The following is a 66572-nucleotide window of genomic DNA, read 5'->3' on the forward strand; positions in this document are numbered from 1 at the left end:
AAAACAGTTTCTTGAAAGTTTAAAGAAGAGAGCGTATCCAATGGGAGGAAGTGGTGAACATTATCAAATGCTACAAAAAAAAATCAAGGAGAATGAAGTTTGAGAAATAAAAACTCATTTGGCATGAAAGAGATCATGCGTATGAAGTTGAAAATGAGCTTCAAGGATTGAGAATGGAATAAGAGGGTAAATGAAAGCAAGGACAGTTACTTTTTTGGAAGAGTTTGGCTATGACAGGAAGGAGAGAGACAGAAAGATTGAGGGGATGGTAGAGTCTGTCTATGTTGCCTGCCTGGTTTCAATCCAACATATAGAACTTTAGGAATCTTGGTTCTTCTGGTGTTAAGTGGTTAAAGGGGTTGGCCTGATACAATGATACTTCATCATTGGCTATGGAATTGGCAGAACCATGGCAACAAAGGTGTGGAACTGGATTGAATTTGCATGTAAAGCTGGTATAAAATTTTAACATTTTGGCTTTTATTTATGAAAATTTCTTACAAAGAGAATTTTTTAAATGAGTTCTTTTGGTAAATAAATATTGAAAACATTTGCATTGATGATGATATACATATAAAGAGGACTCCAGGCCAGTATTTCTCATTTCCTTCTAGCAGCCAACAAAACTAGAATTTCTTGGTTAATGAACAACATCAAACTGCATCTCCCTACTATGTTGCCATGTGGTTCTGAGCAGATGGTACCTCTGTTTTCTTTTAAGAAAGTTGAATTTGTGTGATGCTTTCTTCACTTGAAAAAAAATAAAATGCTGGTTCACAATTTTGTCATTTTAGATTCTAATTATGAAAATTCTTTTAAAATGAATAAGAAGGGGAAAGCTAGGCAGTTCGTTGGATAGAGAGCCAGGCCTAGAGATGCGAGGTCCTGGGTTCAAATTTGACTTCAGATACTTCCTAGCTGTGTGACCCTGGCAAGGCATTTAAGCACTCTTCTGCCTTGGAATCAGAACACAGTATTGATTCTAAGCCAGATGGTAAGAGTTATTTAAAAAACAATTAGAAAGGATCAATTTAACTGGGAGAAATCTTTACAGCAAGATTCTCTAATAAAAGTCTGATATCCAAGACATACCAGGAACAAATCAAATATATATAAACAAAAATGATTTCCCATTAAATACTGAAAGAATACAAGAATTCTAACTCCTTTATCTGTTATTACATTAAAACAAAGTATTCTAAACAGAATCAGCTATGTTTTAAATATTCATCTGTGCTGTTTTGTTATCTACATCAAACTAGAATTATATATTTAGAGGTGAAAGAGATCTCAGAAGCTATTTATTCCAACACCTCATTTTACAGATGAGGAAACTGAGACCCACAGAAACTAAGCAAATTGCCCATGGTATGAATTTTAGATTTGCTCCATCCTGTTTAGTCTAACAAAAGAGGAATGTCTACACCCACACTTAAGGATTAAGTATTGAGGAGGATGGCCTATGACAGACATGTGCTAGCAAATGACAAATCAGAAACAGCTGACAGAACCCCTGGGCTGTCCTAAGTCAAGCTTAAGCTACCATTGGTACATGTGAGATGCAGGAAAGTGATGTAAAACGGTCTATATATTTCACATCACTTCCTCTCTCGGCGTCTTTGCATGGAGAGGTGGCTCTGGCGGCAGGGTGCTGAGCATCTTGGCATCTTGGTATGGCAGAAGCTATTGTCCAGGTTTGGCGGTGAGTTTTCTTGATACAATACTGGGAGAAGCTTAGTAGCCTAGTTCAGGTGAGGCATCTTCACTGAGCTCTCTCGGAGTTTAGGCTGATTCTTTTCTCCTTTACCTTCCACACTATCCTCTTAGGAAAGCCTCTAATCTTCTTCAAGGACCTCGTGGCAGAGGTCTTTGAACTCCCCCTGGCAAAGGCCAGATGGGAGAAATCCTATACCCTTTCCCTCTCTCTTCTCTTTAATTCCTTTCCTCTATATTAATTAAACCACCATAAAATTTCCAAACTGACTTGGGTATTTTATTTGGGATATTCCCTGGCAACCAAATTAATTTAGATTAAGTCACAATCCTAAAATTACCCTTACAATGGTCACACAGGTGGTATGTAGCAGAGTCAGAATTTGAACTCAAGTGCTCTGACTCTTTTTTTTTTTTGCTCTGCCTCCTAATCAGTGCCATTGTACCTTTGTCTTGACAAAAATGATATTTTATGTGAGAATGATACCCTTTTCCTTGAATTATATGTCTTAATTCTCCATTGTACTCTGTATGTGTAGACACATTGTTGGGGGCATTACGTGGTGATATTAAATGACATGTTTTGTAGAAACTCTTGAATGCAATGCTTGAGTTTCCATTTTCCCCAAACTATTCATGTGATTCTAAGTCTCTACATCTCCCATTGCAATTTCCTTGGTGTTGCGGATATGAGGTTCCTAATTCTATGGGGGAATAAACTGGTCCTTGATATAGCTGATATGCTAAGCCTAGGGAATTCTTAAGTATATTACCAAATTAGGGCTCTCACCTAGCAATGAAGAACCACAGAATAAATTTCAGAAAACACCTAAGTGCAACCTCATTGCTTCACAGTTAAGAAAACCAGGATGCAGAAAGTGGCACAAGTAGGCAAAGATTGTATTACATGTTAGTCACAAGAGCTAGGACAAGCATTCAGAGCTCTTAATTCTAATAGTATTACTCTTTCTGCTCTACTATTCTGCTCCTGGGTCTCTACTCAATGCAAAAAAAAAAAGATCAGAAAAGAATTAAAATTGTCCAGTCTATGATTAACAATCCTTTTTTATTATACATGGACTTTACTGTTAAGGAGAGCTCATCTGATATAAAACTATTATCAAGTTGTTGGACTGCCTCAGTTAAGGTCCTGAAAATTGTGAGGTGAAAAGGAAAACCATGTTTTAATTACATATGGTTCTGCAAATAGTCACGGCTTGAGACTGAGTAACAGAAGGAAAGAAGAAAGAAGAATAGTACTACTTTGCCTTGCCTTTCTTCTTATGCCAATGTAGGGCCAACCTCTCCCTCTCTCCAAATCAAAATATACTCCCTTTCTCCTATCCCTAACCAAAGGAGATGAAGAGAGGGTGCTCCAGATTGGTGCCAACAGTTCTTTCCAAGGAAAAATCTAGAGTCCTCTCTCTCCTTCCATGCCATCTCAAGTCCCAGATAGGAATATATAAAAACAAGAGCAATAACTCCTCAGAATGAATTAGTAAGACATGAGATAAGACTTCATCTCAGAAAAAAAATTGACAGTTGAAACTAGAAATAAATATAGACATGAATAAAATTATTAAAATAAAAAAAACTTCAATTCCTATCTTAACCTCAATATAAGTACTGGTTGCAAGGCAGAAGACCATTAAGGGCTGGGCAGTTGAAGTTAAGTGACTTCCCCAGGGTCATACACCTAGGAAATGTCTGGGGACAAACTTGAACCCAGGATCTCCAGCTTCTAGGCCTGGCTCTCTATCCACTGAGCCATGTAGTTGCCCCATAAGATTCTCTTTTTAAAAAATTATGTTTGGAAATCAAACTGTTTATAACATTTTCCCCATCTGTGGCTGCCCATCAAGATTATCAGAATTACATTATTCAAAATATTATAAACTAAGGATGGATTCCAGCTTATGAATTGAACAAAATAAAATACAAAACCAAACAAAAATAACCCCAAAGCAAAACAAAGCTAACTCAGCCCTATAATAATGCTTTATCGATTGTGCAATCACTTAAATAAAAAATACTGAGCTCACCAGTTGTGTTTATTATATTTATCTTTAGCTTCATGCCATTCATCCTTTCCTTTTGTTTAAAAATAGCTGACACTCAGAAGAATGTATCCGAAATCTAAAACGCCTTAATTTCCATGATCTCAGTAGTAAACAAAATTTAGTAGAAGTATAGAGCTGAAGAGACTGAAAAGATAGCCTTGACTAACTCCCCTCTTTTATAGATGAGGGAACCTCAGTCTCATAGAGATAAAGTTTTAAAGTTTAGTCACATTATCCGTAAACATACCAAACTTTAGCTAACAGCAACATTGAAGAGAAGCATTCTACATGGGACTATAGAATAGATCTATTCCTAGAATATTCTCCAATCACAAATGCTCCATGAAAAATTGCCTATGTCATTAAGAGCCTAATGCTACAAATAAAAATGCCTATTTGCCTTGTAGGAATTTTCTTAATAATGCCCCAGGATCTTCTTTCACTCATGAAGTTTCCTTGCTTCCACACAGAGGGAGATTACAAGAAAAGCTACAATGATCATTGATCTCTTTGCAGATGTGGCAAATAAAAGAACTAGGGTAAACTTTGATTCCATTAGTTGGCAAATAGACTTAGTGGTGAATGTATTTTTGTCTTTCTGCTAGTTCTTTTAAAAATCTTTTATAAGTATCTTATAAAAATACTTTATAGTGAATCCAGAATATGAAGATATGAAGGATTGACCAACAATACTAATTCAATAATGCAGTATATTTTAAGAAATTTTTGTATATTTTTACATTTATTCCATGTTTTTAAATTTTATTTTAAAATGTTTTTTAATTTTTACATGTTTACATATTTCATTTTCTTTCCCTCCCCCTCCTAGATCCAATAAGCACTTCCACGAGGTTATACAAATGTTATCACATACCTATTTCCATATTATTCATTTTTGCAATAGAGCAATCTTATAAAACCAAAACCCCAAATCATATATCCCTACAAACAAATGACGAGTCATTTGTTTTTCTTCTGTGTTCTACTCCCACAGTTCTTTCTCTCTATGTGGATAGTGTTCTTTCTCACAAGTCCCTTGGGATTATCTTGTATTAGCAAAGTCATTACACTGTATTGTTCCACAATGTTTCACTTTCTGTGTATAATGTTCTCTTGGTTCTGCTTATTTCACTCTGCATCAGTTCCTGGTGGTTCTTCTTATTCAAATAGAAATCATCCAGTTCATCATTCCTTACAACATAATGGTACTCCATCCTCCTCCCATCATATACTACAATTTATTCAGTCATTTTCATTACCCCCTCATTTTCCCTAAACAATAAGGAAAGAATTTATTAACAAAAAGAAAACAATGCTTTCTTTCTTCCTGAGGTTTATCCTCACCAAAGATCAGTTATTCCTGACTTTCTAGTTGCTGTGCTGGTCAAGAGTTTTACCCTAAATTTGTTTTCAGATGCTCTTGTCAATTCAATAGGAGTCTTTAGTATGGCATGGTTTTCCTTGGTGTTCTACCTTCATCTGCCTGATGGTTGAATAGACTTCTAATAGCCCCAATTTTGAGGTTGGTCACAGGTTTCTCCACAACCACCCCTCTTACAGTAAGGTAATAAGTCATGCATATATTCATGGAAAACCTTATGTGATGTTTTGTTCTATCACCAGGACGGCTACGTGAGTTCTAGTAGCTTCTGTGACTTGGATAGCATTTGTTCTTTTTTGTGGGACTTCCTTTGTACAATGAGTCAGTTTGTTCCAATGGATCAATACCAGGTCTTGGATAACCTTAAGATAGATTCCCCAAAGAGATCCTTGCTATATTTCTTTCTGGAAAAGTATTATCTTCTCACCTAATGGAAGTGAAAGACAAAGTTCTCCCCCTGAAAAGTGTCACAGGTAAGATATTTCTCAAAACAACAACTAATCTTTGAGGTTACAGATGAGGCACTGGTGATCTAGTGGAAAGAACACTGAACTTGGAGTCACTGTGATGTTCAATCATTTTAGTTGTGTTTGACCCTTCAGGATCTTATTTGAGATTTTCTTGGCAAAGACATTGGAAGAGCATGGCCCCATTTTCTTGACAAAGATACTAAAGTGATTTGCCATTTCCTTCTCCAATTCATTTTACAGATGAAGAAACTGAGGCAAACAGGGTTAAGTGGCTTGCTCAGGGTCACACAGCTAATAAGCATCTGAAGTCAGATTTCAACTCAGGAAGATGAATCTTCCTGACTTCAGGCCTGGTATTCTATCTATTTACTGCACCACTCAGCTGCCTGGGAGTCACAAGAACTGGGTTTAATACTGGATCTACTATTTGCTATATATGTGACCTTGGCTAAGTCAGTTAACATCTTTGGGACTCAGCTTCCTCATCTGTAAGATGCGAGACTGATTGATTAAAAGTTCCTTCCATCACTAGGTCTATAATTCTAGGTCTGTTCTCTTTAGTTAATGCTCACTGAATAATTTGGCACTGTTTCAATTTTGAGGCAAGGATAAAGATTTATTGAAGAAAAGAATCTGCTGATTTTAAGGATGAGAACCATATCCAATATTAAACCTGTTTAATAATCTTATGAAACATCTTTGAAAAGTAGTGCAGCAACCACCATGGAAGGAATTGATGGAATCTGAATGCCGATGGAAGCACACCATTCTTCAGTTTATTTCCTCGATGAATTTTTCTCTAGTGTAAGCAATATGTGTCTTCATTGGCAGCACAACAAACATGGAAATGCATATTGAATGATAATAAATGTACAATCTCTATCATGTTACCTGCCATCTTTAGGAGGAGGTGGGAAGGGGAGGAAGGGAAAGAACATGGGTTGCAAAATGTCTGGAAACAATTATTAAAAATTGGATCAACATGTAGCTAGAAAAAAAAAAAACATTAAGACAAAAAATGTTTAAACCCTTACCTTCTGTCTTAAAATCAGTACTATGTATTAGTTCCAAGGCAGAAGAGTGGTAAGGGCTAGGCAATAGGGTTTAAGTGACTTGCCCAGGGTCACACAGCTAGGAAGTGTCTGGGTCCAGATTTGAACCCAAGACCTCCCATCCCTAGGCTTGGCTCTCAATCCACTGAGCCACCTACCTGCCCCCAAACCAAATTTTTAAAGAAAGAAAAGTAGTGCAGCAAAGTGGATAGAAATCAGAGAAAAACTTGATTTCAAATCCTTTCTGTGATCCCATAGCTTTGATCAAGTTGCTTAAACTCTCCATGCTCTAGGAAACTTTCTAAAGCTATAAATTTATAAATAAAGTTCGATAAAGACAATATAAAGTGCCAACCTGCAATGAGAGATGTTATTTTCTCAGCTAGAAGTTTCCTTTACCAATAAAATCACAAGTCTAGCCTCTGTCCTATTAATCCTCTCTGCTTCTGATGAAACAACTAGATGGCACAATGAACACAGCACCTGACCTGAAGTGAGGAAGATCTGAGTTCAAATCCAGTCTCAGACACATCTCTATGATCCTGGTGTGAATTTTAAAATTATTCCACCCTAATCAGACCATTCTTTAGAAGATTTGATTTAGCTATTTCCTGATCAGTAACAATAGAGATACTTGAAATAACAGAATAAGGTCTTGGGAAGTCCACATTTCTCCACCCTACTCAGTTTAACAAGGTCAGGATGCCTGCACCATACTCAAGATTAAGTATCTGAGAAAAAAGGCAATGGACATGTGCAGAAAACAGCTGACAGACTCGTGGGCTGTCCTAAGTCAAGCTAAACTATCATTGGTACAACTGAAATGCAGGAAAGTGACATAAAACCGTCTATATAGGGCACGTCACTTCCTCTTTCCTCCTCTTTCCCCAGAGAGACGACTCTGGCTGGCAGTGTACTAAGGGTCCCAACATCTTGGCGTGGTGACAGCTATTGTCAGGGTTGGTGGTGAGTTTTTCCCTGGAGCTGATTTCAGGTTCCAGCTTCTTGGCTTAGCCTTTTCCTTTTTTGGAGTTCAAGCCTGATTCATTCCTTCTTCCTAGTCCAAACCTTTATCTTCTAATCTCCCCCCTCACACTGGGGTGGGGGGGAACCTACTCCTTTCCTTCTTCCTCCTCCTTAATCTCCTCCACTATTAATTAAAATCAACATAAAATTTCGAGCTGACTTGGGTTTTTCATTAGGATTTTATAAATAAAATCCTTGGTGATCAAAATTAATTATACATTCAGTCTCAGCTATAATTTCACCTTTTACACTGGGCAAGTCAACCCTGCTTGCCTCAGTTTCCTCATACATAAAATGAGCTGGAGAAGGAAATAGAAAACTATCCCAGGATCTTTACCAAGAAGATCCCAAATGGGGTTACAAAGAACCGGACAAGACAAATCACTGAACAATAAAAAACAACATTTCTAAGAAGGTAATGCAATATGGCTATATTCAGAAGTCTTTTCGGGAATTTTGAGTTGATCTTGGAAAGAAGCTTGGCAAGAAGTTCTAAAAAGCCCTAAAAGTTCTGGGCATGATATGAACAAAGTTTTGGAAGAGGCATATAATATGTCTTTGCGAGAAGTGATGAAAAGACCATCTTCCTAAAGAAGAAATGAGAATTTTAGAAGTTTAAAATCTATATAAAATCTTGAATGATAGAAAGAAACCCATATTTATTTTGCTGTCTGATTATGAATAAGATGCAATTTGGAACAGCAGCTACATTATTAGACTCTGGCATTCAAGAAGACTTTGGTTCAGATCCTTCCTCTGACATTTAGCTGTATGACCATGGCAAAATTATTCAGGATCTCTGAGACACTACTTCCTCCTTTGTAAAGTAAGGATAATTCCTTAACATCTGCCTCATAGATTTGTTGTAAAGCCCAAATGAAATAATATTTGTACAGTACTTTATAATCCTTAAAATGTCAGTTATTATTATTGTCATTAGTGTTGAAGAATCTAATAACTTTCCATCTAAATTTATAGAAAGATGACTTTTTGTCAGTGGTTATTTAAGAGATCTATTAGTATGAGTAGTTTTTCCATAATTTTTCCATAATTTCCATAATTCCATAAATTACAATCCTTTACACCTTTTGTAGGGAAGCAACTAGGTGGCTCAGTGGATAGAGCCCTGGGCCTGAAGTCAGGAAGACCTGAATTCAAATCCAGCCTCAGACACATACTAGCTATGTGACTCTGGGCAAGTCACTTAACCTTTCTTTGCTTTAATCCCACTGGATAAAAAAAAATGGCAAGCCATTCCAGTATCTTTTCCACGAAAATCCCATGACCAACAACACTGGCACACCATGATACATGGGGTCATAAAAAGTTGGACACAACTGAAAAACACCACCATCTTTGTAGATAGAGTCTTTCTAAATGGTTGAGGCCATCTTCATGGATAAACCTCTCAGTACATGGCTAGCCTATTATAGGATTGTAAATCTAGAGCCAAAAGTGGTCTCAGACACCATCTAGCCCAGGATAGTTGAAACGGGTCTATTGTCCCTTAAGAGCTCTATAGTAAGATTTTTAAGAAATCTGTGAATTTGGATGGAAAGAAAATTACATTTTTATTTTTCACTAAGCTTTAAATGAAACAGCATTTCCTTCTATTATGATCTATTTTTTAAAGTCATTATTCTGAGAGGTTCCATGGGCTTTACCAGACTGCCAAAGGGACTCATGACATACAAATAAGTTAAAAACCCCAATCTACTCCAATTCCCTTGTTTTTCAAATGAGGAAATTCAGACTACAAGAAGTTTTTCTTGTTATGTGGCCCATTCCTCCACTCTTACATTTAAAAATTTTTTCACAGATTACCTCTCCATAGAAATAGGGGTTCCTTGAAAGCAGGAGTCAGTTTTTGCCTTTCTTTGAATTTCCCAGTAATTAGTAAGAGTAACAGTCCAAGGTATAAGCTTTGTAATAGATAATCTTGGAGGGGGTATATTAGATGAATAAATGATAATTAATAGATCAGGTAGTTATTTTCTTTTGCCTACCCTCCTCCCTTTTCTACCTCTCTTCCTCCCTCTTCCAATCTCCCTTCCTTCCCTCTTCTTCCCTTCAGTTTCCCCTTCCCCCCTCTTCTTCAGTCTCCTTCTAAGTCACTCAGGGTGAGCTATGATGTTTCAGAGGAAATTTCTCTTCTTTATCTCAAGTAAGCCTTTATTGGAGAAAACAGGACAAGATGGAGGATGGAGGTAAGAGGGTTGGGATTTCCCTGTTATCTACAGGGAGCCTTAGGTTAGAGGATATTGAGAGAAATGGCAATTCAGTCACTACCATGAAACAGAGCTAGTCAGAGAGAGAGAGAGAGAGATGGACTATTGTCCTTCTTCTTCTGCCTTCAAATCAGCCAGGCCACCTTCAGCTTGATTATTCCAAGTCCCAGAGATAAACCCAGCTTCTTCCTTCAAAGTCACCACCATCAGCCAAGAAGCCCTCAGCCAAGTCCCAGAAAATCAGTCACCGTTTGCTCGGCTCCAAACTGCTTTTCCCAGTAACATTCCAAATGGAATCTTCATTTGACTGACAGCTGACCCATCTCCAGCCTCTGTCCTTTGCATGCATGCCTCTTCCACAGCTTCCTAAATGACTGTTTAATTGACTTAAGTAACTTGCTCATGGTTATACAAATATTAAGTAGAGGAGAGAAGTCTGAGGTCCTCTGACTCCAAATCCAACATTACACAGAGCTCTTATCTTTCTAACAATTTATAGTTACCTAGTTTTTTCCATCTGTGGAAAACTAGCATCTGCCTTTCCTCTAGTGAACTAAAAATCAAAATTTATTGTCCTCTTTTTCAACAGGAGAAAAGTGATGGCAAGAACATAGTTTACAAAAGAAAAAAAATCAACAGAAACAAAATCAGAATTGAGATGTTATTCCTAGCCTGAAATATCTAGGAAATGTGACAAAACAAGACCAAACCAAAGAGGTGAAATCCAAAGGGATGACTAATTGTGATAATTTTAGGCATAGCGATAGATGCAAGAGATATTTGGGGGAGTGGAGAGGGTGGATGAAAGGGGAAGTGTCTTCAAAGCCCTTAAAATAATAGTTAGCTCTTCAGGCTGGCCCAGGTAGGACTAGCCTGCTTCATGTCACTCAAAAGGTATGCTATAGATCTTATATTCGTAAAATATGTCTACTATATTACTTTAAACACAAATTCTATAATAATTTCTTTAATAACTCATAAGTATCTGATTCAATTTTAATTGTTCTTGGGACCATCGCTGTTGTTTGGCAAATACTTTTTTTTCCACTCATCCTTCAGATATATAGATACTAACTCATTTATTTTTTTAAATGAACAGAACTTCTTGGAAGAAGCTCTAAGTAATAAACTCTTTAACCTCATAGTGATGCATAAGATCAAGATTATTTTTTTTAATTCCTTGGCAGGTGGTTGAAACATCCCAGGTATGGTACTCTTACTTACTCAGATTGAAAACAGTTTGAGCTGAAGATAGATGGAGCTATAAATGAGATCATTTTCTAATATATTTTCCTTAATGAAAGGGCTGTTCAGAATATTGAAGATTATTACATTTTCATTAATGAAACAATTAAGAAAAACTGTAGCCATCTTAATTTTTTAAAACATCATATTTTTCTATGCTAATTTCATTATAGATAACGATCATTTTTGTTGTCTTTTTTCCCTTTCTATTAGGATTATCTACCTATAAGAGAACAAAAAATAAGCCCAGTATCAAGGATGTGTGTGTATGTGTTCTTGAGCACATATAGAATAGTGATATTTTTCTTCTCCAAACTCTGACATCTAAACCTTTCTCCTCACCTATCAACCAACTTTTCTTTTAGATTCTTCAGAAATTACTCTATCAGAGAAGCTCACTCCTTTGTAGATTTACATAAAAGCATAATAAATCAAAGAGCTTGAATATGTTTTAAATGTGTGTTGCCAAGCTGTTTTAATTTAAGTTTAAATTTGCTCTTGTTCAGTTGGGTCCAACTTTTTCTGACTCCATTTGAGGCTTTCTTGGCAGATTCTGGGGTGATTTGACATCTCCTTCTCAAGCTGACTTTATAGATGAGGAACTGAGTCAAACAGGGTTAAATGGCTTGCCCAGGGTTACACAGTTAATAAATGTCTGTGGTTGCATTTGAACTCAGGAAGAGGAGCTCCTTTATCCAGTGTGCCACCTAGCTGTCATAAATTTAAATTTAACTTAAATTAACTTTTCTGGAATAGGAAAAGCACACTTGAGAAAGTTAGCATGAAATTAAAATGTTTGATTTTTTCCAGTTAAAGTATTCTTAACATTTTATGAAATATCTATGAATTGATACAGTTTATCAATAATTTACAATAACAACGCTGGAAAATGTGTTTAATAAGGTAGAGAATGAAAACACTTCACAAGAGTTTGTCAGCAACTGGGCAACTAAATGGCATAGTGGATAGAGAGCCAGGCCTGGGAAATGGAGATCCTGGGTTCAAATGTGGTTTCAGCCATATCCTAGCTGTGTGACCCTGGGCAAGTCACTTAACTCCAATTGCCTTGTCCTTACTATTCTTCTAACTTGGAACTAATATATAGTATGGGTTATAAGACAGAAGGTAAGGATTTTTTAAAAGTTTGTCAGTGAGGCAAAACAGTATTTATTGTCAAAGGATCAGATGTTGGTTATCTATCTGTTCTTTTGAATCACCTCTTACTTGGTGTCTAAAAAGACTGAAAATAATATTTTTTTTTACTTTTGAAATAAGTTATACTTGTTATTATCATCTCCAACAACTGTATGTGCAATCTTTAGTTTATCTGGCCATTGAATTTATTTTTTTAACTCTTACCTTCTTAGTCTTAGACTCAATATTATATATTGGTTCCAAAGCAGAAGAGTGGTAAGGGATAGACAACAGGAGTCAAGTGACTTACCCGGGGTCATAGAGTTTGGAAGTATCTGAAGTCATGAATCGAGGGTTCCCATCTCTAGATCTATCAATCCACTGAGCCACTTAGCTGCTCCATGCCCATTGAATTTATTGCCAATTGAGTTTGGTGGAAGAGGAAAGAAGCTTAAAACTTTTCTCAAATGATATGATAATGTTTTTATGATCAAAAATGAAAAGCCAAAAAAAAAAAGACTGTATTTATCACATTGCTTTGCCTTTTAAAGGAAGGGAGAAGAACAAGGAAGGGAGGGAAAGAATTTGGAACTCCAAATTTAGAAAAAAGGAATGTTAAATATTTTTGTGGATATGTAATTGAGAAGAAATTTTTAGAATTTTTGGAAAAAAAGACAGAATAAAAACAACTGCTTGATCACAGGGGTCAATGGGGATATGACTGGGGATGTAGACTCTAAGTGATCACCCTAATACAAATATTAATAATATGGAAATAGGCCCTGATCAACAGCACAAGTAAAACTAGTAGAATTGCTCATTGGCTATGGCGGAGGGGGTCAGGGGGGAGAGAACATGAATCATGTAACCATGGGAAAATATTCTAAATTAACTAATTAAATAAATTTTTTTCAAATTAAAAAAAAGAAAAATTAAAAGAATAATAACCCCCCCAAAAAAGATTGCATTATATTTCCCCAAACAAATAAGTTAAAAAATGTGTGGCAATAAGTGCATTTGTGTTCACTCAAAACACATATATAAAGGAATATCTAATTTTATCTTTTTTACTTATATTGTATAATAAATGTCTGATTCTACTGAATGTTTTGGGAAATTACTATGTCAAATAGGCTCTAAATAATGGTATTGTCTATTAATAAAAATCTGCTCTGCCAAACCAACAAAAAAAATGAACTTATTTTTCTTATGAAAGTAGATACATGGTGGGGCAGCTGGGTGGCATATGGATTGGGAGCCAGGCCTAGAGACAGAAGGTCTTAGGTTCAAATCTGGCCTCAGACACTTCCTAACTGTATGACCCTGGGCAAGTCACTTGACCCCCATTGCCTAGTCATTACCACTCTTCTGCCCTGGAACCAATATACAGTATTGATTCTAAGACAGAAGGTAAGGGTTGTAAGAATGGCAAGGGTGATCTTGGCAGAACCTGTGTTTTGACAGACAGGCACAGAGGTGGCAGTTGGGAGACAGCAAAGGATTGTGAGTAGAGAATTGTGAGCTGAGGAGAATTCTGGCCAGCCCCAGGACCTTGAGCCCTGTACTGGAAGAGGACGGGTCTTTTTCTGTGTGGTTGAGGGACATCCAAAGCCACAAAAGAGAGAAGACACAGACTTTCCTGCTTATTCTTTGAAGCTGTTGTCATCTAGAGAGCTTTCTACTACCTTCCTCCATCTGCCAGCAAGAGCCACAGACTCAGAAAAAGTTTAGCTTGGACTCACAAATAACTTAGGGAGTTTTCTGACTTCATTTCTGGACCTCTTCTTGCCTTTTCTTGAATTGCTTTAGAGTTAGAGATTAGATAAATAGTAACATAGAATAAAGAGCACTGACAGCTGGAAAAGGGGGATGCATCCTTTGAGGCTCATGCTCCTGCCCCTTTATCCAGCTATTTGGGGTTATTAGCTTGTCAGGGCATCCTGCTCCCTTTCCCCTTCCCTACTTTCTTTTCCCTTTCGAAATAAATTCTTTAGTTCAAGTAAGATTTGGGGTTGGTCTGTTCTATAACAAGAGGGAAGTTGGGTGATTGAGAGCAGGATTCAAGGGTGAATCTTGTCTCATCTGTGGCAAAACTAGACCTGGTCTGCCACAATCCTCCATAGAGTCTGACCCTAACCTTTGTTCTATAGCACTGACTGGGATACAGACAATCTCTCTTCAGCTGATCTCCACATTGGTGATAAAAAGGATACAGGTTTTTAAAAAAGTTTTGTGAGAAGGTTTTGTGGATCTCCTTTCTGTCTCTTGAGAAGTTCCTCAAGCTTTGATTACAGTTAACCCTAGGGAGGGAGAGATCTCACCATCTTCTCTCCACCAGCAGATCACACCTCAGTCTCTCCAGTTTCCCTCAACTGTTTCACTATAGCCTACATCTTTCCAGTGGGACAAAACCATTCAGCCCTCTCCATTTAAAAGGAAGGAAAATTAGGTGAACACAGAATAGTATACTTGGCAGATCTTTGGGAAAGAAAAGATTTTAAGATCAAGCAAGAGTTAGAAAAAATCAAAATGTAAAATAAATAATCTTGATTACATTAAATTAAAAAGGTTTTCTACAAACAAAACCAAAGCAACAAACATTAGAAGGGAAGCAACAAATTGAGAAAAAAATCTTCATAACAAAAAACTCTGACAAAGGTCTAATTATTCAAATTTATAAAAGCTAAATTAATTATACAAAAAAATCAAGCCATTCTCCAATTGATAAATGGTTAAGGGACATGAATAGGCAATTTTCAGATAAAGAAATCAAAACTATTAATAAGCACATGAAAAAGTGCTCTTAATCTCTTATAATCAGAGAGATGCAAATCAAAATAACTCTGAGGTATCACCTCACACCTAGAAGATTGGCTAACATGACAGGTATGGAAAGTAATGAATGCTGGAGGGGATGTGGCAAAGTGGGGACACTAATTCATTGCTAGTGGAGTTGTGAATTGATCCAGCCATTCTGGAGGGCAATTTGGAACTATGCCCAAAGGGTTATAAAAGACTGTCTGCCCTTTGACCTAGCTATAGCACTGCTGGGTTTGTACCCCAAAGAGATAATAAGGAAAAAGACTTGTACAAGAATATTCATAGTTGTGCTCTTTGTGGTGGCAAAAATAAAAAATTGGAAAATGAGGGGATGCCCTTCGATTGGAGAATGGCTGAACAAATTGTGGTATATGTTGGTGATGGAATACTTTTATGCTTAAAGGAATAATGAACTGGAGGAATTCCATGTGAACTGGAATGACTCCAGGAACTGATGCAGAGTGAAAGGAGCAGAACCAGGAGAATATACAGGAGAACAGAGACTTATACACTGTGGTACAATTGAATATAATGGACTTCTCCATTAGTGGCAATGTAGTGAACCGGAACAACTATGAGAAAGAACACTATCCACATTCATAGGAAAAACTGTGGGAGTAGAAACACAGTAGAAATGTGTTGATTTCTGCTTGATTACATGGGTCGAGGAGATATGGTTGGGGACGTAGACTCTAAATGAACATCCTAATGCAAACATCTACAACATGGAAATGGGTTCTGATCAAGGACATATGTAAAATTCAGTGGAATTGTGTGTTGGCTATGGGAAGGGGGAAAGGGGGAGGGAGGAAAAGAATATGATTCTTGTAACCAAGGAATAATGTTCTAAATTGACTAAATAAAATTTTCTTTTTTTTTTAAATAATATTTTATTTGATCATTTCCAAGCATTATTCATTAAAGACAAAGATAATTTTCTTTTCCTCCCCCAACCCCCCATAGCTGACGTGTGATTCCACTGGGTATCACGTGTGTTCTTGATTCTAACCCATTGTCATGTTGTTAGTATTTGCATTAGAGTGTTTGTTTAGAGTCTCTCCTCTGTCATGTCCCCTCAATTGCTATAATTGGGCAGTTGCTTTTCCTCGGTGTTTCTACTCCCACAGTTTGTCCTCTGCTTATGAATAGTGTTTTTTCTCCTAGATCCCTGCAGATTGTTCAGGGACATTACACCACCACTAATGGAGAAGTCCATTACGTTCCATTATACCACAGTGTATTAGTCTCTGTGTACAATGTTCTCCTGGTTCTGCTCCTCTCACTCTGCATCACTTCCTCTGGAGGTTGTTCCAGTCTCCATGGAATTCCTCCACTTTATTATTCCTTTTTGCACAATAGTATTCCATCACCAACATATACCACAATTTCTTCAGCCATTCCCCAATTGAAGGGCATCCCCTCATTTTCCAATTTTTGGCCACCACAAAGAGCGCAGCTATGAATATTTTTGTACAAGTCTTTTTGTCCATTATCTCTTTGGGGTACAAACCCAGCAGTGCTATGGCTGGATCAAAGGGTAGACATTCTTTTATCGCCCTTGGTGCATAGTTCCAAATTGCCCTCCAGAATGGTTGGATCAGTTCACAACTCCACCAGCAATGAATTAATGTCCCTACTTTGCCACATCCCCTCCAGCATTCATTACTTTCCTTTGCTATCATGTTAGCCAATCTGCTAGGTGTAAGGTGATACCTCAGAGTTGTTTTGATTTGCATCTCTCTGATTATAAGAGATTTAGAACACTTCTTCATGTGCTTATTAATAGTTTTGATTTCTTTATCTGAAAACTGCCTATCCATGTCCCTTGCCCATTTATCAATTGGAGAATGGCTTGGATTTTTGTGCAATAGATTTAGCTCTTTATAAATTTGAGTAATTAAACTTTTGTCAGAGGTTTTTATGAAGATTTTTTCCCAATTTGTTGTTTCCCTTCTGATTTTAGTTACATTGGTTTTGTTTGTACAAAAGCTTTTTAATTTGATGTAGTCAAAATTATTTATTTTACATTTTGTGACTCTTTCTATGTCTTGCTTGGTATTAAAGTCTTTCCCCTCCCAAAGTTCTGACATGTATACTATTCTGTGTTTACCCAATTTACTTATGGTTTCCTTCTTTATGTTTAAGTCATTCACCCATTTTGAATTTATCTTGGTGTAGGGTGTGAGGTGTTGATCAATTCCTAATCTCTTCCACACTGGCTTCCAATTTTCCCAGCAGTTTTTATCGAATAGTGGATTTTTGTCCCAAAAGCTGGGATCTTTGGGTTTATCATATACTGTCTTGCTGAGGTCTCTTGCTCCCAGTCTATTCCACTGATCCTCCTTTCTGTCTCTTATCCAGTACCAAATTATTTTGATGACTGCTGCTTTGTAATATAGTTTAAGGTCTGGGACTGCAAGGCCCCCATCATTTGTGTTTTTTTTTCCATTATTTCCCTGGATATCCTTGATCTTTTGTTATTCCAAATGAACTTTGTTATGGTTTTTTCTAAATCAGTAAAGAAATATTTTGGGAGTTCCATGGGTATGGCACTAAATAGATAAATAAGTTTGGGTAGGATGGTCATTTTTATTATATTGGCTCGTCCTATCCATGAGCAGTTAATATTTTTCCAATTGCTCAGGTCTAGTTTTAGTTGTGTGGAGAGTGTTTTGTAGTTGTGTTCATATAGTTCCTGTGTTTGTCCCGGGAGATAGATTCCTAGCTATTTTATTTTATCGAAGGTGATTTTGAATGGGATTTCTCTTTCTAGTTTTTGCTGCTGAGCTGTGTTGGAGATATATAGAAATGCTGATGACTTATGTGGGTTTATTTTATATCCTGCAACTTTGCTAAAGTTGTTGATTATTTCGATTAGTTTTTTGGTTGAATCTCTAGGATTCTTTAAGTAGACCATCATGTCATCTGCAAAGAGTATTAACTTGGTCTCCTCTTTGCCTATTTTGATGCCTTCAATTTATTTTTCTTCTCTAATTGCTACTGCTAGTGTTTCTAGTACAATGTCAAATAGTAGAGGTGATAATGGGCATTTTGTTTCACTCCTGATCTTATTGGGAATGCATCTAGTTTATCCCCATTGCAGATGATGTTGGCTGATGGTTTTAGATATATACTGTTTATTATTTTTAGTGTTTTTAATAGGAATGGGTGTTGTATTTTATCAAAGGCTTTTTCTGCTTCTATTGAGATAATCATGTGATTCTTGTTGGTTTGCTTGTTGATGTGGTCAATTATGTGGATGGTTTTCCTAATATTGAACCAGCCCTGCATCCCTGGTGTAAATCCTACTTGATCATGGTGGATGACCCTTCTGATCACTTGCTGGAGTCTTTTTGCTAGTATCCTATTTAAGATGTTTGCATCTATATTCATTAGGGAGATTGGTCTATAGTTTTCTTTCTCTGTTTTTGACCTGCCTGGTTTTGGAATCAGTACCATGTTTGTGTCATAAAAGGAGTTTGGTAGAACTCCCTCTTTGCTTATTATGTCAAATAATTTGTATAGTATTGGGATTAACTGTTCTCTGAATGTTTGATAGAATTCACTGGTGAATCCATCGGGCCCTGGGGATTTTTTTCTTAGGAAGTTCTTTGATGGCCTGTTGGATTTCATTTTCTGATATGGGATTATTTAAGAATTCTATTTCTTCTTCTGTTAGTCTAGGCAGTTTGTATTTTTGTATATATTCATCCATATCACCTAAATTGGTGTATTTATTGCCATATAATTGGGCAAAGTAATTTTTAATGATTGCCTTAATTTCCTCTTCATTGGAGGTGATATTCCCCTTTTCATCTTTGATGCTGTTAATTTGCTTTTCTTCCTTCCTTTTTTTGATTAGATTGACCAGTACTTTGTCTATTTTGTTTGTTTTTTCAAAGTACCAGCTTCTTGTCTTATTTATTAAATCAAAAGTTCTATCACTTTTGATTTTATTAATTTCTCCCTTAATTTTTAGGATTTCTAGTTTGGTTTTCTGCTGGGGGTTTTTAATTTGCTCGCTTTCGAGTTTTTTTATTTGCATTTCCAATTGATTGATCTCTGCTCTCCCTAGTTTAATATATGCACTCAGGGATATGAATTTACCTCTGATTACCACTTTGGCTGCATCCCAAAAGGTTTGAAAGGATGTCTCGCCATTGTCATTTTCCTCGGTGAAATTATTAATTGTTTCTATGATTTCTTCTCTAACTAAACTATTTTGGAGTATCATATTGTTTAATTTCCAATTAGTTTTTTATTTGGTTTTCCATGTACCATTACTGATCATTATTTTTATTGCCTTGTGATCTGAAAAGGCTGCATTTATTATTTATGCTTTTCTGCATTTGTGTGCCATGTTTCTGCGACCTAATGTATGGTCAATCTTTGTGAATGTGCCATGTGGTGCTGAGAAGAAGGTGTATTCCTTTTTATCCCTATTTATTTTTCTCCATATGTCTATTAATTCTAATTTTTCTAAGATTTCATTCACTTCTTTTACCTCTTTCTTATTTATTTTTTGATTTGATTTATCTAAATTTGATAATGGTTGGTTTAAGTCTCCCACTAATATGGTTTTACTGTCTATTTCTTCCTTCAATTCTCCTAATTTCTCCATTAAAAATTTGGGTGCTATATTATTTGGTGCATACATGTTGATTAGTGATATTTCCTCATTGTCTAAAGTCCCTTTTAACAAAATATAATTACCTTCCCTATCCCTTTTGATCAGGTCTATTTTTGCTTTGGCTTTATCAGATATCATGATTGCAACTCCTGCCTTCTTTCTGTCAGTTGAGGCACAGAAGGTCTTACTCCATCCTTTAATTCTGACCTTGTGGGTGTCTACCCGCCTCATGTGTGTTTCTTAAAGACAACATATGGTAAGGTTTTGGATTCTAATCCATTCTGCTATTCGTTTACGTTTTATGGGTGAGTTCATCCCATTCACATTCAAAGTTATGACTGTCACTGGTGGACTCCCTGGCATTTTGATATCCTTCCCTAATTCTAACCTTTCTTCTTCAGCTCTACCTTTTAGTCCAGTGATTTACTTTAAATCAGTCCCCCTTATCCCCTTCCTTGATATGTTTTCCTTTCTAGTCCCTCCCTTTTAATTCCCTCCCCCTCCCCCTTCTTCTTCCCTCCCTTTTTTGTGTTCCCTCCCCCTCCCCCCTTGGTTTTCCCTTCTCCCTTCCCTTGTTGGGTAAGATAAAATTCACGATCCCAATGGATCTGGATGTTCTTCCCTCTCAGAGTTGATTTCCCTGAGAGTAAGGTTTAAGTAAAAACTCTCTTCCTCTCCTTCTTATAGGAGTTTTCTTCCCCTCCCCTTCCCATGTGAATCTTTGTGTGAGAAAGATTATTCTATTTGGTCTTTCTTTTCCCCCTATTTACACATTACATTTTCCCCACATGTTGGTATACATAGATTGATATAAATGTAGTCCTTATAGAAGAGAATTTGAATAAAAGAAAAAGATAACATTTTTCTCCTTTTCCCTTTCCTTCATATTTACCTTTTCAGGTATTCCATGCTCTTTGTTTTTCGATATCGAACTTTCCACAGAGCTCTGGTCTTTTCTTTGCAAAAACTTGGAAATCTTCTATTTTGTTGAATGCCCATACTTTCCCTTGGAAGTATATAGTCAGTTTTGCTGGATAGCTGATTCTTGGTTGAAGACCAAGATCTCTTGCCTTTCTGAAAATCATGTTCCATGCCTTACGATCATTCAGAGTGAAACTTGCAAGGTCTTGTGTGACCCTGATTGGCATTCCTTTATATCTAAATTGTCTTTTTCTGGCTTCTTGTAGGATTTTTTCTTTTGTTTGAAAGCTTTGGAATTTGGCAATTACATTCCTGGGAGTTGTCTTTTGGGGATTTAGTGTAGAGGGTGTTCTGTGAGCTCTGTCAGTGACTGTATTGCCCCCTTGTTCTAGAATTTCTGGGCAATTTTCTTTGATTATATCTTGTATTATGATGTCGAGTTTGCTGTTTATTTCTGGCTTTTCTGGAAGTCCAATTATTCTTAAATTATCTCTTATTCCTCTATTTTCCAAGTCTGTCACCTTGTCAATGAGATATTTTATGTTCTCTTCTAATTTCTTGATCTTTTGGCTTTGCTTTATTGATTCTTGCTCTTTTACCTGCTCGTTTTCTTCGAGTTGCCTAATTCTGACCTTTAAGGCCTGATTTTCCTTTTCAGTTTGGTCAAACTGGTTTTGTAGATGCGTGAATTTCTTTTGCATTATTTCCCCCTTTTCCTCCCAGAGGGCTTCAATCTTTTTGATCCTTTCTGATTCAAATTCTTCATGGGTTTGTGGAGAGTTTCCATTTCCTTTGGAAGGTTTAAGAGCATTTTCTTGTGTTTCCTCTTCTATCTCCTCTGTATTTTGTATTTTTGCTCCATAAAATGTGTCCAAAGTCACCCCCTTCTTCTTGTTTTTCTTGGAATTTTGGGGCTTTTGTGCTTCTGTGGAGTTTGCCATCTCTATCTGAGTGGGGAGGACTAGCTTTTCTTATTCTGTCTGGTGTTCAGAGGTTTTAGCCCTAGGCAGATTGTCCGTTCTATGCAGTTGTTGTTCCGTCTTCCTGGGGAAGCCAGGAATTGTTGGTGTTTCCATGTTACTGCCCTCCTCAGTTCCCTCCCAATGCTTCTCTGTTGCCTTACTTCCATGCTCTGAGCCTGGCTCGGCCCTTTCCTTGGGGTGTTTTTTTCTGTGCCTTAGCTGGCCAGGAGAGCCAGCACTCTAAGGGGGGAGGGGCTGCGGCTTCCAGGAGCTCCGAGGGCTCCTGATAAGATTAGCTTTCTCTGGGTTGAACTGAGTATGATTTGAGGCAGGGACCTTGAGACTGGGCTGGAAGGATCCAGCCAGGGGGCTGCAGGCTCCCCCGTCTCTTTCTGTTTCCCTGCTGTCTGGGTGCCCCCGCAATTGGGTCAGGTTGTTTTCAGGATGTGGCCTTCAGAATAGCTGGCTCCCGAGGCCCTTTTGCCAGCCCTGAGGGTTACTGATGTTTCAGAGGACCCTGCTCTCTGAGGGGGGAGGGGCTGTGGCTTCCTGGAGCTCTGAGGGCTGGTGATAGGATTAACTTCAGACTGAGTATGCCCTGAGGCAGGGACCTTCGTGAGACTCAGATGGAAGGATCTGGTCAGGGGGTTACAGGCTCCCCCATCTCTCTCTGTTTCCGTGCTGTCTGGGTGCCCCCTCGACTGGGTCAGGTTGTTTTCAGGAAGCAGCCTTCAGGATAGCCGGCCCTAAGGCTCTGAGGTTCCCTCTGCTGCCTCGGACTCAGCGCTCTGGGTTGGGGGAATGGGACCTGGGACCTTCCTTCTGCCTACCCCTTAGGTCCGAGTGATCTCATGTTCTGGCTTTTTTTTTGGGGGGGGCGTACCTTTTGATCCAGGTCCAGGTCCAGGAGGAGGATTCCCGGGGTCTATGCTGTTGTTTGTTTTGAATTTCGGTGCCTTAGGAGCATATAGTTTGAGTTCAGTAGGGAAGGGTTTCCAGAGATCTGAACTTTAGCTTTCTCTAAGCCGCCATCTTGACTGGAAGAAGAAGACCTAAATAAAATTTTCTAAAGTAAATTTGAATCTGCTGAACCACTTCAGTTCTACATTGGCTTCTTTCCTCCAGGCTCATGTTCCTAATCTTATAATAGATATTGCTCTGCCAAGTCTCAGCCTCAGATTACTCCCTCTAATTGCTGCCTTTGATCCTACTCACTTTCTGTTAAAAGGAGCTGGAGAAAATCAGAGCCAAACTTACTGGGTCCATTTTAAATTTGTTAATAATAATAGCTAATATTTATAGAGCATTTGCTATGTGCCAAGCATTGTGCTAAGTAATCAGCATATTCTCAATAATCAGCATATTCTAGTTCCCCCACCTCTCAACAAACCACTCCAGAGTTATTCATTCCTTCTACTCTGGTCTCTGGATGCCTGTTCAATAATTAACAAATCTGCTTTCATTTAAACCTTTTTCTTTCTCTTCCATCTTCCATCAGACCTTCTGGTGGTGCTGCATCCTTGGCTACCCTCAGTAGTACTGGTTGAGCTAATCCCATCTCCCCCAACCCCCAACTTCACTGGTAATGGGGGAGTCACAATACTGCTTACTCTTCTTTGCCACTTAAACAGGCTCTCCCTGTACCATCATCCAATAACCTCCTTTCCATTTGAGAATCATTCAGTCCTTATTCATCACCTGGTCAAGATTCTGGTAGCTTTTACCTACTGATGACTCTTTTCTTTCCTTCCTCTATGAGTTCACTGACTGACTAATGTTCTTTCTCTCATATTCTCATATTTTTTAAACCCTTCTCTTCTATCTTAGAATCAATACTATGAATTCGTTCCAAGACAGAAGAGTAGTAAGGACTAGGCAGTGAGAGTTAAGTTAACCTAGGACATCTCATAACTTCCCATTCTCCTATTAAGACACTTCAAGATGCACACTGATATGGGAGAGGGGCAGTGTCAGCTAGGTAGCTCAGTGAATTGAAAGCCAGGCTTAGAGATGAGAGGTCCTGGGATCAAACCTGGCCTCAGATACTTCTTTGCTGTGTGATACTGGACGAGTTACTTACTGCCCCCCTCAACCCCATTGCCTAGCCCTCACCACTCTTCTGCCTTTGAAACAATATATTTCTAAGTCAGAAGAGTTTAAATATGGATAATATATATATATATATATATATATATATGCTGATATAAACTTAAACACTCAGCTTTTCACTCTACTTACTTATTTTGCACAAACAATTGGCACTATTCACCTGTTCCATTTCCATGTTCATGAACTCTGAAATTCCTTTATCTTTTGCCATGCCTTTCTCTCTGTCTTGAAATCCCTAACCCTGTTCTTCATCCTCACCATGACCTCCAATTTCTCTACCCCGCAGTTACTTCTCGGGTCATCTGCCCTGGACTGACTACAATCTCTTCCCTTCTACATCTTGACCTCCTGGTGAACTAGTTCAGCTCCACATTGTCCTCTCTAATCCCTTGTTTCTGATCTGATAACAGATTGCTCTGCCAAGTCTCAGCCTTGGAGTCCTCCCACAATTTGCTGCCTTTGTTCCTACTAACCTGCTAAAGGAAGCTGAAGAAAATCACAAAGCTGAACTAACTGGTAGTTTCATTATGGATTTGTTAATAATAATAAGAAAAGCTAATATTTACATAGCATTTGCTATATATCAGGCAATGTGTTAAATGCTTTAGAGATATTATGTCATTTGATCATCACAACCACCCTGGGAAGTAGATGATATTATCCCTATTTTACAGCTAAGGAAACCAAGGCAGATAGGAGTTAAATGACTTGTTCAAGCTCACACAGTTAAGTGTCTGAGGCCAGATTTAAACTCAAGTTGTTCTGACATTCAGGCATGGGTCATCTGGATGCCCCAATTATTACATAATTTCAACTGGATTCTTGATATATCAAGGCAATCCTTTTATGCTTCCCTAATTGATTCATTATCCCATTCACCACAATGCTTATCTAGATGTTTAAAATTCTCCTCAGTCTTCCCAAGTCCCACCCCATCCCTGCACTAAACTGAGAACTTTACCTCAAATTTCACTGAAATAGTTTTGAAGCTATTTAGTGAGAACTTCCTTTCCTCTCCTCATTTCATATCACTAAGATGCCTTCTGCCATTATCTACTGTTCACCAATCTCACGTGAAGAGGTGGCCTTACTCCTTGCAAAAATAAACACACTCTATATGCACAAGTGATTCCATTACATCTCATCTTTCCTTACCATCTTTCCTCTCCATCATTCCCATTCTTTCTTCTTAAGCCCTAACCTTCCATCTAAAAAAGAAGAACATGTATTCATTCCAAAGTGACTTGCCCAGGCTCACACAGCTAGGAAATGTTGGGAGCTAGATTTGAACCCAGGACCTCCCATCTCTGGATCTAAAAATTCACTGAGCCACTTAGCTGCCTGCCCCATTTTTAGAAAATTAGTTTGTATGTATGTGTGTACGTATGTATGTATGTATGTATCTCTCTCTCTCTCTCTCTCTCTCTCTCTCTCTCTCTCTCTCTCTCTCTCTCTCTCTCTCTCTCTCTCTCTCTTTCTGTTTATTATATCAGCATAGAATCCTAATTATCCCTCTCCATATCCAACCCCAAAAGAGCCATCCCATGGGATAGGTATTTTTTTAAGAGAAAAAAAAAGTCAGCACAATAAATCAATACACAGAAAAAGTCCAAAAACATTTGCAATGTGTAACTCTTGTGAACCTCCCACCTCTACAATGGGGTACATTGAACATGTCTTCCTATATCTCTTCATTAAAATCACACTTGATCTTTATGATTTTGTCACATTTACTTTTGAGTTTTTGCTGTGTTGTTCTTTCCATTTACATTATGTTACTGTGTGCATTGCTTTCTTGGCTCTGCTTATTTCACTACTTCATATAGATATTTATATAGTTTGCAGAGTATAACAAGCCCCTTAATTTACAAAATATGAACTCAGTATAATAGCTTCAATGATAAGAATATCTATTGAAGGGGGAAAGAAGGATACCTTTGTTACATGGTAAATATTGTTTGGAGCCCACCCAGTCTTTTTAAAAAATATTTCTAATTTTTAAAATTAATAAGCATTTATTTTCTCTCCCTCATACCTCCCTTCACTTCAATTAAGAAAAATGAAAGAAAAAAGTATTTTTAACTGATATGCACAGTCTTTTGGGCACTCTTTATTTCAATGGTTTCACAAGAGGGTAGTTTACTTGCCCTCTTCAGAAATAAAGGGTTGTTAATGTGATTATTAATCCATTTCTAATAATGGATCAATTTTTGCTCTTTTTGAATTTCAGGACATAATTTTAGAAGTATTCACATGTAATTTGCTGGGTACTGGCCATTTTCTCAGGTCAAAGATTAGAGTTCTAAAAAATCCAGTTGGAAGAAATAATGAAAGCTCCTCTTTCCAAATTTTTGTTTGCGAAGTATTTTAACTTGACTGTTCAGTGGGAGGCAGATTTCCTCATGGTAATTACAGCAAATGAACCTTGACTTCTAGTAGAAGTTTCCTTTGTTCCTGTTATTGCTTTTCTTCCCCTTTTGCCTCCCAAACAATAAAAAATTCAACTTAACTTTTTGCAAGGAGATTAGTGGTGACATCCTGGGAGTTTAATTTACCTCTAGGATATATTCAGTTTTAGACTTCCTAATCTTTTCCAGCTTCTCTTCTTCATATAGCAGAGTAATCCTTAGAAGGTGGGAGGTTTTAACTACTGAAATTAGGAATGAATCCTTTAACCTCTGAGGAAGTCTCCAGGTGTAACAACTTTTCGTGCCACTGGACCCAGGCTTCCAATGCCGAGAGAGTGGGACTGTCTCTGTGCATCAACTTTTCCACTTAAATCTCCTTCACGCACAAGTGTCTTTGTGCACACTCATCTACATCACAGATGAAAGTGCACAAAGACAATTGTCATCCTCGGTTACCGAGAGACTACTACTAAGGATATTTGTTTCTCTGAATTTATTACATACATCATTTCTTGCAATGTAGTGGTATTCTGTTGTATTTCCAATTCTTAGCTATCACAAAAAAGTACTGCTACAAATATTTTGGAGTATATGGGAACTTTTTTTCTTATCTAATAATGGAGTTTCTGGTTCAAAGGATATGGGCATTTTAGTCACTTCAATTGCATAATTACAAATTACTTTCCAAAATGGTGTTTTTCACTTCATTCTGTCAGCAATGTACTAGTGTGCCTACCCCCCAATACTGACTTGCCACTTTTTGCCATTTTTCCCAATTTTCAGTGTATGGGGTTGTTATTTGAATTCTTATTAGTTATTTGAATTTATTAATTTATAGTATCTTTTTCATGGTGTTAGAACTATTTTGCTGTTCTGAGAATCATTTGTTCATCTTTTGGCCATTTGCCTTTTGGGGAATGACTATTAGCGTATATATATGTATATGTATATACATATATATATGAAAATTATCTTGGATATCAAACTTTTATCATAACAATTTGATACCAAGATTTTTTTACCCCTTTACCTACTTACTTCCTACAAAAGGTTTTCAATTTCAAGTACTCAAAGTTCTATTTTCTTTTGTAACTTTCTATCTCATTTGATTAAGAGCATATTATATATCCTATATTTATAAATGTAAGAGATATACATATACAGATGTGCTTATGTGTATAGTATTTTATTTATCTCATCCATAGATGTGAGGTATAGTTTGATCTTTAATATAAAAATCATATATCTATTGTAAAAATCTTTACACTATAATGTATTGTAGAACACGGTATAAAGTTTTAATCTAAGCTTAATTTGTCAAATTGCTTTCCAGTTCTCATAGCAGTTTTTAATCATATGGGGAATTTTTCACTTGATAACACGTAAAGCTAGCAAATGCTAAAATTTTAAGTTAAGAATAAGAAGGTATTATCTGGCAAACATATGTATACATGTACACATACAAATAACAGAGGTAATATATATATATGCATATGACTAGAAATTTTAAAGGAAATTGACCATATAATGAGAATTCATCTAGGAAAAAACCAAAATACCTGCAATGCCATAGATATTAGTAAAACAAAGATCCTTTGATACCATAGAGCTGGAATCCCATTGGGCAGATACCCACCTCCAACAGTGTTTGCAACCCATCCACACCTTTTTATTTGGTGTGGCTTGTTCTTATCCTCTCATAAATCCTCAAAGGGGAATTATTTAAAATGACAGGGATCTTTTTCAAAGATCTTCAGGGATAGAAATGGCCCAGGTTGGAGCTGTCCAAATAATATATACATAACATATTTATATTTGATTCATATAGAAGACACATAGCTAGGGCTAAGTTCACTAATACTAGGAAATAGCATTTATTACTTGGATTAGACTGAATCTACTCAAAAGAAAATGAACTAAACTACAATAACCTGATTGGGGCAGGGAACTCACTAAATGGTAACAATACTCCCTAAATTAATATAAGTTCTAGGCAATAAATCTACAAGAGGGATGTTTTTTAGAATTTGTTAAGCAGAGTGTTAATGGCAACAGAGTAATACTAGACTTAGAGTGAATTAAGCCTGGGAATCCAATCCCATCACTATCATTTAATGACTGTATGGCTATAAGCAAATCATTTAAGTTATCTAAACTTCAGTTTTCTCAACTGTCAGATTTAGATGACACTTCTAGTATCATCAACTTGGGAGAGTTTCAAATAAAATACCTAGAAAATCTAAAAGCAATGCATGCCATTCATTTTAAGACTTGTAATTTCATTATATAATATCGGGCACTCCTAAGGAACTTTCTCTACCAAAGCAGACTGTCACTTTCTCTCCAGTTTATATTATTATGTTTTATTATTAGAGTATTATGAAGTTGACTGGGGCAGAAAGGTGGAATAACTTACCCAATAGTCACACAGTATGTTAGAGGTGGAACTTGAACTCACATCTCTGACTTCAAGGTCAGCTCTCTATCCACTATATTAGAGGTTGGCAAACTATAGGCCAATGGCTAAATCTGGCCTGCCACATATTCTCATTTTGGCCCACGAGCCAAAAATGACTTTTACATTTTTAAAGTGTACTTTCAAATAATCTTAAATATTTTTTCATGTAACAGATTCACGTAATAAAAACTCAAAACATGACAAACCAGAATAGGGAAAGAAATAATTCTTTATTACAGTTGTAAAAACTGGATCACAGCATGAAAGATTAACTTGGAACTCTATTGTGTTTAAATTCAAGGTAGGTCAGAATTTAAACAGAAATCTATTTAATACCAGAAGAGAATAATATTTTTATCATTTGTGATGGAGAAATGAAAAATGTAGCCCTAAAAGTTGCCAAACAAGGTGTATCCCTCTCTATATAAAAATAGCTGTTTGTTAATGCACTGAACAACATTATTCAAGGAAAAATAGACAAATGCTCAGGAGAAAGCCACTTCTATTATAAACATGAATAGCTGTATATTAGTCGTTTTTATTTATGTGGGAGTTATCTACCACTACATATTTTTTGGTCTTCTATGTGTGAGAAGTTATCTGTAACAGTTGAGAACTTAAAATGTATACAAAACAAGCTTTCAGCATCTATCTTTGAATCTCCTTACAAGTGAGTTGGGTCTTTTATCACAAAACAATACAATTTTCTCAATATTTTTAAAGAAAGTTTTGGAATAAAAGTAGGAATATCTACAATTTAATCTACTAATCCCAAAACTCATACAACCAAACTTTTCTCACCTATGTCTTACTTAATAGTATATAAGTTGCTAGCAAATAAAAGGTGCCACAGAGATAAAATTCAAACTAGGCAACAGAAAAATGGTAAAATGTAAATAAAGTCAAATTTCCAGATGAATAATCTTCAAGCCAAAGGATGGAATGTGAACCATTTGCCAGTATGAGGGGAACAGTGAATTTATAGGCAGGGACTTATTTTTCCAGGAGTGATTCTAGCTGTTCCTCCAAAGAACTGAGCTGTTGCTTCTCTCGTTCTTCCTGTTGTTTGAGCTCATCCAGGACAGCCTGAAGACGAGTCTTGAGTGCCAGATTTTCAACTTTGATAATGAGATCTTCCTGTCGCTTTGCTCTCCCTTGAGTCTCCTGGAGTTTCCCTTTCATTATATCAATCTGCTTCTGAATTCCCATAACCATCTGATTTGTTTGCTCGTTTTCTTGGCGCTGTTCATCAGATTCATCAAGCTTGTCTTGTAGCTGCCTCTCTAGGTCTTCCTCAGTGTCAATGATGTTTATGTCTTCATCATCATGAGGATCTCTCTCATCTTCCTCTTCACTACTGCTGCTAATGTCATTAAATATCTCTCGAAGTTCATCATGTTCTGAGGAGCCATGGCCCTGCTTATGGCCACTCATTCCTGGAGAGGAAATATCTAGGCCTGCCAGGGAAACTTGGTTGTCTGCTTCCTTTGTTTCATCTTCTGCAATTACTTCCCACCGGGTACTGACAGCTTCTGCATCTGTACTTAGAAGCCTTTTTACTTCTTTTTCCACATCTGGTGATTCAATATATTTCTTCTTGGCTGTCTTACGGAACCTTCTCTTTCTGACATTCTTTAGTGGCAGAGTGATACCATGGTTCCAGATGAATTTTCTCTCCCTGTCTTTATCTTTTTTCTTACTTGCTTTTGGATCAGTAGTAGCAACTGGTTCTTCTGGAGGAGGGTAAAGATCCCCATCGACACTGCACACAAGCATCTGGCAGATATCTGCTGTCTTGTAAAAGGTTTTTTTATCTATGGTTTTCATGGATTCAGTAACACAGGGAAGGTCAACCACCTTAGCAGCTAATGGGGCACGATCCACTCGGACAATTCCATGACGTCCATCTGCATGTAATTCAATGGTCAACTTATCTTTCAGATTAACACTTCCAGATTGTATTGCCCTTCTCACAGTAGAAGCATATTCTGGGGGTAAGCGTAATATGAACTGGCTTTCCAGCTCATGGGGAGCATCTTCTTTGTTCTTGCTCATCTTTTGTTTTGTAACAGTCATTTCCTCTTGTCTTATTTCAGAGTAAATTTTTGTATCATTCAGAAGCTAAAAATAAAGAAAAAAAATAAAGTAAAATTCAGCTTGGAGTTATTGATATTAATTTAAATCTTACAAGTATTTTGTCAAGTTTTATGAATTTTAGTTTTTAGCAGCCAGAAAGCAATTAAACTGAACTGAAATGAAACCTAAACTAATTATTTGTGAATAACTTTGGTAAAAAGTGAGGCTCTTGAAAATGAAATGAAGTCGGGGGCAGCTGGGTAGCTCAGTGGATTGAGAACCAGGCCTAGAGACTGGAGGTCCTAGGTTCAAATCTGGCCTCAGACACTTCCCAGCTGTGTGACCCTGGGCAAGTCACTTGACCTCCATTGCCTAGCCCTTACCACTCTTCTGCCTTGGAGCCAATACACAGTATTGACTCCAAGACGGAAGGTAAGGGTTTTAAAAAAAAAGAAAGAAAGAAAATGAAATGAAGTCACTTATTTCTCTGGAAATTTAGCAAGTCTCTACAACATCCAATAAAAGACTAGTTTCAAAGTATTTATTTCAAACTAATTTTTTTATTTTGCATGTTTTTACATAGAAATTACATAGAAACATACATGTATATACGTATCATACATAGGATGTATGTAGGTAAGTGGTTTTTTTTTCCCCAATCAGACTACTTTTGTGTGGGATTAAATGAATAGAAGGCCTTCTAAAAGAACAAAACTGTTGAAAGAAACTGAAATCTGTACCTCTTTAAGAACTCCCACTTAGCTTCTCCTGCACCCTAGGCTGTGAGTTTAGGTTTCAACCCACTGCTTCAGCATATTCCTAGAAGATAAAAAAAAGCTGCAGAGGAAAACACATACACAAAAAAGTCAACAAAACAAAACTGTCATAAATCTTTACCACTTAACTCAATGAAGACTAATGACAGTCTCACACCAATCTCTTCTCTTCCCCTAGCCCAGGATTTATAGGAAGAAATGGAGATAAGAAATGGTCTGTGATCTGCACTGGTGAAGGGTTTACTCTCACAAAGGAGATCACAGATTCACTGAAGTCCTGAAATATGTGAAGGGGACATACCTTCCATTTCTTCAACTGGTAATAAAAATTAAATATATACATTATCACTTTTTGCACAATAAAAATGAAACGGCAAGCAAAGGTATAGGAAAATATATGTAATAAATAATAAATGCTAGTGATCCAAATTATACAAACAAAATATTCATACAAACACAGTTAAGTATATACTTTAAAAAACCTGTAATCTCATCAGTATGGTATGCTCTATACTGATGCAGATTGTAATCCCTTTAGTGAGGATGGTATTTGAGAATTGCTAAAGTAAAAAATTCAGGACTGACTTTTCAAAACTTAGCTAGGATAGTCCCTGGACAATGTAAAACTGAGCTAGAAAGATTTCCAGATTGATATACTTTGCCCAAGCTTGTGTTAAACTCGCATTGCTTTGGCAACGAACCACCAAGAGTAGGACTTTTAAGGACATAGTTATCCAGAATATAAACAATCTTATGGGAAAAACATATGTCTAGTGCATTGATAAAAAGTACAGATATCAACATAAATATTATATTTAATATGTAAAATATATTTCATTTTCAAGAGACTCATTTTATACCAAAGTTATTCACAAATAGTTTAGACTTCATTTCAATTTCATTCCTTCTGCCTGCTAAAATAATAATATACACGGACACATACAGTAAATAATCACACTCAAAAATGCATGACCTAGGTTGCTAACAATTCAAAGAAAGCAAATTAAAATGTTTTCAGGCACCAGTATGTATTGGATACATAGCCTGATATAACAGGATGACTTGGAAACAGGATAGACCTAGACTCAAAGCCTACTTCTAGACTTACCAGATGTGAGGTAATCCTGGGCACACCTCAGTGTCCTCACCTATAAATAGAGAAATAATATTGTTAGGTACTTTGTAAACTTAAAATATTATTCAAATATCAGCTATGATTCACATACTAGATCTGTAAAAAAAATTATAATAATAAGAAATTAGGGCAGAGGTGGGGGGAAAATAGGTATTTGTATTCACTGTTAACCATAAACTATTTACTATTTATGGAGGGTAATCATCTAATAGGGTCTTCGAAATGCTTCAAAATACTTTATTTAGCCTTTAAAGTCCATATTGAGGACCAATATATTAGAAAGGAAATGACATGTAAAATATTAACTTTTACAAAGATGTTCAGACCTGTGATATAAAGAATGAAAAACTGGAGACAATCTGAAAGGATAAGCAGCCCAACAAGAATGCAGCAATTAGAAATGTGTAAATTATGTTAATAAATGAAAAAATTCATGCTAAAGAAAATAGAACAATTTTTCTTTATTGCTTCTGGACACAAAGGAAATGTTTAGCAGATGTCCACTGAATAAAGACTAGTACAATACAGTTATTTACATAAATATAAATATATATATATATATATATATAACATGTTCTAAGTGATGTTACAAGTCCCGAGGGCATAGGTAAATTATAATTTTATTAGAAGTCTGATTTCTGACTCCTATATCCAAGTGATACCTCCTCTAAACCCCCCGGAAAAAAAGAAAAACAAATTGTTTCTCTATTGTCCTGTGTTTAGGACAAGGCATTTTTTTTTTTTGAAAAAAGTAAAAAGATTGGCAAACCTCCACCTCCCACTACAGTACAGATCTTTCCACCATCCTACCTCTTCCCAGTTATATGGGACAATTTGTGCAAAGGCACAGAAGTTAAAGCTGATTGCATCTTTTTATTGTGGATTCCAAGTAGTGATTGTAGATAATGGCAAATGGGTCAATTGAAATGGTCCAAAAAGTTCTAATATGCAAATGCCAAGCTGAGGAGTAAGGATCCTTAGACTCTAAGATCAGTGTTTTTAATCACTATTCTGTGCCATCCCAAATTTTAACTGGCTCCCTAGGATAAAATATAGACTGCTCAGAATGATACATAAAAAGTATTTCAATCTGAATGCCACCTATCTTTCTAGCTAAGCTTCATGTTAGTTCCTTTCATAGGCTTTATAGTCTGGCCAAAATGGCTGCTTGCTTACAAATTCAAGATTTCTACCTCTAGTTTTGAAGCCTTTGGAAGTGAAGAGATTAAATGAGATTCACTGGATTAAGTAAACTACTTAAGATCAGGGACTGTAGCTTCTTTTTCTATCTTCAGTGCTTAGCACAGTGCCTGGTCCCTAGTAGGTTTACTGATAGGTTCTTTCTCATGACTTGAATGTATTTTTTCATCTCTGCCTCTAAGCCTCCCTAGTTTCCCTCAAGGATCAGCGTTAGTACTATATCCTACTCTAAAGTTTTCCTGATAAGCTCTTTCTAGTTTAGAGAGCATATTTCTTACTGAAATTACCTTATCTCTGTATGTTGTAATTCACTTCCGTCAGGAAGCTAGCAAAGTATCTTCTATACAGTAAGCATTAGGAATTGATTTTGAAATCTGAGGCCTCTATGAAATCAGGTTTTACATAGGTATTTGAATACTTTAAGGATCTGTAATTTCACTGGGATCAGCACTGCTGCCACTGAGGCAAATCTATGCTTTGGTACAGTCTTTAAACAGCAACTTTTGCTGTTTTTCTGCACTGTTCAGCTGATTTTTTAAATCTATACTATCATAATCCTACATCATGTGTTTACATTATGACCCTGGGTTGGTTATTAAGTGCAAAGATCATAGGATTTAGAACTAAGGCTCTAAGTTTGAGTCCCCACTCTAATATTTACTCCCCATGCTTCTTAGGCAAACTATTTCTTCTAGGAGATTTCTAATGGTTTTTTAAAAGTTATAGATTAAGTATTTTAAAATTATAGATTAAGTACCTTACAATTTTGGAGTCAGAGACAATTTTGGTACGGTAATATAAAATCTCTTCTGAACTATCTATTCTTTTTTGAAGGATCTGGATTGAATCAAGAATTCCTTCCAATGCTTTTTCCTCAAAAAAAAATGGGAATAAAAATGACCACAATACACTTTTTTTTTTCCGCTATTACCGTGAGGGCCAAGTAAGGAGAAAAATTCCTAACACTACCTACCTGGAATTGTTCTCATAATCAAATGAAATAGTGTCAATTTCCCCTTCAAAAAGGGAGCTTCCTCCGTGAAGGAATCAGCTAATCTTCAAAACGATTACAAACCCACGCAACCGCGAACCACAGCGCCGGAGGGTAAGCTACACTCTGGATGGCGGCGCCTCCAACAGCCCAAGGAGCGCGAGAGCTCCAACGATCACGTGTCACGAAGAGGCCTCTCAACGGGAAAAATCAAGGCTCCGACTCAACTTTGCCAATGGTACCTAACGAGTCTTGTTCCTCCCTTCGGGTCCCTGTTTCCATGTCAGTAAAACAAAGGTCCTTCTTAAAGCGATTACGAAAGTATTCTCCAACTGCCAAAAACAACTTACCCCAAGGGAATAAGAGAGGGGAGTGTCCAACAGTCGCTTTTCGCCCCCGGATATAAAGATTTAGCAACCGGAAGTTAGGGGGAAGGACGACCTTCAAATAGCCCCTCCCATTCACAGCCTCTTCCGCTGGTAGGCTGCACGCCCCGCCTCCCCGAGCTTGGCGTCAGCACGTGCGCGACCCTCAGTCCTAATGCATCTATCGCCGATCCGCAATCTGCGGCTATCTGAATGCGAGACATTCCTCTCCCGCAGAGGGTGACTGCAGGGAAGGCCTGATCTCCCGATCCAAAGTGACTCCGCCCAGTAGAGGGCGAGGCTAGTTTTTACATGCTGGCCAGACTCGAGCAGCCGATTGGAGAGCGGTAGAGCCTAAAAGAGGTGAGGGGGCGGGGATCCCCTCTCCCCCTTTTCTCCTCCTCCCCTCCCCACTCCCTCGCCCGGTCCCCGCCTGGCTGTGAACCCCGGTGAGTCCTAAGCCAGGGCATTCTGCGCCTGCGCCCGCCAACCCGGCGGGCCCCCGGGGTTCCAGGTTCGAGCTTTGAGCTCTCCATGTCCAATCGTTCCATGGGCCAGCGGTTCGGGCCACGATGACGGATTACAGCGAGGAGCAGCGCAACGAGCTCGAGGCTCTGGAATCCATCTACCCGGACTCCTTCACAGGTGACTACAAGGGGAAAGCGAGGACGGGGGGAGGGGAAGGGCTGCTGCTTGATGCTTTCCCCCCTCCCCCCCGCTCCTAGCACAGACCCCCGGCAGCCCCGCACCGCAGAGGTTCTCCCCTGAAGACTGTGTGCACGCTTCCGCGCGCCTGTATCTCCGCTCGGGTAAGCCGAATATCGGCGCTGCCTCTGGCCCCGAGCGGAAAACCTGCGCCAGGGTCCTTCCCACCCTCGGGCCCTCCATCCCTCCGCAGAAGGAATCATTGCTTTTTGAGGTATTGGCTGAAAGTGGTCTCACCTGGCTTCCGCTCCTTCCGCGGGCGCGTCCTGGGCCGGGGCTCACGGCGTCTCCTCCCTTGGTCTGGCAGGGCCCCTGCGCGGGGGCGTGGAAGGTATGGGGCCTATAACTAAGTGGCAGTTTAGTTTCCATGCGGCAAAGAGCAGGGCATGTAATTTAAGTAACATTTGGCAGTTCTTTTTGACAATGTAAATTGGCCTAGGTGGAACAGTAGTTATTAATTTGCGGTTCCTAAACTTTTTTTTTCCACACATGTGTGTGCCTATATATATGTATATATGTATATGTGGTCACACACATCGATATATACACATGAAGGGAGATGCTTATTTGTATGTACATATACATGTGGATATATACGTACGTGTATATTTACATATGTGTGTTTAAAAGTCCACAAACCTCAGATTAAGAATTCTTGTTCATATATATGTCCCCTATGTATAAAAATGTGTTTTATGTATATATGTAGTCCTTACATAATACACCTGTATAGTATATGATAAGGTGCCTCAGTTTTAAGCTTAAATTGCACTGTGACTTTTGAGACACTGTACCTGATAATGTATTTGTAATGCTTTTTTTTTACACACATCTAGAAACATCAATCTGAGCCTAGCTTTCACTTGACTGCCAAAGGAGTCCATGGACAAAAAAGTTTTTTTTTTTTAAACCCTTACCTTCCACCTTGGAATCAATACTGTGTATTGGCTCCAAGGCAGAAGAGTGGTAAGGGTTAGGCAATGGAGGTTAAGTGACTTACCCAGGGTCACAGATGGGAAGTGTCTGAGGCCAGATTTAAACCCAGGACCTCCCGACTCTAGGCCTGACTCTCGTTCCACTGAGCCACCCAGCTGCCCCCTAAAAATGTTTTATTGACTCCTCAATCAATCAGATATTTTATATGTGCCAGACACTGTGCTAATGGCTGAAAATGCAAATGTGAGGGAAAGGAGCCCCTGTTTTCAGGGAGCTTACAATCAAATGAGGAAAAGACAAAGGAAAATTTTTTTACATTTACATTACATTACATTTACATTACAAATATTTCTAGAGTAAGCTTACTTAGAAAATTAAGAACCTTTGACTAAGGAGAGATCATTACAAAAATTGCACATTTTATTGGAGTTAAAGTAGTTACTTGAATGTTTTCATTCAGAGGTAAGCTTTGTAGTATACTGTCCTCCCTTTGATTTAGATAGGGGAGGCTTGGGTGAGTTGTTATAAAAGGTTGTGTTTATGAATATCTTGCAGCCAATCTGGACCAGATATTAGTTTACTATGGTTCTTTCTCCAGGTGAGGTAACAGGACCAGAGAGATGTGGATTCCATAAGGCATAGCCTCAGTAGTCTGTGAACCTGGGAAAAGCTCATCTTTTAAACTGGGGTGAAGAAATTATCTTTTCTACCTTACCTCCTAATTTGACAAATTAGGAAACTTGAGGCTTAGATGTTAAATGACTAAGTAAGGTCATAGTATCAGATTTAGAGCCCCCCCCCCCCTTTTTTTCAGTGCTTACCTTCCAGGGTTACTGTGAGGAACAAATCAGATAATTTTATAAAACTGCTTTATAAACCTAAAAATGATACATAATAACATAAGAAATGTTAGTTATTATTACCTATATGACCAGCTAGCCAAGAGATCTTTAGCAAATCAACCAGCCTCAGGTTCTCAGTTTTGTCATTTATAAAATGAAGGGGTTTTATTCTATGATCTTTTTCAGCTCTGTGGACCTGACATGTCATTTATCCCTTAGGCTTCAACCTCTTTATCTGTCAGACTGGGGGAAAGAAGAAAGCATGATGTGTGTGTTGGATATGGACTAGACCACCTGTTATTTTCCCTGAGCCTGTATCTTGCCTGAGGTCATACCAGAGAATATGATGTACTAACTGAATCAGAAGAATAGAATTCCAATTCTGCCTCTGTTGTTTAATGCTTTTTGATTCTCAATTTCCTAAAATAGGTCATCTGGAAGGATTCCAGTTTTAAATCTTATAATCCAGGTCTCTGGTATCCCAGCCCTGTACTCTTTTCCCAAATATTGCTACCTTAAGTAGTTAGAGAAGCTTATTATAGTCAAGCTTTGTAGAATGATCTTGAAATCATTACTAGTGAATTTCATACAGTCCTTTCAGTTGTCCTTGGGCAAATTGTCCTGAAACACTGGAGCTTGGGCTATGAGACTATTCAAAGATAAAGTTTTAAAGCGTCAATACTGTGGAAAATACCTCCTCTGCATATCTTCTCTATGTGAACCACACTCTGTTTTTTCTAGCTTGCTGTGTTAATATGTATGAATTTTCTTTTTTGGGGGGGGGGATAACCCAAAACCACAAACATGGACAGCTGTTGATTATATTCTCATGCATAAAGTGAGACGATTTTCAGTACTTTGTAACTAAGTATTAGAATATGTTTCATATTTGAATGAGTGTAAAGAAAACATAGGTTTTGCTATTCTTTTTCTCTCAGAAAATAGGGTGTGATTCATTTGATAATATTTCATAAACAGATATAAGTACAGTATTTTTTTTTAAGATAAAACATTTGTAGATTTGGAAAGGTTTTTCAGATTCACAAGTGATAGAGGATTTTTAATCATTGAATTGAAAGGCAAGTCGTGAAACTTTGGCATTTGCAAATGTTCTACAATATCAACTTAGTCTTTCTAGTCTTAGTCACTATTAGCATTCATAAATTAATCATGATCTTAATCATCATTAGTAGCAATGGGGAATAAGTAGAATTGATACTATGATTCTTGAGACCCTAGGAAACTACTTTGTTTAAATGTTTCTAGTTCACAGTTAAAACCTTTACTTATTTAGGAAAGGGAGTTTTGAAGTAAAACATTTATCCCTGTGGGGAAAAAATGTATAGAATTGATACATATTATCCACTTATGTTCATGTATTGTTATTTTTGTGCCAGTTTCAATGAGGATGAAGCAAAGGAACACAAATTGTAACTATTCTGATTTTATTTCAATCATGAACTACTTTGTTGTATTTTTGTAGTCAAAAACCAACATGCTTTTGGAAATCCTGTGATGCAATGTTATTGTTTCTTTTTTGGTGGACCAACCTAGCTAAATTCAGAAGACACTCAAGATTGATTATGTAACACCAAAGATTTGTCCTATCTGCAATAAAACAACTGAGGCAGAATTTGGAGCAAATAACTATTTGTGAAGGGACCTAGTTTCTTTAAACAAATAGGATCCCAGACCTTCCTGAGGATCTTAGATCCCTTCTTGCTCCAAGGTATAACATTTATACCCCCTTAAGTTCCAGATAGTAGTCTATAAGTACAATACTATGCAGAGTCTAGATTCTAGACTGATACAGTAAAAATACATTCCTATTGGTGGATAACAATCAGGCAGGACAAGGTACTGACTGCTGCTGGCTTATATAAAAAGTCACGAGTCCAGATAAAGATTGATACAGATCAAGACATATAGCAGAAGACCTTTGTCCATAGAGTTGAAGTCAAGTTCTTCCCGATGTTGGCCATTTAGGGCAAGTGACCAGGGGGCCCCTAAAATAATCAAGAACCTTCCACTGAACCTTAAAACATCTCTATCACATAGAACTTAAATGATCAAGCTTAGGGTGGAGACCTTTCAGCTGGGGTATGGCCTAACTAGGTTACAGTCTAACATAAGAATCCATTCAGCTATTTAACCTAATCTAATTATTCTTAATTGCATTTTACATTAAAATTAGTTGATTATTCTTAACTGTCCCAATGTATATGAATGTTTTCTAATACAAATGAAATAATCACTGCCCCTCTGGAATCACATTAAACTGGATAATACTGATTGAAACTCAAGATAGTAATAAAATAATTGATTCAATAATAAGGGGGGAGTTAGCCCAAATAAAATTTCTCACAGCTGCTACCAGTTGGTAAAGTTGTTTGTTTGACACAGCAAGTTATAAAACAACCTTCTAAGATCTATAAAGACTGTATTCTGCATTAATGGATATTTTGAAGTACTAAAAAAGTTATATGTAGCAATGTTGATTGAAATGAAGTAGATACCCTGAATTATTCAAAATTATTTTAAGGCCTTTATCATAAAGCATTTATTAAGCTAAGGCATGATAAATTTCATTTGGATCTAGGAGTCATTCTCCCAAATTAAGGAGCCTGATTTAATTTTCCGTGAAACAGAAGGATGAGGGAAAGCCACATGGTATTGAAGGGAATTAGTTCTCAGTCTCGGGTCAAGATCCAAATTGGCTTCACTTAAGTATCTATAGAACTCATAGTTTTAGAGTTTAGAAGGGACCTTAGTGATTGACCAGACCACTCGTATCCCCAAAAGAATCCCTATAACTTTTGACTAGTCAGCCATGCTGGAAGGAAGAAAACAAGGCAGAGAGTCACTCCTTTCAAGAAGGGTCTTAGAACCAGTACGTGGCCAAGAGGATTGAGAGCTAAGCTCAAACAGGAGATCCTGAGTTCAAATGTGACCTCATATGCTTCCAGGTGTGAGACCCTGGACAAGTCACTTAACCACCATTGCCTAGCCAATGGCACTTTTCTGCCTTGAAACCAGTATACAATATTAATTCTAAAAGTGAAGGTAAAGGTTTTATAAACAAAGAAGAGGAAGAACAAAAACAAGAGGAACCAGAAGCAGGACCTGAATGCTTCACTGAAATCCTTCAAATGTTAGAATAACAGTGGGCATCCTTCAGCATTTTGGGAAAGTCAAAAATATGGATCAGTATCCCAGAGTATTGAGTGGTAATAATTTGGTTTGCCTGTGGCAGAGAGATTATGAATTTGTCGAAGTATCTAGGTAATTGTGAATAGGCATTGTGAATGTCTACAGTCTCAAAAGAGTATGATGTGCTATGATACTAGTGCCCTGTGTTGTTAAACTTTATACAATAAATATATCTTTCTGACTTTGTGTGCTAGGAACTTTTATATGAGCTAAATAGACCCAGTCCTATCTGTTAGCTGCATCTCTGACAGCTTCAGTTTTCATTCATTGATTGTATTCAGGATTTTTATGCTTAAGTTTGACAAAGGAATAGCATCATGCTGATAAATTTTTCTGAAGCTGATCATAACATATGCAGATCTTTAGCTCTGTGTTGGATGTTATTCCCTTCTTCCTTCCCCCTCTCCAAATAATCTTCTAAAATGTGACCTAAACAAAATATCAACCCTGGTTGGATGGAAGAATTAATTTGTAACATTTAGTTCAAGTTGGTTTTCTTTAGGCCAGTAAAGTAACCCCCAGGCTCCAGTAGTTCAAATGGTACAGGAGGTGCTATAATTAATCTCTACACTCTGTTTTGCCCCTTGGTAACTCCTAAAATAATTATAAGCACTGGACAGGAGATACTTTACAGATATTCTACAGCACTTTCAGAAAAAATTAAGTGCATATTCAAGGAGCATTCAATCTGAAATGGGAGACATGATATACACAAATTCAAACTATAATGGGAGAAGGGGATTACTTTTTAAGGAGAGATGAAGTGGAAATCAGGGAAAGCTTCATGGGGAAAAAAGTGACACTTGAATGAAAAGGAGGGTTGAGAGACAATTATGAGAAGGGGTTATTTTAGTTAGGATGGTTGTTCTGTACAAATCCATGGAGTGGCAGATGAGAATAAGGACTGATTCCTAGGTATGATGCCAATCAGTGTATTGATCTTGAAGTCTCCTTGAGAAACAGAATCATTACGTGCAGATTCCCTTCCTTTGTGGTGTTCTCAAATATTACTGTCTAACATCATTATTGCTCCCCTATTGATGGAAGGGGTTTGTTCAGTTTTTAGGTTATCAGATTATTAACTCTTTCAGGAATTCCTGGAATTGAGAACCTTTGACAATATCAAATAGAAATTCATTTTGTATTCTCTTTTTTTTCTGTTTTATTCTTAACTGCGAAATTACTATATTGTTGTTTAATATGTAATTATCTCAGTCCCTGGGCACAAGTTAGGCTGTTCTGTGGTCATTGATAATGTTGCAGATGGTGACCATGGAATTTGCTACAGAGAAATTTTCTCCTGGAACCTCTTTTAATTTGTTTTCAGTTGGAGTGGAGGGTGGTGGTGATGATGAACTGAGGAGGTGAGGTATGGAAAAAAGGCTTTGAGATTAATCTCTGTTTTTAGAAAATATGCCTTCCTCAGCAGGAAGATATTACAGATTAATATTTAGTGTTTGTGTTTGTAGCTGTCTAGGTTTGCCAGTATAGAAACTAGATATAATACTTCTTATTGTGAATGTTAAAAACTGTAAATGCCAAAACTGTAAAGATTTTGGCCAAACTGTAAAGATAATTTTTAGTGTTTTGACTTAAAATCTAAAATAAGTGGTCGCCATGGGAAATTCCTAAAATATGAAATATACCCAATTCAGCTGGGGATTTATGGAGATTTTAATTAATAAAGAAAGAAGGAATTAAGGGAAGGAGAGAGAGATATAAATAAAGTTGCATTTTGACCAATGTCAGTGATTTATAGAACTAATTTAGATCTGGAAATGATGAAATTAAAATTTGAGTTGCTTAATTGTGTGAAAATATTCTACGGTGTTATATACAGTATTAACATTTCTTCCCAGACTAACATGTCTAGTGGATATTTTTGGACTCAAGTCAAGAAATACTGCATGTTTTCTCATTTAAGGATTTTGTTTTCTAGCTGTGTGACCCTGGGCGAGTCACTTAACCCCCATTGCCTAGCCCTTACCATTCTTCTGCCTTGGAATCAAATAGAGAATATCACCAAAACTACCTTACTTTAGCATATTCAAAAGGGAAAAACATTCTTCTTAGGGCAATATTCTTTAATTTGGCTTCTGTTTATATTTTCTTACAGTATTATCAGAAAATCCAACCTGTTTCACTATTACTGTGACATCTGAAGCAGGAGAAAATGATGAAAGTAAGTGTATAGTTCTACTTTTTATTCTCCCCAAATTCTCACTTTAAATACTTGAGGTATTTTAAGAGAGGTAATGATTGGCAGTTAAGCAGCCAAGTGTTAAACCAAGAATTTTATCAAATGCAGTGGAATGTTTTGACTTATGTATACTTGGCAAAGAAAAGCAATAGAAAAAGCATGAGACAGAATACAAAACACTAGATTCTTATCCTGGTTTTTTTGCTAGTTAATAATATGATTTTGGGCATTTATCACTTCTTTGAGCCTCAGTTTACTCTTCTGTTAAATGATGGCCTGTATTATATGTTTTCTAAGTTTCCTTTTCAAAAAGTCCAAGTGCCAAGACATGAACTCATCATTTGTTCATGAATATTGAGTATCTTTTGTGAGCATTCATTATCCAAATATTAGTTTATTAGAAATATACACAAGGTAGACAGCAAGATATATATTTTCCCTCTAAAGCTTCTCTTCTTTAATAGCCTCTCATTGGAGATGATTTGTTAATAGAAAAAATAAGGACATTTTGGACCTACATGGGTATTATTTCTGGGTTTCTTGGTATTGTTAATTATTTTTTAGTGTTGGGGTAGGTATGCTTACAAGTCTCAGGATGTTGTAACAATAGCTTATGCTTTGCAGTTTACAAAGTGCTGCCCTAACAGTATATACCCCTTAGGAGAATACAAGCATTATATATTTATATATATATAATACAAGCATTTTACAGATGAGAAAACTGACCCTTAAAAATATTGTGTGGGGAGCAGCTAGGTAGTATGATGGATAGAGCACCGGGCTTGGAGTTGGGAAGACCCGAGTTCAAATGTGACCTCAGACACTTCTCAGCTGTATGGACAAGCCACTTGACCCTATTTTCCTGGTCCTTGCCTTCTGAAGGCTTAGTTATTACTACCCCAAGAAAGTAAAGGTTTTTGAAAAAGATGATTGTGTGATTTGTTTTCACAGGAAGCTAGAAAGCTCCAGAGCTCCATGACTCAGCTTAAATCTTTGGACTTCAGCTCTGGATGTTCATTTCTTTATGTTCTGCTACTTTTAGGGAAAGAGTAGCATCCCCCCTCCTCCCAAGCATTCTTTTGATTTACACATTGATATTCTCAGAACAGGTAGCATGTATGAATAGATAGCGATCTGGCCTAGGAGCCAGATACATCTGGTATATCTGATACATCTAAGTCTTGCATCTGACACCCTAGGTAAGTGACTTGACCTTTCAGTTGCTCAGGCAACATCCTAAATTGTAGCAAAGGTGTTGATGATCTTTATTAATAGAGAAAATTTCCTCTCAGGGACTTCTTTATACCATTGAAATGACAGGTCCAATCTCATCCTATAAACAGAAAAATTCAAAAGCTAAGCTATAGAACTGAAAAAGAAGTTTGGGAGGAGAGAGCTGAATAGTATGGCTTCAGCACTATTAGAGGTAAAAGGTACCTGGACCATATCTGAGCTTGTGAATTTGACAGGCAAGTCTTGGCTTATAGTTTCATATTTACCACACTTTCTGGTCTTAATTTAGCTTTCCACTGGAGAATTTTTTTCAGTGTCAAGTTATTAAATTGACCTTTTGGTCTTAGTTACTCTCATGAATTTTCCCAGTCTTCTTACACCTCCGTTAAATGAGTTCCAAATGAATAGAGCTGAGCCTTGGAAAATAGGGAGATAAAATACTGAGACCTTTTCTGATAGTCAACTCTATCACTCAGTATAATAGGTTTAAATCTTTAAAGATGGAAAAGTAGGAGGAAAAGGACCCACAGAAAAAGGGAGATTGCCCTAAGGAGTAGGGTGGAGAAATTCAGAATTGACGAGGAAAGTTGCCAAACCAGGCTATTACTGATTCAAATATTGTTTCTACTGGCTACTTTTTAATCATACTTGGCTTCCAGAATTGAGGCTGTTTTAGCCATGTCTCTGTTCCAAGATTCATATTTGATTCAGTATGGTAAAGGTCATGGATATTGAGTTAAGCTTGTTTTTTTGGTCTGTAAAACTGAATAGGAAAGCCTAAACAGAAATCAAGTATTGAACATCAGTGACAATGTTCTTTCTGCAAGAGTCTGCTGATTTATAGAAATTCAAACCTGTTGGGAAACTCTTTTTGCTCATTAAAGGACTCTTGTCATGGAAAACAAAGTAGTCCTTTCTAGCTCTAAGTCCCGATTCTGTAATTAGAGATGGCCATGGTTTCAGATTATGATTTTCACATTTGCAGAATCTTATCAGTGTTTGGATTGCATGAGAATTTATTTGCTGACATTCCCTCAATTAGGTTATGTATCTTCTTCCTGGTTAGTCACTGGAACGGACAAGAAAGAAAGGTTTTTTTAAGTTTTAAAATTATTTCCAAATTTACTATAAATTAAAATAATGAAAACAGTCTTTCAAAATGTATAGGAGAAACTATTGTTGTTTTAAAAAAAAAGACTATTGTCACTTCAGTGATCTCTGATGAATCCCAGTGCTTAAGTCACTTTCACTGATTCATAGATGGCCAGGTTTTTTTTTTTTTTATAATTAAAGGAAGAAACCCTAGTTTTTTTTTTAATTTTAATCTGCCTACCTTTATTTGTGAAGTGTGATTTATTGTTATACCACCAGTTTTCATTTTTATTTGTGCTGTTCTATAAGCAAATGTTTCCCGTGTTTATGTCCCAGTCAGTGATAGCTTCTTCATCCAACAAATAGCCTTGGTTTTTATTTTATATTCAGAGCTATTATGGACTAAACTGTTGATTCAGCAAATATGTTGGAAACAATGTGCTATAAATTTTAAGATGTTAACATGATGCTTTCTTTTTGTTTCTTAGCTGTCCAGACAACCCTTAAGTTTACTTATGGAGAAAAGTATCCAGATGAAATGCCTCGTTATGAAATATTCTCCCAGGAAAACCTAGAAGATAATGATGTTTCAGATATAGTAAAATTATTAGAGTTACAAGTAAGAAAAAGGAAATACATTTTGCTGTTTTCTTGTCATTTTTTCATTAGTCTGAAATTTGAACACTGATTACAAGGACTTGAAAAATGTTAAATTTTAATATGTGTGTGTATATGAGAGAGGGAGATTTAGACAAAGTCCTAAATGTCTCAAAAATTATTATTTAAATCTCACAAATTAAGGTTTCAAGAAAAGAACATCAGCCATTTACAATTGGAGCTTCTCCTTTGTTCCTTTTCTCTCACTCACTTAACTCCCTGCATTGTCTTCTGACCTTGTCATTGAACTGAAATTGTTCTCTCCAGCCTTACCAATGATTTCTTTCTTTTTTTTTTTTAACCTTACCTTTTGTCTTAGAATTACATTCCAGAGATCCCCATGATAGGTGAAAATCCACAAAGTAGCAGTGTTATAACCCTTCCCACTCTCCTATAAACCTTTTCTACACTCTTATTAACCTATAGTCACTGAGCTAATCAGTGCCCAGGATACAGAACAGAGCTCTATGGTTGGTCACCTTTCATTCCATTGGCCAATAGTGTGCCTCAATAAATATAACTCCTCAATACAGAATCATATTTAAAAGCGCGCGCGCGCACACACACACACACACACACACACACACACACACACATATACACACACACACACACACACACACACACTGTGTTAGGTGAACCATGATATAGCTAGGGACAACTGTACTGTGTATTGGTTCTAAGGCAGAAGAGCGGTAAGGGCTAGACGATGGGGGTTAAGTGACTTGCCTGGGGTTACACAGCTAAGAAGTGTCTGAGGCCAGATTTGAATCTAGGAACTCCCATCTCTAGCCCTGACTCTCAATCCACTGAGCTACCCAGCTGTGCTATCTTGGTGGCCCCCTCCCCTTTCTCCCTTCCCCATGATTTCTTAATTACCAAATCTAATGCCCTTTTCGAAATCTTTATATTTGTTTACCTTTATGTAGCCTTTGGCATTGTCAATAACCCACTTCACCTTAATCTTCTCTAAATTTTTGTGATGCCCTTTTCTTGGTTCTCTGACTTTTTTTCTTAGTGGTCTTTGCTAGATTTTCATCCAGGTCACAATTGCTAACCTTCAGTTATCTATGCAGATTTCTCTATACCTAAATTATCTATTTATCCAAGCTCTAACCTCTTTCTTAAAAACCTCTAGCCTCGGGTTTCCAACTGCTTATTAGACATTTTGAAAAAATGTCTACTAGACACCATTAGCTTAACTTTTCCAAAATTGAAATCATTATCTTTGTCCTCAGTCTCTTATTTCTTCCTAACTTCCCTGTTACTGTTAAAGGGCACCATCATCCTTCAGTTACCTCAGCTCACTGCTTAGATGTCGTCTTCAACTCTTCAATCTCAGACGTCTCCTCCCATCCTCAGTATTAGTTGTCAAGTCCTGTCAATTCTGCCTTTCTAACATCTCTTATATAAACCCCTTTCTTTTCTCTGACACTATTTATTACTTTGGTGCAAGCCCTCATCACTTCATGACTGGGCTATTGCAATAGTTATCTGGTTGGTTTCTTGATAGATACATTCCTGTGTATATTCCACTCTGCTACCAAATATATCTTTTAAAAGTACAGATCTGACCATGTCACCTCCCCCTCTTCAATAAACTTCAATAGTTCCTTAGTACTTCTAGGTTTAAATATAAACTCATCTCTTTGGCTATTTAAGCCCTTCATCATAAACTGGTCCTTTCCTACCTTTTTAGTTTTCTTACATCTTATAGTCCCCTACATACTCTGATCCCATGAACACTATTATCTGTGTTATTTTTCACATATACCATCTTGACTGCATTTTTCACTTGTTCATCCTGCATTGCCTATAATACTCACCTTCCTTGACTCTCCTTAATTCTAGTGTATTCCCTCTCAGATTATCGCCAATTTATAATTAAATATCTCTTGCATAATTGTATGCACGTTGTCTCTCCTCTTCGACTGAGTTCCTTGAAAGAAGGGGCTGTCTTTTGCCTCTTTTTCATATCTCCATCCCTTAGCACTTAATAACTATTTATTGATTTGTTTTACTGAGCATCAACCATTAGGGAAATCTCTTAGCCTTTGTTTTTGGCACCTCTCTCAAACTAAAAGTTATAGAGAGAGTACCAACCTGATTAGAAAAGAGAGTTTTCTCATTGTGGGAGTTCCCTATATCAGTGAAATTATAGGCCCAGTCCCTTATCTATTTATATTGTTAGTGTTTATAAGAGGCTACTTGGATGGATTTTCTAGTAGACATTTTGAAAAATTTGTTTTTCTTTGGCCTTTAGGCAGAAGAAAACCTTGGCATGGTAATGATCTTCACTCTGGTGTCAGCTGTTCAAGAAAAACTCAATGAAATTGTAGATCAAATTAAAACTAGAAGAGAAGAAGAAAAGAAGCAGAAAGAAAAAGAAGCAGAAGAAGCAGAAAGGGTATGGAGAATACTTAAGGTTTAATTTTTAGGAAGTAGTTTTTCATTTCCTAAATTTATGTTTATTGGTGAGGTACATCAACAGAAAAGAAATAGTGCCCCTTTTCCTTTGGTTATTGGTAGAGAAGGTAGTACTGAAATATTGCACCAAAAAGTCTTAGTGATATCAAATGGGCTAAAAGTGGTTTTGTAGTATCAGTCTCTCAGGTTTAAACATATTCCATATAAATAAAAGTCAATAAAAATATAATCCTTTGTGGAAAGGATATTCCTAAACTGCTGTGTAAAGGTTGCAAAGATTGTTACAAGAATTTTAGGAACTATAAAAATATTAGTCTATTATAATATTTGTATAATACAAATTAATTAAATTGTCTTTTTTAAAAAAGACAAATTGGCCACAAATTACTTTTGGTATTTTGTTGTCTTACCTTTAATAGCTATTTGTATACATCTGTTTTCCTTATCCTTTGTAATAATAAAATCATTAAAGATTTCTCCCAAATACCTTTGAATCCTTATATGAGAAACCTGTGAAAAAGTTTTGAAAGGCAAGCAGAAAAGAAGTTAATTATTTTGAAACATTTTCCTAGGATTGATTGAAATATATTCATTTCACTTCCCTTCTCTAGTTACTAGTTGATAACTTTTCAGTATTCTGGAATTTGGGAAATGGTTAATTTTGGCTTTAGAACTATGGACTTACTTCTCTGGCCCTTGTATATCTGTTTTTGTTTTCTAAGCAATGTTTCCATGGCACTCCTGTAACAATTGAGAATTTCTTAAGTTGGAAGGCCAAGTTTGATGCAGAGCTCTTAGAAATTAAAAGGAAAAGAATGAAGGAAGAAGAACAAGCTGGAAAAAATAAATTAAGTGGTATGACTTTGTTTTCTTTCCCTCAAAACATGTTCCATGTCCCAGCAAGAAAAAAAATTTGAGAAAATTGTTTTTAAAGGAAAAAATTATATTTTATATTGTGAGAAAAATGACAGTGCCTTATAAATTTTTACATAGTAACACTCCAATTTTTGTGGTATCTTTATGAAAAGGGAAGGTGAAAAGACAGTATTTTACAGGTGGAGAAAAAAGGCATGTTATGTAGTTGATATTTATAAACTTCTCAGTGGCAGAGTTAAGCTGCATTATGCTTTCTGGCTAAATCAATTTGTAACGCTCACCATGTTTCCTTTTTTTGTCACAGCATGGTACAATCTAAAGAGTTCTAATTTAGAAAGAACCTAGGTGCAAATACTAGACTTGCCACTTGATACCCATGGGATTGTGGGTAATTCATTTCTGTCAGCCTGACACATCTGTAAAATGAGAGAATTGGACTAGATAATCTTAAAGGGCCCATTGCATAGTCAGAATGACCTGACACTTCTCAAAGATGATAGATTCAGAACTGGAAGGGCTCTTTTACACTCATTTTACAAATGAGAAATGAAGGCCTAGGGAAGTTAAGTGATTTGCCTAATAGGGTCCTACAAATAGTAAATGGCAACACTTTGGTTCAAACCCAGGGTCTTTGACTCCAAATCCCAGACACTTTTAGCTCTGTGACACTGCTCTGTGAATCTAGGCATGTGCTTCAGTTCTCTGGACCTCAGTTTCCCCTTCTGTAGAATGGGGGTGATAGATAATAGCACTTACCTCCCAGGGATGCATGCAGATGTCAAATGAGATAATGTATATAATGTGATTGGTGAATCTGCAGGGATTGCTACATAAATGTAAGCTGCTATGATTTCATGCTGATTGTGAATAAATCTCATGGATCCTTTGACCATTATATTGGATAAATTCCAAAATCCATTGAAATTGAGTGGAAGGAATTCTTGATTTTGAGTCACAGTTCTGGGTTCATATTCTAGCTCTGCCACTTAACTGCCTGTGTGACTTCCCCTCTTTGGGCCAGTTTTCTCATTTGTAAAATAGGGAACTAAATGGTCTCTGAAAGCCTTTTCAGCTCAATATTTATTACCCTAAAATGAGAGAGCAGCATATTCCTTCTTCTTTCATTATCATTCTAGAAAAATTTGAGCTTTTTTTTTTTATGATCTCAGGAGGAGGTACTGTGAAGAGGGTGAAGAAAACTATTCACTTTAATGAAAATGTACTGATTTCTTTCAGGAAAACAGCTATTTGAAACAGATCACAATCTTGACACATCTGATATCCAGTTCCTGGAAGACGGTAGGCTAGCTATTTGGTTTATTTTTAAACTATGACTTTACACCTGTACTATATAAAAACGTGGTAGTTTGTATTGTCTTCTCCATCATATTCAATGTGAAGGACTTCTTTCCAGTATAAAAAGACATCAGGAATTTAGAAAATCATTCTTTACTGTTGAAGATATTTATTAACTTTATTCATTTAAGCTTAACAATTATATTGCAATTGTTATTAACCTAAAAAAAATTCTTCTCAAAGAATAAAACTTGAGCAAGAATAGTATCAATTTCTAAGTCAAAAAAAAACAAATGTATTTTTAAAAGTCCAGCAAGAGTACCTAACACTCCATTTTTCCTTGTTTGTTCTACATAAATTCATCTAATCTTAATTTCCAAGCCCTCTGGTGGCCTTGGGAGAAGTCTCCAAGATTTCAAATGCTGAACTTTTTTCATCTGATCCCAACTGTCTTACTTTTTACTGTTCCTTCTCTTACTTCTGCAACATTTGATTTTCATTTTTGCTTTAACATATCTTCCTTCAATGACTGCTTGCTCTCCAAATATATTAGTTAACCATATTCTGGCTTTACTAGTCTTCCTACCCATATCGTACCTTGTGTGACCACCCTTTTTATTGTTACCCTGGAATAGCACCTCCCCAGGTGCTGATGCCCTTTCCCCAGAAATTACTTTGTTCATATTTTGTACTTAGTTTTATGTCCCTTGCCCCAGCGGAATGTAGATTGCTTGAGGGAACTATTTGATTCTTGGTCTTTGTATCCTTAGCATCTAGCCCAGGACCTATTGCTTAATAAATTTTTATTGAATTGAATTGAACCAGGGGCAGCTAGGTAGTACAGTGGCTAGAGCACCAGGCCTGGAGTTGGGAGAACATGAGTTCAAATGGGGCCTCAGGCACATCCTAGCTGTGTGACCTGGACAAGTCACTTAACTCTGATAACCTAAGCCTTAACATTCTTCTGCCTTGGAATCCATACTTTGTATGTTTAATAAAATAAAGAGGCAAGAATTTTCAGGAATAAAGAAGTGATAGTCTTGCTGTGACTTGATCAGTTAGAGCATCTGTGGAGTTTTATGTTTAGTTCTGGGCACCACATTTTAGGAGACAGTTCATAGAAAGAACTAGGACAGTGAAAGATCTTCATGTCTTAAGGTTAAGTTGAAGGAAACTGGACATCTTAGAGAAGAGGAGATTTGGGGGGATGTGACTGTTGTCTCTTAAGTATTTGAAAGGCCATCTTTGAGGAGAAAAATTAGACTTATTTTGTTTCAGAAGGCAGAAATAAGTGGTGGGCATAATTTGGAAAGAAGATCTGGTTTTGTTATAGATTCAATCTGAGATTGGGTAGTTCCATTGCATAATATAAGGAGTTCACAATGGACCAGTTAACTTGGTTTTATTCTTTGGGCCTCAGGCTATCCGCCTAGCTGTGACCAGCCAGCTGTCCAATGCATTAGTTATCAAGGGATCTTGGATGAGACTATGAAAATTTGTTCAAATCAATCCACTTACAAAAATTCCTTGAGTTCCTATGTGTACTTCTCCATATGCAAAAATCTATCAATACTGCTGGCATGAAAGTAGACTATAACCTAAAAAACAAACATATGCCCTGCCAGTGATCAGATTATTAGTCTCATCTTTTTATAAATTAAGTACGTTATTAAGCATCTACTATGTGTACTGATACAAAGAAGATATATAGGGTTAAAGTAATGAGAATTAAGTACAAATTCTGCTTACAGAACCGTATGCCTATGGATGAATCATTTTTTCCCCTGGGCCCTGGTTCCCTCTTCTGTCAAAATATAGGTGCTCTAAATCTATAATCCTTTGATCCTAAGGAAACTAGTCATAGTAATGCTGAATATAATATGTATGTACAAGAACTCACTCTTATCATCCAAACCGAAAGTTGTGGGTTTTGAATATTTAATCATTCCAATGAGTTACTTCTGACTGTTCCTTTTGTTCCTGAGAAAATAATAAAAAATAGAAATTCTCTTTTCTTACAGTTGGTAACAGTGTGGAAGTAGATGAATCTTTGTTCCAAGAATTGGATGACTTGGAACTGGAAGATGAAGAGGATGATCCTGATTATAATCCAGTTGATTTAGAAAGTGACTAGTGTGGCTCAGCTGACTAATGAACTGGTGGTGTCAGCAGTGTGCAAGTCCCTGTCCTTGTATCTCCACTTGCAGAGAAGCTGGAATGCCACAGCATCTGTGGCTTTGCTGAGCGTGTGTTGGTTTCCTTTTCTTTTTTCTAAGAAAAATATAATTTTAATTTTCAGGAGGATATTCTTCTGATGACTTTCATCATTGTACTTTAATAAATTGACTTGAAAATTTCAACTGTAAAGTATCTGGTACAATTTGATGGCATCAAGCAATCAGCATGTTTGTGAGCATCCCAGGTCAGATTGGTGGAGGAAGGCCTCTGCTGGCTAAATATGACTTCATGGATGTCTTCAATGTGGAGGTCCATGGAACATTTCCTGGGTGTAGGCCCCAGTTTCCTCATGTATAAAGTAGGGGTTTGGATTAGGTGATCTTTAAGCTTCCTTCTAGCTCTAAATCTTACAATTTTTTTTTTTACCCCTCTGATCTTTCACAAGATTCTTCAGATATGTATGATCAGCTGTGATTCTAAGAGACAGGATTAATAATGGAACACTTACTCTGCCAGACTTTACATTCCAGTCTCAGTTTTAAAAATGATTTAATAATGCTCAAAATATCTGCTAGTCAAAAGATGAGATAGCTTAGTCCTATGGTTTAATTAACAATACTACAAATATTGTATCTCAAGATAAATGGCTTTTCACTGATTCTTTTTTAACATTGGTAGTCTCCATAGCAGGGATTCTTAATCTTTTTTGGGAGTCTGATAATGCCTTTAGACCTCTTTTCAGGATGTTTTTAAAAACATAAACTACATTGGATTACAAGGGGAAACAATTATACTGAACTACAGTTATCAAAATATGTTTCTTTTAAAGGAAACATGTTCATGGAGCCCATGTTAAAAATTCCTGTTGTAAAAGGATTGTAGTTCTTTTGCCCAGTCTCATTGCAGCAAAAGCCAAAAGGTGATTTTGACTCCTGTTTGGTGTAGTTTTTCCTTGATTAAGGCCAGTATCTAACCTCTTCCTGCCATTACTTATCTAACTGGACCTTGAAACATGGGGGTATAAATTGGCTCAAAGGTTGGTGTGTGCAGTTGGGTCCGGTCTGGGTTAGGCTAGGCCAGACTCTAGAGTGGGGAAGGCTAAACACTTTTTATAAATACTATATCATTTGATACTCACAACAATCTTAGGAGGTAGATGCTATTATCATCCTCATTTTTTAGGTGAAGAAATAGGTAGATACTTGACCAGGGTTACACAATGTCTGATATTGGATGCTATATCCACTTCACAACCAGCTGCCCCTGTCCTGGGGGTGGGGGGGTGGGGGGGGATCTCAACCCCCTGATTTAGTTTTGGATTCCTCAGGATCCATGGCCTAAGGGTGGCAATTTGGGGAAAGAGGAGAAGGGTACTTCCTGAGGTGCTTCCTAATTGGAATTAGCTTCTTTGGTTTGCCTCAGTTTTGATTGGCCTAATTAATCTCAGAGGAATAAGATCATGCCCTCATTAGGATGGCTTATTCTAGTGTGGACAGCCTACAGTCTGCTCCCTAAACCCCGGCTTCTTTAGAGATAAACCTCTTGGTAAAAAACTAAAAATGTTCCCAATGAAACTAATTTCTGGCCTTGGACATTAGTGTGTGAACCTGGGTCAGTCACTTAACCCTACCTGCCTCTGTTTCCTTATCTGTAAAACGATCTGGAGAAAGAAATGGCAAATCCCTCCAGACTCCTTGGCAAGAAACTCCGAAATGGGGTCATGAAGAGTCAGACAAGATTGAAACAACTGAACAACAAGGCTTCTTGGAGCATCACATGTTTATCTTTTGTTTTTGAAAAAGACCAGTGAAATCATGGATTAATGTCTTGACTTGCTTGTGAATTGAATTTAAGTGAGGCAGAGTTACACACAGTCCTTAGCCTCACCCTTCCAGAGTCATTGAAGTCCAGCGGCAAGACAAAAGTCAGGATGACTGGGATGCAGTAGATGATGATGGAGTCTTTTGTGTCTGACCAAGGCTCCACAGTGTCTGCCTCAGCCACCTTCATGGCTGTTGAAACAAATTGTCCTCATCTTCCCATTCTATCAAGGAAGTCTTCATGGGCTTGGGGCAGACATCCCTCTAACTCAACAGTGAGTTTGTCACCTCTCAGTTACCCTCAGCCTGGGTTAGACTGCTGCAGGGTTTTACCAGTGTGGCTGCTGGGCATGCGAGAGCTTAGAGCCACAAGTCAGAGTGGAATGACAGGTGGTTAGCATTCCTGAAAAGGGCTCAGCAGGCCATCACAAAAGATGCTAGTCCCCCACAGACAAACATGGACACATGGAGAAAGACCCATGGATTCAGCTTCCTAGGGGCCACACTGCCTGACCTGTGGTTTCATGTGTTCTCTTGTTCTATACCCAATCAAAATATTTGGCTCCAAAGTTCTATAACAGCTAATTCAGGTTTCAAGGAATCCCATGCAACACTTCTATCTTTTATACATTGCCTAGAGGCAACCTGACAGCAAGAGATGAGCTGTTTATTAGGTCAACTAGCAAAATCCAGTGCTTTCCTGATTTGACAGCTCAACTATCCCAAAACCTTTTGGAGGATTTCCATTGCTTATCAAATAACCAGGGAGATGCTAGTCCTCCCTGAACACCCATCCATCCTGTACACAGCCTACTGAAAGAAGTGTTGGCTCTGCTATGTACTCTGGCCTAGATCAATTCTGTTAACATCTCGGGGCCCTGTTTGTCTCATCTATAGAAATGAAAGAGCAGGAGAATCCTCCCTTGAGTTCTTTTCTGGCTTTAAATCCTTATTATTACTCAAGTCCTCCCCACCCATGATTTTGTCAAATCAATAATTTCATCAGACTAATCAGCAGATCAGTCTAACAAGGTGGTTCACTGGAGAGAATGCCAGACCTGGAATCAGGAATCTTCTTACTGAGTTCATATCAGATACTTAATAGCTATGTAATTGGTCAAGTCACTTAACCTCAACTGCCTCAGTTTCCACATCTATAAAATAAGCTAGAGAAGAAAATGGCAAACCACTCCAATATCTTTGCCAAGAAAATCCCAAATGGGGGGGAGGGGGCAGCTGGGTGGCTCTGGATTGAGAGCCAGGCCTAGAGATGGGAGGTTCAAGGTTCAAATCTGGCCTCTTCCAGCTTCCCAGCTGTGTGATCCTGGGCAAGTCACTTAACCCCCATTGCCTAGCCCATATCACTCTTCTGCCTTGGAACCAATACACAGTATTGATTCCAAGATGGAAGGTAAGGGTTTAAAAAAAAAAAGGAAAGAAAACCCCAAATTGGGTCATGAAATGTTATTAAAAAATGATTGGATAATAGATTTATCAGGCACTATGCAAAGTACTCAAGGATATAAAGAAAGTCAAAAAAATCTTGAGCTCCCAGAGGACAAGAACCTCAGTCTTTCAAAGAAAGGCTCTCTACCCAATATAGCATACTGCCACTCAAGTGGGCTTTGTCACATCAGAAAGTGGACAGAGCAAGATACCTTCCCTGCCCACTTGACTGCCATGAGCATATTGATGATCTGAGAGGAGGGAAAGGGGAATGTATTTGACTATAAGTGACACTAGATAAATGTACTAGAGCAGAGATCACTATGATAAACACCCCTGAACTCTGGCCAGTGGCCAATTTTTATTGCATAACTCCAATACAAGAATATTGCAATATTTTGAGGTGTGATCTAATAGAAGTTTCTCGTAAAAATGACAGACTAGTTTGATGTTGGCTATTTCAGATTTCCTAGTCCATTTCTTTTTTTTTTTTAAACCCTTACCTTCCGTCTTGGAGTCAATACTGTGTATTGGCTCCAAGGCAGAAGAGTGGTAAGGGCTAGGCAATGGGGGTCAAGTGACTTGCCCAGGGTCACACAGCTGGGAAGTGTCTGAGGCCAGATTTGAACCTAGGACCTCCCGTCTCTAGGGCTAACTCTCTGAGCTATCCAGCTGCCCCCTCTAGTCCATTTCTAATAAGAATATCCCCAGAAAAGTGAAGAAAAACAACCTGAAGAGAAAAGGCTACTAATAAGGAAAACAATATTGTGGTTATTACATCTTTGTGGTACTTTGGAGGAGTAATCCTTTAATCCTTTTTAAAGGGATTAAAAATTGATATTAAGATCCTTCTAAGATGTGAAGGAATTAGAGGACAGAATGAATAGTTTGGGGCTGTCACTAAAATGTTGGCATGAAAATTTTTCTTCAAAAATGTTTTAGCATTTATAAAGTACCTACTATGTGCTTGTCACAATGTCAAGTACTCTTTTCAAATATCTTTGGTCATCACAATCCTGGGAAGTAGGTACTATATTTTTTTTTAAGGTATTTGTAATAGTAATGAAGTTACATTTTAATGTGCTGAGCTTAAATCATTAAATGTTTGGAAGTAAGGAGAAGCAATTATTGTTTTTAAAAGTTCATGAATTTCTCAGTTATGTTGAAAGCCTGAAAATAAGATCACCAATCTGTGTTTACTCCAAGTAAAAGTAAAGAATTTTTTCTTTTCATTTTTTCTTTTTAGTGAGAGGAGGAATATTTTCTCAAATATTAAAAAAGCAGGAAGTTTAGAAGCTAACCATACACATTAATTAGCATGCCTCCACCTCTTCCCCCCCCCCAAAAAAAAACAACCAAACTAAAACAAAACTCTAGGCCTTTAGGAAATTTTGGTTGCCTTTCTTTTCTAATTTTACTTACTAACAAAAAAAAATGGGAAATTTCATCAAAGAAAATCTCAACAATGAAAACATATCAGAACCAAATTTTGAGATTCAGTTAAATACTGTCTTTAAACCCCTTTGTTAATAGCACATAAGCTAAAAAATAAAAATTAGAAGAGCAACAAGTTTGAAAAAAGGAAACTCCAAATATCAAAGGAGAATTTCAAAGTTGAAAGAAAAAACCATCAACTGATAAAACTATCAAATTCCTTTGCCTAATTACAAACAAAGCTGAAAGCTTAGGGGAAAATGAGTGAATCTTTATAAATACATGAAATGAACAGGTTAAATGAACAAGAAAGAGAATTTAACCCAATTTCAGAGAAGAAAATCCAGAAATCCATAAAAGAACCTGAAATGAAGTATATGTAGAGAGTGGTGGAGAGAAAACATGGGAACCAATAGGCCAAGAAAGCTTTACAAATGAATTATATTAAGCTTTCAAAGAGCAATTTCAGTATTTTTGTTGCAAAAATAGAAAAGGCTGCTTTATGATGCAGATAAAATTTTCATACCTTAACAAGGGAAAGGAAACCAAGTATCAACATACTTAATGAACATTAAACCCCAAAATATTAAAGTATTAGCAAAGAAGCTACAACAATATATTGAAAACATAAAGCATGCCCTAGGTAAATTTATACCAGGAACTAATGATCAATACAATATAATAGCTACAAGCATATTAATAACAAAAGTAATTTTTAAAGACCATGTAATATTATTCGGTGCTGAAAAGGCTATTGATCTTTTTTTAAAAGCATCTATTTCTGTAATTAAAAAAAACACCAAAAAGCAGAGGAATAAAAATGTACATTTCTTCACATGGTTGTTATCTTAAAAACAGAGCTAGCATTCTATGTAATAAAGGTTAAAAATCTTATGAGACCTGGGAGAAATGCAAGGATGCCTATTTTCATCACTATTACTTGAAATAGTTCTGGAAATTAGCAATAGCATTGAGACAAACAGAAACTAACACAAAGAGGGAAAAAATAATTATTTGAGGGGGCAGCTGGGTAGCACAGTGGATTGAGAACCAGTCCTAGAGACGGGAGGTCCTAGGTTCAAATCTGGCCTCAGACACTTCCCAGCTGTGTGACCCTTGACAAATCACTTGACCCCCATTGCCTAGCCCTTACCATTCTTCTGCCTTGGAGCTAATACACAGTATTGACTCCAAGACGGAAGGTAAGGGTTTAAAAAAAAATTATTATTATTATTTGAAACAATAACCTTAGTAATGTTACATTTTATAAAATAATTCTACATAAATCATCAGAATTTCTATATTTTGCCAACAATCAACTAAGAGGCAGAAATTCCACTAAAATTAATGATAGAATATATAAAATATTTGTGAGTTTATAAAAACAGGAAATGTACACTTTACAAATATAGGCTTAAATGATTGGAAAAGTATTCATTGCCTTGACATAGGTTGTACCAAAATAATTACTTATTCAATACTATATGAATCAATATACCAAATGATTATTTTATAGATTTAAAAGAAAAAAGAAATTCTTCTTCAGGAGCAAAATATCCAGAATCTCCAAGGAAATAATGGGGCAGAAAATTAAGGAAAGGACCCACCAGTATCAGCTATTAAACGACAAATTATGGTTGAAAAAATAGAGGAAATGAGGTTGAATTTAGAGCTGTTTTATTTACATTTCTCTAATTTCTTGTGCTATGGATCATTTTTCATATGGTTGCTGATGGTTTGTATTTCTTTCTGTAAGAATTTTCTGTTCATAGACTTTTACAATGTTTCTACTGGTGAATTTCTTTTGTTTTTAGAGATTTGAATCAGTTCTTCAACCTTGGATGAGTGTAACTGTTTCAACTACTGGTACAGATTAGAAACATATAAAAGCAAATTTAATATAGTAGCATAACTAACTAACTAAAGGATTAGAAACATAGTATATAGAAGCAAATGAACATAGTAGCATAAACAACTAACTAAAAGAGGATTCACAGGAAGAAACTGCTGGGAAAACTGAAAGACAGCCTAACAAAAATTCAGTTTAGATAAATTTCTTATGCCCTGTACCAATATACACTCCAAATGGATACATGACTTAGACATAAAAGACTGCATTTTATAAACAATTTAGAGGAACAAGAAAATAAATTTACCTTTTGAAAATAGTGGAAAAGTTTGTGACCAAAGAACAGAGAGCATCACAGAAGATAAACAATTTTGATTTCATAAAACAGAAAAGGTTTTATATAAACAAAATCATTAAAGCTAAAATTGCAAAGGAAACATTTTTAAACACCAACAAAATAATGTAACATTAATTTATCACTTTAAGCTTTATAAAGTGCTTTACAAAAATGATCTCATTTGCTATATACAATAACTTTATGTGGTAGGTAAGTAAATTATCATGCTTATTTTATAGATAAAGAAACTGAGGTTGAGAGAGATTTAATATTTTGCCTGTGGTTTAGTTGCATCCAATAATTGATAAAGCAGGTCTTAGTGGTTTCTCTCTTCTTAAGAGTCATTTTTTTTAGATCAACACCTCACACCCTACACCAAGATAAACTCAGAATGGTTGAATGACTTGAACATAAAGAAGGAAACTATAAGAAAATTAGGCGAACACAGAATTGCATACATGTCAGACCTTTGGGAAGGGAAAGACTTCAAAACCAAGCAAGAATTAGAAAGAGTTACAAAATGTAAAATAAACAATTTTGACTACATCAAATTAAAAAGCTTTTGTACAAACAAAACCAATGTAACTAAAATCAGAAGGGTAGCAACAAATTGGGAAACAATCTTCATAAAAACCTCTGACAAAGGTTTAATTACTCAAATTTACAAAGAACTAAATCAATTGTACAAAAAATCAAGCCATTCTCCAATTGATAAATGGGCAAGGGACATGAACAGGCAGTTCTCAGCCAAAGAAATCAAAACTCTTAATAAGCACATGAAAAAGTGCTCTACATCTCTTATAATCAGAGAGATGCAAATCAAAACAACTCTGAGGTATCACCTCACACCTAGCAGATTGGCTAACATGACAGCTATGGAAAGTAATGAATGCTGGAGGGGATGCGGCAAAGTGGGGACATTAATTCATTGCTGGTGGAGTTGTGAATTGGTCCAACCATTCTGGAGGGCAATTTGGAACTATGCCCAAAGGGTGATAAAAGACTGTCTGCCCTTTGACCCAGCTATAGCACTGCTGGGTTTGTACCCCAAAGAGATAATGGGCAAAAAGACTTGTACAAGAATATTCATAGCTGCACTCTTTGTGGTGGCCAAAAATTGGAAAATGAGGGGATGCCCTTCAATTGGGGAATGGCTGAACAAATTGTGGTATATGTTGGTGATGGAATACTATTGTGCTAAAAGGAATAATAAAGTGGAGGAGTTCCATGGAGACTGGAACAACCTCCAGGAAGTGATGCAGAGCGAGAGGAGCAGAACCAGGAGAACATTGTATACAGAGACTAATACACTGTGGTACAATCGAAGGTAATGGACTTCTCCATTAGGGACAATGCAATGTCCCTGAACAATCTGCAGGGATCTAAAAAATACTATCCACAAGCAGAGGATAAACTGTGGGAGTAAAACACCGATGAAAAGCAACTGCTTGACTACAGGGGTTGAGGGGATATGACTGAGGAGAGACTCTAAATGAACACTCTAATGCAAATACCAACAACAGGGAAATGGGTTCGAGTCAAGAACACATGTGATAACCAGTGCAATCTTGCGTCGGCTATGGGAGAGGGAAAGGTGGTGGGAGGGGCGGCGGGGAGGAAATGATCTTTGTTTCCAGTGAATAATGTTTGGAAATGATCAAATAAAATAATGTTTAAAATTTTTTAAAAAGAGTCATTTTTTTAAAATTATGAAACACGTACAAAAAAGAACACTTCTATCTACAAAGCAGAACAGAAAAAATGAATTATATCTAAAACTGTAAATATGTATTATGTACAATATGCTTTTGAATAAAGGTATGATAATTTAATATAATACTTTCAGAGTTATCCGACTTGACAGTTTCTTTTGAACATCTTTTTGTTCTCTTCTGTTAATTTTCTCTTCTTTCTTTTCCTTCTCCCCATTCTCCCGCTCTCCTTTTCTCCTCTACCTCCCTTTTTGGTCCTCCCTCTCCCCTTCCCCTTCATCTCTAACCTCCTACTCTTTTTTCTCTACCTAATTCTCCTCCTCTTTTCTCCTTCCTTTTCAATTCCCCTAACTCACCTCAAAAATTTTATTTTAAAAAATTAACAAACAAGCATAGTCAACAAATTGATTTTAAATATTTGCATGCCAAAAGAAATATGTCTCCTGCACCTAGAATCTATCAGTCCTTTGTCAGGAGGTAGCAGCATGCTTTAACATTGGTCCTCTGCAATTGTGATTTGTCATTGTTTCAATCAGGTTTCTTAAATCTTATAAGGGAAATACTTAATTGGGAAACATATTTGCAACCATTTTCATTGATAATAGTTCTCATATCCAAGGTACATGAGGAACTGATTCAAATATCTTAAAAATAAGGGCCATTCAACATATATATATATATATATATATATATATATATATATATAAATGACAGGGGCAGCTAGGTAACTCAATGGACAGAGAACCAGGCCTTGAAGAAGGGAGTTCCTATATTCTGGCCTCAGACACTTCCTAGCTGTTTGACCCTGGGCAAGTTACTTAACCACATTTGTCTAGTCTTTAGAGTTGTTAATAAATCAGAAAGTAAGGTGGGTTTTTTTTTAAGACTAAGGACGATTCTCAAATAAGGAAAGCTAAATTATCAATAATCATGTTTTTTAAATGGTCCAAGTCACTTAACAATGAAAGGGAAGAAAGTCAATCAAGCAGAGGAGTGAAGGATGCCCAGAGAGAAAACAGAATGGTTTTTGAGGGTGAAAAGAGAAATCTAAGGACTTAAAAGAAAAAAAAGTAGGAAACTTCATGCATTGCCTAGAATGACTCTTGTCTACTTTGAATTAAGGGGTCCAAATGGGAAGGATATACTGAGATATTTTTAAAATAACTCTTTGCCTTGCATGGTTTGTGAAGTTTTGTTGATTTCTTTTTTTAAACCCTTACTTTCTGTCTTAGAATCAATACTGTGTTTTGCTTCCAAGGCAGAAGAGTGGTAAGGGCTAGGCAATGGGGGTTAAGTGACTTGCCCACAGTCACCCAGCTAGGAAGTGTCTGATGCCAGATTTGAACCAAGGACCTCCCATCTCTAGGCCTGACTTTCAATCTACTGAGCCACCCAGCTGCCTTAGTTTTGTTGATTTCTAATAAAGAGTTTTTATTCTTCTAGGTCTTAAGATATAAACCTAAAAGTAACTAAGTAGAACTATGACAACAATAGCCACCATATATCCCCAATATATCAATGGGACAAACATTGGGTTTGATGTTAGAGGACATGAACACAAAACCTCACTATTTCTTTGTTTTGTCTTACATAGGGCAAGTCAATAAAAACAATAGCCAACTTTAGAAAGCATTTTAAAGCTTAAAAACTAGAACATAATATATATAGGAATATATCTACATCTACATTTATTTATATTTATAAGAAAAAACCTTCAAACACGAATTTAGCAGTTGTGCACTTCTGCTGGAATAACAAGAGGGAGCAGTACCCCCTAGTGGCTATACTGGTACTAGCAACACAACTAGATATTTCAAGATGAGGGGGTGGAAATGGGTGGAATATAATGGAAACCAAAGGATGATAAGAGTTAAAGCTAGTTGTGGGCACTCTCGAATTCATTTCCTCATAGCTAATTTATGGATATTTGCTGTTAGTCCCCTCTCTTGACATACTGCTAGGTCTTCATTGTTACAAATCTAATTCATACTGAATATTTTCACTGGGTTAGAGCCAATGACCATATTTTACATAATTATAATTTGGAATAGTTTGAACTCAGATATTTGAACTCAGATTCATGGGAACTCAGATAAATGGGACCATTTCACAGAATCCATTGTTCTCACTAAATGGGATCTAGCTATAATAAAGTTGGTAGATAAGGCTGAGCTTGGGTCAGGAAGACCTGAATTCAAATCCCACTTCAAATACTTACTAGCAATGTTGACTCTGGACAATTCACTTTACCCCTATATTCCTCAGTTTCCTCAATTGTAAAATGGGCGTCATGATAGTATCTACCTCACAGGATTATTGTGAGGATCAAATAAGATATTTGTAAGGTGTTTAAGCACAATGTCTGACACATAGTAGACTAGAACTTGTCAGACTTCTCTTGCCTAGAAATATAAGAGTCTAAAAAAGCTATGAGAAGTAAGTCACAGATTTCTTACTTATTCAGTTTGCATAATCCCATTTCACCACAGAATGAGAATTTGTCTTTAGAAAGTTAGATCTGTAGTAAAATCCTTACTATCAATATGTCATTTGATAAATCTCTTAATTTTCTTCAATTTCTTCACCAATAAGATAAGGAAAATCCCATAAGATTCACAGAGATTATTTAGTGCAACTCCTTTATTTTTTGTGCAAAGAAACCAAGACCCATTTATGCTTGAGGGCACATAAGTTTAGACATTACATGAAAAATAGTGATAAAATATTCTCCTCAAAAGTCAAAGTAGGGGGCAGCTGAGTGGTTCAATGGATTGAGAGCCAGGCCTAGAGATGGGAGGTCCTAGGTTCAAATGTGGCCTCAGACACTTCCCAACTGTGTGACCCTGGGCAAGTCACTTAACCCCCATTGCCTAGCCCTTACCACGCTTCTGCCTTAGAACCAATACACAGTATTGATTCTAAGATGGAAGGTAAGGGTTAAAAAAAAAAAAGTCAAAGTATATTCTCTCACATATACACAGGAAAACTGAGCACACATAGAATACAGTAGTAGAGAGAAATACTCAAAAGCTATGAAAATAGTAATGTTTATGTGACCAAAAGATGAAAGTTTCTTTCATCCATATATACTCTCCATTTTAACATTTTCTTCCAGAAATTTCCTTCTCTACAGTTTTTTTTTATTTTTGGAAAGATATTTATTGCTTTGTTTTGTTTTCAAACTGACTAGAAATTTATCCTATATCTTTCTTATCCCCTGATTCAGAGAACCACCTTTAAAAAATAAACAAAACCTCCAAGGCAGAAGAGTGATAAAGGTGAGACAATTGGGATTAAGTGATTTGCCAAGGATCACACAGCTAAACATATTTTTATATTAGTCATGTTGTAAAAGAAAACACAGATGAACTCTGCCCCCCCCCACAAGAAAATTAAAGAAAAATTTAAAAGATGCTTCCATCTGCATTCATACTCTGTCAATTCTTTATCTAGAGGTAGATAACATTTTTTCTTTTTCTTTCTTCTTTTGAAACCTTAATTTCTCTTAGAACTGAATTGGTTCTAAGGCAGAAGAACTGTAAGACCTGCAGTAGGATTTAAGTAACTTGTCCAGGGTCACACAGCTAAGAAGTATCTAAGACCAAATTTGAATCTAGGTCTTCCTGACTTCAGACCTGGGGTGTTCTATCCACTGAACCACCTAGCTGCCCCTAAATTGCATTTTTCATCATAAGTCCTTCAGAATTGTCTTGGATCGTCGTATTGCTGAGAATAGCTAAATTATTCACATTTGATCATTGTGCAATGTTGCTGCTACTGTGTTCAGTGTTCTCCTGGTTCTGCTCATTTCATTTTGCATTAGTTTCACTTAAGTCTTTTTCAGATTTTTCTGAAATCCTCCTTGTCATTTCTTATAGCAAGATCAAGATCTATCAAAATCATACACTACAACTTGTTCAGCCATGCTCAAATTGATAGGTATCCCCTCAATTTCCAATTCTTTGCCACCACAAAAGAGCTACTATAAATATTTTTATGCATATAGGTCCTTTTCCTTTTTCAGTAGCAGTATTGCTGGATGTGGGTATTATAAGATTAAAAATTAATATCCAAAATAACTTCAAACATTATATTTAATAAGATTCACTAATAATAACAAAAATAAAAAAGCTAGAGTAAAAAGGAAGCTAACTCAGCCCTGGTCATGAGAGAAGAGAGAAAGAGAGGGCTGAGTTTCAGCCAACTATATACAAAACATGACCACACAACATGGTGGAGAGAGGAGAGGAATTCTGGGAAATACAAAAGGAATTTTGGGAAATGTAGTGAAAAAATTTCCACTTATACATTCCCCATTGTGATCCTTTAGGGAGAGCAGTCTCCCCAAAGGGATAATTTTAAACATAACCAACTTATAAATTGCAATAATTTACAGATAAAAGGAAAAGAGGACAAAGCCAATGATTGCTAAGTACATTGACAAAAAGCCAACGAGGGGGAAGTATGCCCTTTAGCATATGAGTGTACATTCAAAATAAATGCACCCAACCCCCCACAGTTCAATTTAGCACATCTCAAAGTTCACTTTGGATCTTCTGGTGTACTGTATGGTTTCTGCAAGCATGCACCTTCTCCAAAAAGTTTGCATTCTGGATTCTGAGAGGTAATCTCCTGGTCTAAATTAGGCTCAAATTCAAATCAAAGTTCACAACAATAACATAGTCCTCCCCACTGAGGAGGATAAACACAGGGATCACTCAGGGATGCATAACTGAGTTATGAGGTATATGAATCAATGGGCAAAAGAAAATAAAAAACATCAAAAAATCCAAAATATTTTGGGAATGAAATATAAAATTTCAAAGTCTTATGTGTAAAAATACTAAGTTAAAGGAAAAATAAATCTATAACAGGTCCTTGAATCAGGGCCTGATTAAAGTGATTTATGTAATTATGCACTTACCCAATCAGTAGCCAGGACTACAGAAAGTTTGCCACACTATGAAAGACAGAAAAGATTTCAGCAGCAAATTGGGAAATAGTATTCCCTGATCTGATTTTACCTTTTCACTCAGGGATGCTAGAGCCAGGATGGAAGCCCAAATAAGGTGCTTGGTAGAATGTGGCTCAGGGAAGACCTGCCTCTGACATATGTCAAAACAGCCACAATCTCGAGCCCCAAGCAAGTTCAAGTCCTCTTG

At 36.8% G+C, this 66572-nt stretch overlaps 2 protein-coding genes across 13 annotated transcripts; one reads left to right on the forward strand and one right to left on the reverse strand.

Annotated features, from left to right (window-relative positions):
* Positions 1–28828: 28828 nt before the first annotated feature.
* Positions 28829–36167, reverse strand: LOC100023123 (transcription initiation factor TFIID subunit 7). 11 transcript variants are annotated; one of them, XM_056818675.1, is made up of 4 exons: positions 36103–36167; positions 32578–32617; positions 31434–31530; positions 28829–30738 (listed from the first exon to the last, which is right to left on the reverse strand). In XM_056818675.1, the coding sequence occupies exon 4, from the start codon at positions 30691–30693 to the stop codon at positions 29611–29613; it is 1083 nt and encodes a 360-aa protein (XP_056674653.1). In that variant the 5' UTR covers positions 30694–30738; positions 31434–31530; positions 32578–32617; positions 36103–36167; the 3' UTR covers positions 28829–29610. The 11 variants fall into 11 exon arrangements, with proteins under 11 accessions (XP_056674653.1, XP_056674652.1, XP_016284354.1 ...); XM_056818674.1 differs by having other exon boundaries at positions 31434–31512; positions 36103–36155; XM_016428868.2 differs by lacking the exon at positions 36103–36167 and adding an exon at positions 35146–35282 and having other exon boundaries at positions 31434–31512.
* On the forward strand, positions 35605–52994 carry RWDD1 (RWD domain containing 1). Of its 2 annotated transcripts, none has more exons than XM_001369120.5 (7): positions 35605–35805; positions 42970–43035; positions 45867–45997; positions 48299–48442; positions 49185–49317; positions 50575–50637; positions 52656–52994. In XM_001369120.5, the coding sequence occupies exons 1-7, from the start codon at positions 35733–35735 to the stop codon at positions 52766–52768; spliced, it is 723 nt and encodes a 240-aa protein (XP_001369157.1). In that variant the 5' UTR covers positions 35605–35732; the 3' UTR covers positions 52769–52994. The 2 variants fall into 2 exon arrangements, with proteins under 2 accessions (XP_001369157.1, XP_056674657.1); XM_056818679.1 differs by lacking the exon at positions 35605–35805 and adding an exon at positions 36102–36196.
* The last annotated feature ends 13578 nt before the right edge of the window (positions 52995–66572 follow it).

Source organism: Monodelphis domestica, chromosome 2 (genome assembly GCF_027887165.1).
Source record: "Monodelphis domestica isolate mMonDom1 chromosome 2, mMonDom1.pri, whole genome shotgun sequence".
Lineage (NCBI taxonomy): Eukaryota > Metazoa > Chordata > Mammalia > Didelphimorphia > Didelphidae > Monodelphis > Monodelphis domestica.

Coding starts and splice junctions, on each gene's coding strand:
- LOC100023123 (XM_056818675.1), bottom strand. CDS start 30,693: ATGACTGTTACAAAACAAAAGATGAGCAAGAACAAAGAAGATGCTCCC.
- RWDD1 (XM_001369120.5), top strand. CDS start 35,733: ATGACGGATTACAGCGAGGAGCAGCGCAACGAGCTCGAGGCTCTGGAA. Junction 43,036..45,866: donor AGCAGGAGAAAATGATGAAA/GTAAGTGTATAG, acceptor TTTGTTTCTTAG/CTGTCCAGACAACCCTTAAG. Junction 50,638..52,655: donor TATCCAGTTCCTGGAAGACG/GTAGGCTAGCTA, acceptor CTTTTCTTACAG/TTGGTAACAGTGTGGAAGTA.